The following is a 55519-nucleotide window of genomic DNA, read 5'->3' on the forward strand; positions in this document are numbered from 1 at the left end:
GACTGAAATCCAACAAAACTTGTTGACATATCTGAGAATTGTTGTCGGACTAATTGTCCTGGGTCCAACTTCATAGAGCTGCTTAAGCAGAAAATAGTGCTTAATATTTTTCTGCCAAGCATAAATGAGCAGGATACCAGTCAGAAATTGCCCATGTGACATGGTAGTTTGGCTGGTAACCTTATTTTGGTGATTATAATTTTGTTGTGCTTAACTGCTGTTTGTGCTTAAGCAGTTCTATGAAATTGAACTCTGGATTAATTTTGAGAAGACTACGACTGTTGCTGAGGATGTTAAGGAAGTTATATACTTCAATGCATGATGACACAACGTTCCAGCTGTAGCCGTAGCTGTAGCCAACAAATGGGGCACAGCCTAGTAAAGAAGGTGGCTGTGGCAATAACCAATGTCTCTCACACAAACATTCGTTTAGCATCTATGTTTAAGAATTGCACAAATCAAGAAATTGTGATTCAGTAACTAGACGACAACCCTTATTCTAGTCATTGTGAAATCAGTGGTTACATGCAGCTTGGTAGGATTTGAACCCACAACCTTGTAATTTTAAGTCCTGCAGTCTAACCACTAAACCACAGTGACCACTCAGTGTCACATGACCAATGATAAAGTCCATTCGCTACATCATCGTTCTATGACGCCATTGGCTCTTCAGTGTCACGTGACTTTGAGTTGAGGAGTTCTCTCCGCACCTCTGGCGTGATGCTGTCATGTGTCTGTGCTCGTAGCAGATCAAGCACAGCCTCCTTCTGTTCAGTAGCGAGGTCTTCTTTGTATCGCTGAACAAAGGTAAGAAGGCATTGATGCCACAAGACAGGCAGCTCTCTCTTGTCAAGCTGGAATCTGAAGCAAAATAGAATAATAAACTATTGTGGCAAGCAAAACGTACAGCTTACCCAGCATGGTGCATTACATTAATCTGCGCATCAGTTTTGCTTGTAGATGAAATTTTATCACATGCACACTCATACAGAACGGAAATTTAGCACATCTGCAGCCCAAGTCCAACTTGGCCTCTTTTGATATGGGAGCAGAAGTGCTGTAATCCACTCAGATTATGTTTTGATAACTAATAGAACAGTTTTATATTAGGACAACTTTATAGAGGAAGTGTTATTTTATGTAGGCAGGTAAACACTGGGCATAACATTAATGCTACTTGCTTCTTTAGCGCTCACACGCCTGAGCTCACACGCCTGTTATGACAGTGCATAAAAGTGCAAAAGCTGGAACTTCATCTTTGAGAGGGCAAGATCATTTTCAAATGGAAAAGTCTATTGGAAACTTCCGAGGTCTGCAAATAATATTAAAAACTGCACTGATTCTATGTGGGTTATTGCTACGCATGTCTTGAATTTTCCACTGGAACACAGGCCCGAGGACAGTAGTTTTATTGTCGGGCCAGTAAACACATGAACGACAAGTCCAGCAGTCTTGTGCTTTACAATTGAAAAGCAACACCTGAATGTGTGTAATGTCTAAAATAGAAACAAATTATGTTCAAATGTTAAGTCTGGAAAAACCTTGAGTCTGGGAAAACCTTTCACTTCTGTTGAGTAATGAAGTCTACTTAATATCCAAAAGAAAGATGAGATAAATCTTCTCTTGCATATGTACATTAATATTGTTTGTGCTTAATTGTTCAAATAAAAACAGTGTCAGGACGCGGGCAGTTTTTGCCATGTTGTTTCTGGTCTTGTTTCTGGTCAAATACCAATTTGAGCCCTGCTACTGTCTCTACCACAGCAACTTTATTTACCTGAGGAAGTGATAAACGACAGCGTCCACCACACGGTACGGCAGAGCGTACTTCTTGTCCAGCAGTATCCTCATGAAGATGCTGTTGGCTCCGTTGTAATCCATCTCGGCTATCTTGAGCAGAGCTGCACTGGAATGCAAGACTGGTATCGTTGTCTTGGCCAAGATGCTGCCGACGATGACTGCCTCCCTCAGGGTGCATGTACCGCACTACGGATGGCAAACAAAGAGGGCGATGTTCATCTTCTGGAGACCTTCGTGCGCAGCACTCAAGTACCGATTACCAATTCATAAAAATTTGATTCCCGGCTTGGCTTGGCAACTGCACTTGTTGTCACAAACTATCAAAACATGACCCATTTTTATGGAGTTGATATTCAGAAAATATTGCTTAACACTTTTCTGCTGAGCAGAAAGGAGACGGATACCAGTCACAAGTTGAAAATGTGACATGGTACTTTAGATGGTAGCCTTATTTTGGCAAGCATAATTTTTTTCTTGACTACTTTTGTGCTTAAGTAGCTCTATGAAATTTGAACCAGGATGTGCGTAATATTAATATCTTTCGGTACCTTGATATTTATTTCCTATTAATTAGTACTTATCTAACAAAATCGCAGCATGTACAAATATGTTTTCTAATTGAGACTTTTAATTGGGGGTTTCGGCCATCAGCCAAAACCACCTTTGTTTTTGTCCAGGTTTTTACTTTGCTTTATAAGTATTTTGAATTGTTTTTTATGGCCAAATATCTTTTTTTTATTTGTTTGTGTTTTATCAGATGATTTCATAATTTTGTTCCAGCGGTCAAGTTATACATGTACACCAAAATACTGAACAGTAACCATGAGCCCCCTAAAAATCTCATGGCACCGTAGATGCGTTTCAAGTCTTCGATTGTTCTCAATTCAACCAAAATTATGAACAATGTTCATCACATTGGGGTACATTACATTGTTACATTGTAGCTGAAACTAAACTTAGTCAACAAACCAGTAAAATGTCCAAAGATGTCAGAAACCAAATGACATTAAATTTAAGTTTACAGTCACCCTGAACTAAACAGAATAAGATTACTGCTTTTAAATAAATAAAAAATGTAACCAAAAACAGTTAGCAGGCTGCTGTCTATCACTCTGTTTTCTGCAGTGTGTTAACATTCAAAATATCATAATAAACCCACAAATACATCAAATGAAAAGCATGCTCTAATTTAGACCATCATCGGTGCTTTTTGTCGGCGATATTAATGATTTGTAAAAACAACTATAAATGCATCATGAAACAATCATAGGATTTGAAGCATTGCATGGTGAGGTATCAATATATACTTGGTTTGCGGTAACACCAAGTGTGTATCTACTTGCCAGGTAGACTTTATTCTTAGAGAACTGTCTTTCTTTGTTCTACTACCCCGGAGTAGATTTATCGAATATTCGGGAGACTTCTCAGTTCTCAAAAGAACTGTCCTGCTTTTTAACTACTACCCGGGCGGAAGGTGTAGAAAATTGGCTGGGACTACCACTTTAGCTTATTGGATCGTAATTAACTGTACTGCCGCGGGGTCAGTTCTTGAATTGGTCTCAACGTTTCGACTAGCTTGCTCTAGTCATCGTCAGGAAACAAGCATGGTCAGCATTACAGTGTACATTGCGTGTAAAATTTCGTTGGGGTCCTTCAAGGCCAAATTGAAAAAATTGAGGGCAGTTGCAGGCAATATGCAGAGTATTAGGCAGGGCGGTATGTATGTTTAAGGGTTAAACAGTTCCAGCTATGACTTTATCAGCCGTTTAATGCCAGGTAAATATGGTCACATGACCTACTTCCAACCAATAGGATTGCCTCATTAGTCCAGGGGGTATTAGTGAATGGTGAACAAGAAGACGAGAAAGATGATGATGATTTACCTCACACAGCGGCAATAGGATTCCTTTGAAGAAAGCTGCTGGCTTGAAGAGGGCTTTCTTTAAGGCCTGTAAATACAGAAATCAACATTTCAATATTAACCCTTTTACAGACCATTCACTTCTGTATTCTCACAAGACATTACGAGATGGCTCCATTACGAATTTGGCCACAAAACCTCAGAAAGTATATCCTTTTTGCCGAGTGGGTGTGTTTACATTGAGTTACTAGGGTAACTTTTACTTAATGGATGAGCAGTTAATCTGTCTGGGGCACTCAGCAGCCCTACTGGTTTGTCACATGATCCAAATAAGTTCACTCATTGGAAAAGGAATTACATCATGTGTACATGGAGATAACAGATGTCAGTTGCCAGATGAAAAGGATGTGTTATTTAAGACTCTTTCTTCGATGGAGCTTTCCATAAATTATTCCCAGACATTGATAAAACTGTTTATTTCTGTAAATCAATTTTCGTCAGTAAGATTGTAACAGAATTAACATAAAACACAACACTCCGGGTTTTTTTTTTTTTTAACATACATTGGAAATATTTCCAATTTATCAGCATAACTGTGCCAAAAACCAATTTATGACTAGAGCTTGCACAACAATGTAAACAATCGCTAATGTTTGACGGAACAAACTGAGCACTGCCAAAGTTATGGCAACAAAATTACAATACGAAAATACAAACAGTTATACTTACCATGTACAAATGAAAATTGAGCCTTTTGAACTCAGCAATGTCATCTCTCACTCTTGGATACAAAATTAAATTGAAAAATCTGTGAAGAGTAACAAAACAGAAGAGAACTTGGGTAAGTCTTCTTACTCCAGCTTGCTTGATTCAACCATGTGCTAAAGGTTTTATGTGTGTTCTCCACTATACAGCGGTCCACTTGATGCCAGGGAAAACACCTGAGGACAAGTCAGAATTCTGACCGACTACAATCCCGGCCATATCTTGTTGGTTCTCACTGGATTGCACGGTTCTGCGCTCCACTCAACATTGAGCGGGGGGACGGGGGAGAGATTGTTATTGTCAGGGGAAGTGGGCAGGGGTGGCCCAAGCATTTTGACTGTAATTGTAGTCCGGCTGGCTAGTTTATTGAGCTCCCAATGTTACATGTAAATCACTGATTGTTCATACTGATTCATAACAGTCCCACATAATTGAAAGGGAACAATAAAATATGCAATAAATACAGCTAACAATCTTAAATGGTTTTGGTCTGAACAAAGAAGAACTAACTAGAGCAGGACTTGAATCTGCAGTCTCCAGATTAACGTGCAGACACTCTACCAATGTATGTAGCCATTTGTTGGCAGTCTCCCTTTTTGCAGACTAGTGAAACAACAAGTTTACTGATCCTCCTAGCTTGTCACTTAAAAAAGTTAAGGGCTAACTCTGTGCTAGATGACAGGATGTTTTCAGTAGAGTGTTGTGGTAGATGTCAGATGCAGTCAGGAGTCAACATATACGCACCACGAACACGTATCTTAATATCTATTGACTGGCCACTCAGCCCTGAATGAATCGATCACCTTACCTCTGTGCCATTTTTGCGTTGAGGTTACTGGTGAATATTCTTGTGGCCTGGTACATGGCTGCTGCCGACCACTTGTCTGGCTCTGTTACATACAGGATCTGAAAGGACAAAACAAATTGCAATACCTTTAATACCTAAGATGATGTCAAACAAGAAAAACACAGGCACACAAAAACACAATCATCAGCAGTTCCAGTCAATGATTTGCAGTCTTTCAGTGGCTTCACTGAGGGCGCTGCTCAGAATAAAGTTCAAAACTTTTTTTATTATTAGAGATTGCCTAACATCACAAGGCCGGACGGCCACTTCTAGGTGAGGGCTACATTTAAAGGGCAGGTACACTATTGGTAATTGTCAAAGACCAGTGTTCTCACTTGGTGTATCTCAACATATTCATAAAATAACAAACCTGTGAAAGTTTGAGCTCAATCGGCCATCGGAGTTTGGAGAAAAGACTTCTAGCTATAATTCTTTTATTATTTTAGTGAGAAACTACCTCTTTTTCAAAAACTACGTTACTTCAGATGGACTTGTTTCCACAATGTTTTATACTATCAACAGCTCTCCAATGCTAGTTACCAAGTCAGTTTTTAAGATAATATTAGTTTAGAGTAATTACCAAACGTGTACCTTCCCTTTAACCGTTTTGCGTTATCTACCCAAATCAACTTCCACCAGGGGCGCGTTGCCACCTACTCCTGGGTATGAAACATGGTTACGAAATACGTAAAAATCATATTGACTGGCAGCTCTGACAATGGTAAATATATCGAGAGTAGGATTTAAAATTTAGCACGGTGGCAGTATAATCAGTTGAGGTTTGCAGTAGCACCATGTGAACATCTTTTTTGAGTACATGTAGTGATAGTTCTGAAAAGAACCTGTGGTTGACAATGCTTCGCTCAGTATGCTCTGACCGTTTTTAGGAGAAATGTATTGTGGTTTCAAACTTACCTGTTCCCACAGTCTAAAGGATGGTAGAATCTTAAATGCCTTGGGGAGTTTCCCGCTACGGTACCTGGTCAAGATCTGACCAACTCCTTTGTAGACTTGAATCACTCTCTCATCCAGGTCGGGCAGGATTTGACCACTCTCTGTAACAACATCAAAGATAGGTCAATTTAAAATTGGTTGCTGACTACCCACAACCCATACTGAACCGATACTGATAAATTTATTCTAACCTTCCATTGTCCGCAACAACGAAATAGGTACACAAGCACTACCCCTACTCCGAAGCAGGGGTGGCTCTTCCATGGGATATGCTTAATTGCCAGGGTAGATCAAGGGGAAAGCGATCTTGAAAGGGACCATTATTCTCCTGGGTTGCCCCGGAGGAATAGAATAGTGTGAAAATGGTATTGTGGTCAGGAATTCACTGACAATTTTGTTTCTCTTAGAAAACAAGACTACCTAATTAACCACGGATGAGTAGGCAAAAACTCAATGAGCGTCAGTTTCAAAACACTTTGCATAGACCTCCTTGTGAGTTGGTGAGATAAGCCTTTATTACACAATCCATTGTCTTTGCACGTGAACATAAAGTACCTGTCATTTGTGAAGCGACTTCAGTCTGCTTCTCAGTGAGTTTCTCCATGATGATGTCACCGAGTGTCCGTCTAGCTGGAGCATCTTTGGCCATGAAGTGCTCCAAGGCTCTCTCATCCTCCTCAGCAATCTCCTGATAGAGAAAATGCAGTAATATTAATAACATTCATTTTGGCTCACACTAGATCCTCTGAAACCCTATAATTAACGCATTTTGGTTTTTACCCTTATATATATGTGTGTTAGCAATGTATACTCAGTACTTTCTCCCCGAGTCCTGTGAAAAAATATCACAGGCATATTAGTGGGTGGGATTCGATCCCACAACCCTTGCAATTCTAGAGCATAGTCATACCAACTAGACCACTGAGATAGACCGGTAGCTAGAGGCAGTTTGAATCCTATGTTTTAGCAGCGGGTACTGCAAACGATTAAATAGATGATAGATTTGCATCGGGGATAAGGTATTCATTTTGGTTACTCATATATATACACACCATATTAATAACAATAAACTGTACTTATGTGTGCCAGCACTGTCATCCTAAACCTCATTGTATTTTTCTCCTTATAGAGTGTTACTATACCAGCTGCAGATTTTATATATTCTATCAAAGATTTATTTCATGGTTAAACTTAACTTAAAACCAACAACATGATGTCATTATTGTTCTCGCGTAAACTTACAAAATGTAGGTGTGACCCCCGGCCTCCCCTCCCCCTTCCCCTTGTCCCATCCACATCCCTTCCCCCTCAACTGTGGTAGGACGCCTCTTCCGCGGTGCAGGTCACATCTTTTATCTTGCTACTCAGTGCAGACATGCCAACCTCTGGGATCACAAAACTGTATTCTGAAACCCCAAAACCTGTATTTTGCATCAAAAAACCTGTATTTTTTTTTAAACACGCGTAAACGTAGTTTTAAGCCCCGAGACAGGCAAAATAGAGAAGGTGTATGGCCATTAAGTTATCAAACAGCCTTATTACACCAGTTAATTAAAACTTGAAGAAAAAGATTTAAAATAAAATAAAATAAAATAAAATAAAATATTTTTTTTTTAAAATTGGGCAGAGGTTTCCCTTGGGTGGTTAACCCAATGGAACAGGTTTTGTATGAAAAAAAAGATATTGATAAATCATATCTTAAAGACATTGATTAATCATATCCTATTTCATATAGAAACCCTTGTTTTCTTTGTCAAAAGAAGACAAGTACAAAACAAAACCAATTTAATTTCAATGAAGAAGACATAAAAAACAAATCATCACAAAAAGTTTCGTTTGTTGTATTTGGGGGCATAGTTCTTAAATTTATCTTATAAAAATCTCGCTTCAGGCGCTCTATATCTTTTGTGTCTTTATTTTGGCAAAAAACTCTTTTGCAAACTGGATTCGTCCGTTCACAAAACGACCGATACCATATAAGGGCATTTGACAACAGCGCCCTCTGTTGTTCAATGAATTGTGTTAGATGGGTTCCCTGTGAAATCGGGACATCAGATAAACTGGCGTGTAGTAAGCAATGCAGGTCTGTGCTACTAGCGTGCGTGCAATGATGGATGCGAGGGAATCTCTGTTGCGCTCGCTCGATGTGTGGTGAAAGTTTAATAAGGAATACCCCCGTGGAATAATAGAGTTCACTGGATAATCATTATCGGCCGTAAGAAGTCGGCCGAAAACTTATTTGTGTCAATAAAAGAATATTGAACTTGAGTTAAAAAAGAGCACGACGGCCAACTGGGATAAAATTTTATTTTTGCGGTGGCGATGCTCAAACCGTATTTTTTTGGCAAAACCCGTACACCCGTATTTTTTACAAAAACCCGTACGAAATACGGGAAAAACGTACTAGTTGGCATGTCTGTCAGTGGCAATTTGATGTAAGTAGGATTTGAAACTTTGCATGGTGGAAATACGATATGGAAAGGTTTGCGGTAACACCATGTAATGATTATCTCTAATGAGTTGGGGTGGTTCTGAAAAGAACCGTTGGTTTCAACTTAAATTTCGATCAGTATGCTCTGATCATCTTCTGGAGAAAGCATGGACTCTGATGCTGCATGCTGATGTAACTTTTGTAAATATTTTAACATAATGTATGTTATTGTACATACATATGTTTTTCTCAGAGTGTATTTTTATTTCTGTGTATTTTTCTTTGTCTTGTTGTGTCAGTGAAAAAGTGTAATAAAATAAAAAAGATATAAAAATAATTAGTTACAGGTTAAATTTCTATTAACTGGCACCACATACCAAGATTAAAAACTTAGGAGATTGCCATAATATGACATAGGGCTTGGTAGCCCAGTTGGTAGAGCACCAGCACTTTAATCCGGAGGTTGCAGTTTCAAATCCCGCTCTACCCCATTTTTCTTTTTTCAACCCCAATTATTTCAAAATTTATCAAAATAATGTTGTTTATTACTCGAGTGGTTTATTGCTCGATTTTCTAGAAGAAAATTGATTCATACTTACAAGATTCTCATAGTATTTGCCTTCATGTTCTGTGAGATCTTCCTCATCATCATCGGACTGTTCTGTCTGTGCTGGCCCAAGACTCGTTGTGGGTCTCTTCACAGTTTTACTGCAAAGAAGAAGTAAGCTTTAGACAAAATCCACTGTCATGAAAAATTGCATTACACTTTACCATGAGTGTGTATTCATGGTAAATGTAAAACCTTGGCCTTAGGGGCAGGTGTTAGTTTTTAACCCTGTTAACCCTCCTTCAATTGATCCCTTTTCGAAACAAGTTGATACACCATTTGAAACCATTCAAGTGAATGGTTTTGACTGGTATGATTGCTGTGCACACAGTTGGTTCCCCAAATGGCTTTGAATGGTGGTGCAGCTGGTACAGAATCCTAGGGTTGTATATGAGTGGTATCAAGGATCCCACTATGTCATGACTGAGTGTGGGGGTGACCAGTCTGTCCCTGGTTACGAGTATTGCTGACGGTATTGCTGCTGCGAGATAATTTTTTCTCAAGAAAAAAACTCGATTTTTACTCAGAAATATAACCTAAAACTTAGGGGGAATTCTCTTTTAGGTAATACTTTAACAGTTCTATGTTTCTTTTGTGGATTTTAAAAGTATATAATTGAAGGAGTTGATGGCATAAAAGTGGGTTGACGGCAAGTAGTAGGACCCGTGTACAAAACCTCTGGGGTTGTAAACGTTAGTGAATTTTGAATGGTTATGAATGGTGTATCAGTAGGAGGGTTTTAAAACATACCTTGAATTTCCATGTTCAGTCTCTAGTTCTTCCTGCTGTAATCGAGCTTGATCTAAGATCTTTCTGGAGAGCTTTTCATCAACGTACTGGAAAAGGAAAGATGATTATACAGAGTTAAGACAAATGTTAGACCCCTATGGCTATAGGTGAGCCTTCACAGTTTCTTGTATACATCCCCCAAAACCTTTCATTCTTAAATAGTAATTGACTGTTTTTGTTTCTACAAAAACAATGGCCAACAGTGAATATGGACACTGGAAAACAAACAAAGTATTCCCCAAAATAAAGCAGATGTTTAAAAAACAGAAATGTTCTTTGAGCCAAATACCTATATTGTAACTAATAAATAATAACAATTTTTAAAGGCTTTTCCCAGCCCCCCCCCCTCCCATTTTGAGGTTGAGCTTAAAATTAAGTTACCAAAATAGTTCCACATATTAAAAAGGGGAAAGTTTTCGTATTATAAACTCCTGCAATCCAGTTTTTAATTTATTTAAACACACTTTTTAATATGAATATGATTATGAAGAGAAAAAAAATAACTCATTCTCATAGACAAATTAATAATGAATACATAATACTAAAAAAAGTATGTTTATCACCGTTTTTTAGTACGGTTTGGATCGAAAGCTAAGGCCATCTACCCTATTCATTATATATATATAATTATAAATATAATTTAATGTTTATGATTTCATTATGAATGATTATTCAATAAATAATAGATCAAGTTCATAATAGCATGCAGAGAGCAATAAACTAATAATTGCTTCATAATAATTAATATAGTAATTTATCCAAAGAATTCAGGAAGTAATTAAAATAATAATAAATTAGAATTAGATCATGAAAATTGAAAATGATGAATGACATTTTCACATTGTATTGTAAATGTAAGCCTGTATGTATTGTCTTTTTCTTTGATTGACTTGAGAATTTATTAAGTACTCCTTCTTCTTTTGTAAAAATTAGTGAAAATGCTGGCACGGCAGGATACGGAAAGTGGACGTTTTCTACTTCTCTAAGTACTAACTACTATTATGGATAACTTTCCGTATGGCGCCATCACTTTTTCACTCATTTTTACAAAAAGGGATATCTCATTGAGGTAAATTAGATACTATATTATTTCATATCGAATGAAAGTGGTGGCGCCATCCGGAAACTTTTCCACTATTATTACGAACCACACCATTGTATCTATTTTACTATTTCTAAACACACAGAAACAGTCAATACTGTGACCATGATCATGATGACTGACACTCAGCGCACAGTTGAGTCGGTAAGAAAACAAACAAAAATTGACATACCGTTTCGTCTTCGTCCTGACGTTGTCTTGCTTTACCCCTGTCTTTTAATCGAACCGTCTTGTTCTCCAGTATTTGCTCTGCGAGTGGTGCTGATCGTGACACAGGATCACCGCCTATTTTGGCAGATTTGGCCTTCTTTGATTTACCCATTTTGTAAATTTCTAACTAAACTCAACACGTCTCTATTCTTACGCCATGTGCGATTGTGAGGTCAAAGGTTATTTTTAACAAAATTCTTCTTTAACAGCTGAGGGCGCGCTTCAACAACAGCGGGGCACTCTTTGGGAAGCGAAGGGGCGCGGTTCGGTTTCCCTTGCTATAAAAATGGGGAATCCGTGATCCGAGTATAAATCCATTATTCTGTACGTTCAGGGCCCAATTTCATAGAGCTGCTTAAGCACAAAATTTTGTTTCAGCGAAAAAATCCTTGCTTAGTAAAATCAGATTACCGGTCAATTGTTATGCTTAGTAAACAATAGCTAAATACCAGTCACAAGCAATGTATATTATGGCATGAAATTTTGGCCAGTAACATGTGTAAAATATACGAGCTATATTCGTGCTTAAGCAAATTTTTTGCTTAAGCAGCTCTATGAAATTGACCCCTATTACCTACACCATTAATAATTCGAACAAGAGCGGCGGCGCAAGGTAAAAGCAAAGTATGCAGCAGGTCAGTTGTGAGCATCATGTCAGTTGTTTTGTTTTGCCTGTTTGTTCGGGGGAGGGGGGGGTGGAGGGGGCAGGGACCGGGTAATTTTGGTTTGTATTTTCAAATTTAAAATGTTTTCAAATTTTCAATTTTAAATTTGAGCTCGATTGGTCGTCGGAGTTGCGAGATAACTATGAAAGAAAAAACACCCTTGTCACACGAAATTGTGTGCTTTCAGATGCTTGATTTCGAGACCTCAAATTCTAAACTTGAGGTCTCAAAATCAAATTCGTGGTAAATTACTTCTTTCTCGAAAACCACTCCACTTCAGAGGGAGCTGTTTCTCACAATGTTTCATACTACCAACCTCTCCCCATTACTTGTTACCAAGTAAGGTTTTATGCTAATAATTATTTTGAGTAATTACCAATAGTGTCCACTGCCTTTAAACCCGCCGAGGCCTGGTTCTTGATAATTTAAATACCTCGACTTCGTCTCGGTCAAATTATCAAGAACCATGCCTCGTTGGGAACTAGTTGAAAACCTCTTCACCACACATTGATACCCTTATTTAAAAACGGCGGTGTTTAAGGCAACCAACTGCGCTGGCGCTGCATGCAAAAAAAGAACACTTCATCGGGAATATGGCCTTGTGTACTTTTGTCTCTCAGTACCTTATTGCCCAAGACAATAACTGACATGTTTTTCTCGTGGAGATTCACTTGGGCTGGTTTACTGCAAAAAGTTCCCCATAATAAAATGGGATGGGACGCCGGTGTCCTATACGGACATCTATAATTGGGTGCGTTCGTTTGGCTTCCCTGGGTCGACCCCGGTGTGTGGCGGTTTTTACTTTTAGGACGAACGTGGGTAATTATCTGCACACGTTCGTCCCGGGAAAAAAAACCGCCACACACCGGGGTCGACCCAGGGAAGCTAAACGAACGCACCCATTATTCCCAAGAGAATCTGTCCCATTGGAAATTATTATGGACTAAAGCGAGATGATTCAGAAGAGGGCGCTTCTCATTAGAAAAAGTTTGTGACTGAACAGTATGGGGGACAGAATCATCAGTCTCCCGTCACATCGGCCCTCATCCCGCACTCTTTCGGGAAGTGATCTATATTATATGAGTTTGCCCACCGATACGCTAATAGCACTATATAGGCGCATGTTACACAATACTTAGTTCTGATTCAATTGCTTGAGTTAAGACTATAAGTAAACTCGGTTCCTGGTAGTGACGGGGAGCTTTTGTTGTTAAGCTAGACGGGGTCAGCTATAGGTGTGTTGTATTATAACAATTCACTGACACAACAATACCATGAGGCCGCTGCCTGCAGAAAATGTTGAATAACCGATTAGATTTGTAGGGTGGATCACAATCAGTGCAAAGAGATAGTCACAATCAATGTAAGGCACAAATTTTCTCGCAGGTACACTCAGCTCTAGAAAAACATGGGATTTGAGTTTTAAAACGACCAACTTGCAGCTTTGGAACTTATGTACACAGGTAAGTTTATGATAGTTATAATTTTATACGCACTAATTACGGCGGTCACTTTCCATCTAGGTCAAAGTACGCTTCGTTTAAGAAAACAAACAGTTAAAAAAAGATATACCTTAAAAATCACCCTTAAAAAAACCTAAGTGCAATTGAACAATGGGTTTTGACTTTGCTGTTTTTAGCACGTTTCAATTTCTTCGTATAGATTCTCATTTCTCATGTGTTTCTACCTCCATGTTTTGATGAAAAAGTTTCTACCCGAAATCCACCAGATATCAAAATCGTCAACGAAGCACGTACGACTATATAAAAAAACCACCGTTTTCCAAAGTTCTTTTTCAGCAAACGAAAGATGAAGTGAACGTGTAAAAACCCACACATAACCTGCATTATTTTTCTTAGCTCAAAATGCTATTGTGTGTTGATTAATTTAGGCTACTTACGTTTTCATTTACGTTTGTATTATTAATATTAGTAACATCTTAACTTGGCACATGAACACAATGTCCTAAATACATACCTAAGGACCACAAAACTTGCACAAATTTTCCACTTATAACCAACATATAAACAACACGATTGAAGTTCAAAAGCTATCGTCCATTTTTTAAGGCAAAGTTCGGCAAGTGTATTCAGCAGATTTGGTGTAATCGGTGATGGAACGAAGATAACATTATTGTTTCTAGTAATCTGACATGTTTAGTTGATAAACATGACCTGTTCACCACAAAACCATCAGAGTACACATACATATTTATTTCATTGTTAAAAGTCAGTATGGTATGATTTTACATAGTGTTGGCGTGTGCTATGTGTGTTACGTGTGCTTTGACGTGTTTCTTTTGGCAAGAGCTGTTTGAAATCACTCATTGTATGTCGCTGTATAAGATCTTGCTGAATCATAACATGGTGATCAATATAAAAACCATTCCAATGTCTCTACTCTATTATACATTTCCTGTGCATATAACCTTCTTCGCACAAAACAGTGTTTGAACCGGGGGGGGGGGAATCCAGCTTCTTGGGCACACTAGTATATAACGACAAATGATATAGAGCCGGCTACTCGAAACGTTGAGACGATTTACAAACTCAATCCGCGGCCGTGAAGCATAGAACCGGCTCAGCCAAAGTAGTAGTCCCGGCAGACATCACAACGACAGTTCATTTCATGCTAAGTGGTCTTCCGAATCCCAAAAATACACTCCACACAAGTAGAGGATAAAATGTACCAAGACAAATTCTCAAAGAGCAAATCTACTTAGCAAAGTACAGACATGATAAATACCGCAAACTGTGCAATGCCTCAAAACTCATAAACATTGACAGTGGTTGTTTACTCTTTTGGGGGAAATGTCTTCTTGCATTGTCTACATAGAGATGTGTGTATAAGAACCCAGAACATTATATCAGTATCAAATAGAAGACTTTGAGACTAAAGTAAGAGCATTGGGTAGAATGAAGAGCTAAAGTTGCTGCCCGTTCGAGTTAGGACGAGTAACCGTCCTATCTTAGGATAGGTTCAATGCGTCCGAACGTCCTCGGATACGGAACTGAACTCGTCCTAAAAGTCCTAAGATTAAACCTAAGTTAGGAAGAGTTTGGTGAAATCGTCGGCTAGCCCTGGTTGCGTATCTTCTGGTACTTATCTCGTCACTTAATACATCACAAAGCAAACATATTGATTATTATGGTAAATTAATATAATACGTGGTTCTTTGAGGGAAAAGCTTGGTAATTAATCCCCCAAAATCAATGAAGATACATAAGGTAAAGAGCAAGGAAGAGCGGTTGAAGGCGTTTTGTGACCTTAGGGAAAAGGCACCTGATATAAATGCTGATAATATGTATGTATGTATGGATAAAACATTGCTTGAAACGACCCATTTGAACTTTCGAAATTTAAAGGAACACGTTGCCTTGGATCGGACTAGTTGGTCTATTAAAAGCGTTTGAAACCGTTTGTTATGAAATGCATTATGGTTAGAAAGATGTTTTAAAAGTAGAATATAATGATCCACACAAGTATCACTCGAAATTGCACGGTTTTCCTTTTACGTCGCGAACTATCACGGTCGGCCATTTATGGGAGTCAAAATTTTGACTCCCATAAATGGCTGACTGTGTTAGTCGACAGGGTAAAAAGAAAACCGTGCAATTTCGAGGCTTATTGTGTAGATCACTGTTACTTATTCTACTTTTACAATATCTTTCTAACCATATACATTTTACAACAAACGGTTAGAGAACGATTTTCAAAGACCAACTCGACAGATCCAAGGCAACGTGTTCCTTTAACCCTGATGAAAAAAGTTTCATAACCTTTTTCTCATGATTTTCAACAAAACGCACAATTTTACACACGGGTATGTTTTCCTTTCATTGTTTCCTTGCAAGAACCCAAATGTTTACAGGTTTATTGTTTTAAACATGTTGCCACACACCGAGTACAGGATAAACTGGTCTTTGACAATTACCATTATACCCTGCCTTTAAAATATCGTTTTACTTTGGGCCCCAAAATACTAGCTAAGGGTCAAATTATTCCCAAATTGTTTATGGTGTATTGGTTCATGGAGCAATTGCTCCATGTTTGGTTTGAGTAGGGCCTACACGGGTCACAACATTTGCGTTTGAATAACACAATACATCTGATCAATAGCTGTTGCCTTTTGTGGCAGCGTGTTTTCAATCCTCGCGACCTTGGATGTGTGTCAACAAAAAAGTGTAGCTCAGTTTGATAGATTTTGGAAGAAAACTTCCATTATTTTTGATAACCAAGGCTCAAACACAATGCAACCAGCTTGGCAAGATCAATCGAATAAAGGAAATAACTCTACTCCAGAACATGGACATTGCTTTCTCATAGACGTACTTGAACACAGTGCTTCAACTAGTTGACGTTTGGATAATATTTTTGTATATGTATAAATAACGTGTATATACCTCTATTGGATGAGATGTAGTGCCAGAATTTAGTTGAAAACTAAGATGGGCTTAAAGGAGGTTGATTCAAAAGAGGGCACCATCACTGAAGAAATATGTACACAGTTCGCCGGGGACAGTAGAGTCTACCACCACTATCATGCATTTTTGCCTCTCCAACATGTCCCGAACACACATGCGCAGGTAGTAAATGTGTGACGTCAGTGCGAGGTTGAATTACGTGAACATTTCAGACAAGTTCTATAGCAAGAAGATATTCATAATGGTGTTACCACAAACTACATGCAATGCCTCAAATCCCATAATAGGAGTAAAAGTATTATACTTACCAGTCCCATTTCATCGGTTTTTAAGGAAACACAACTGGATCATCATGACTGTAGACAACGAGACGAAGAACGGCTACCACCCGGTGCAGAACGGAGACAATATCACTGCTGGAGACAAGACTAAGGAACAGATGATGGTCTCTGAAGAAGAGGCATATCGAGATGATCAACTTAAGCAAGAAGAGAAGTGTTGCTGCGGCTTCATGCAACGCCTGGCATCCCCATACCTTTTCGGCGTCTTAGTTTGCTCGCTGTACTTCATACAGGCGGCTGCATTTGCTTCAAATGGGTAAAAACAAAATAAAATACACTTACAAGTTTAGGCCGAGCTTTTTAGATTTAAAAGGAAATTATAATCATAAATAAATATAGATTTGTATAATAAAACAACATGCGAACATTTGATTTCAAAAGGTACTCGCGTGTAGAGATATCGCCGACAAACCGGACTGGTTATAACCAAGCAGGAAAAATAATCCGTACTTGTAATACACAATCTGAGAATTTTGTTTACGTTTTTCTATATTTCAAATGTTGGGGGGATTAAAATATATATTTCCAAAAGCAGCATTAAAGTAAAATGATTCTCAAAATGTTCGTTTTCCGATAATCACGAAGTCTCATATTTTCTCCTTTTTGTTTGCAGAGGTGGTGTCTTGAGTACAATCGAGAGACGTTTCCAGCTCAAGACATCAGAGCTCGCACCGTTCCTTATCGCCAATGACATAATGAGCGTCATCCTGGTCCTCTTCGTGACGTACTACGGTCACACCAGTCACCGACCTCGCCTCATCGGTGGAGGAGGCTTTCTCGTCGGCGTAGGTCTCCTGCTCTGCACGCTGCCACAATTCATCTATGATACACCGCCGCAGTTCACTTCAAAACAAGTAGGAATTGAAAACAATACAACACCATCCGCAGGCGGAGAGACCTATCAGGTAGGTTTGTTTGTTTGTTTGTTTGTTTGTTTGTTTGTTTGTTTGTTTGTTTGTTTGTTTGTTTGTTTGTTTGTTTGTTTGTTTGTTTGTTTGTTTTTGTTTTTGTTTGTTGGGGGTTTGCTAATCAGACGGAACTTACTAAAAACGTACAGAAGGATGCTTACTAAACCAGTTTTGATTTCGCACTATCCCTTCCTGCGGGTTGGGCTTCGACAGATAGGTAAATGAATGAAGAAGAAGTCGGAAGGAAATAGACAAGACGTCTTTGACCACCATCTTTGATGCAAACGCCTCTCTTAATATTTATGCATGACGTCATAATTCTTATCCAAAATGAGGCTATGGGCGCACGTCCCCCATCACTTGCAGTGGCTGCGCTCATTGCCTCGTTTTGAGTTAGCATTGTAACGTACCTCATGCATAAATATTAAGAGGGGTATGGAACAGTGCACGCATGTACGCGCTGCGCACGACTCTCAGCCAATGGTAGCCTCTACTCTGGTAGCCTTACTCTCCAAGAAGTTGAAACTACATTGCTTAAACAAGTTTAAAACGCACCACAATATCAACAAGTTACAAAAGGCAGATACATCTTAAGCTCTCTATGGGCTTACCTTAGAGTTGATTTAATACTCTGCTGACTAAACTGTTTCCGTTGTGACATGAAGGTTTGTCAGATAGCTGATAATCCAATGGGAGGTGAATCTCATGAGGTATGCACTGAAGAAGAGGAGAGGAACTCAGGCTCACTCATGTGGCAGGTATCCTGGATCATAATTGGTCAGCTGTTAACTGGGATAGGTACCAGTCCGATCTCACCACTGTCTGTTACGTACATGGACGATAGCCTCAAGCGTACATCAACATCAGTTTATGTAGGTACGTATATCACGAGTCTCAATTTATGAATTGCGAGGTGGGGATACAGTTTCTGAAAAAAAAAAAAAAAAAAAAAAAAAAACATGAAAACATTATTATAGCCATTGATGTATACGGTGTTTTGGTGTACCATTGTCACAATGAAATCTGTCAGCCGGAGATTGTGTCCCCCCATATGGAAATTAATGTGGGCCGAAAGGAGGATGTTTCAAGGCACCATCAGAAGAAGTTTGTACGTTGTATGCTGCGGGCCAAACGTTACTGTCAAACAATTTTCTCAAATTGTGTATTATAATATCAAAGTCTTATATAGCGCACGTATCTACCAAACAAGGTACTCAAGGCGCTGAGTATTTACAAACTTTCAGAAAGATAGGTTGTTGAAGTGGTGAATTTTGAGACCCAATTAGTTAGCACCTTATAAGGGTTTACAAGGTGCTACGGCGCATTTTAGCAGCCACAGCCAGGAACACCCGGGCGAACCCCTTCTCTTTTCGATAAGTGCACTGGGTTCTTTTACATGCGTTACACACTACATGGGACCAACGACTTTACGTCCCATACGAAGGACGAAGCAATGGTTAAGTGTCTTGCTTAAGAACACAAGTGCCTTAATGACACAAGTGTCACGGCTGGGGATTCGAACCCACACTCTGCTGTTCAGAAACGCCAGAGTTTGAACTCGGTGCTCTTAAACGCTCGGCCGTGACACGAATTGTTATTCCTGCGTATACATAAACGGCCAGGATTTTCGCCGATGTCTCAAAAACGCGACCTCCTTTTGAAATAAAATGTTCACATGTCAGTTATAAAAAATTGTGTATTAACATAATTATGAAGAAAAAAAATCGACCGGTTCCAAAAACCAAAGGTATATGCGTTCCCTTTAATGCTCGACACAAATAAAGGCGCTGTTAGTGTTATTTGGGTTTTTTTGTTCTCATCCACTACTCGCAGCCTGCATGTTCATATCTAGCTCTCTTGGCTCCCTTGCTGGCTTCACAATCAGCGGGTTCTGTCTCTCCATAAACGCCGATTTCCTCAAGGGTACAGTGTTCACCACACCGGGTGAGCCCAACTGGCTTGGTGCATGGTGGCTAACGTATGCGATAACAGGCGTGTTGACCATAGCAGTCAGCATTCCAATCATGATGTTTCCTAAGAAGATGCACCCCAAGAAGAAGGAGGCTGATGGTGGACTGGAAAAGGAGGGCCAAGAACAGAATGGTATCGGGTCCCTCTACCGACTCAATGCACACAGCGAAGGCAAGGGGATATGCGCAAGTTTAAAAGGTAAGTAAACGAAAGTGTATATTATGGGTACGGCCTGGACTTGGTGCAGCGAGAGTCCTCACGGAGCCCGGGAGCGTAAGGAGTCGGAGACCTTCGGAGGATCGAGAGGGCTCATCACGGAGGCCAGCGGAGCTCCGTCCCCCACAATAGCCGCGACGCGTCCTCTCAAGGCCAGTTCAGGAGATGGTTTCCCAACACTATGAGTCTCCAAAGGTCTCTTATGCTTGCAAGTTGTCCTGCTGCTGCCACAGATGGTATGTCAGCCTCTTCGCAGATTATTGCTTGATATCGTCGAGCCATCCTTTTCCAGGTCAACTTCACTCATTTTTTTTTTCTTCAAAGAAATTTGCTAAGCAGATTTTGTTGTTTTAAAGAGAATGTACACGTTTAGTAACTTTAGTAACTGCTCATAACAAATATTAACTTAAAAACGAGCAATGGAGAGCTGTTGATAGTATAAACTATTGTTGGAAACGACTACCTCTGAAGTAACGTAGTTTTTGAGAAAGAGGTAATTTCTCACTAAAATAATAAAAGACTTCTAGCTAGAAGTCTTTTATTCTTATCTGAAAGCACACAAATTCGTCCAACAAGGGTGTTTTTTGTTTCATCATTTTTTTCGCAACTTCGATGACCAATTGAGCCCAATTTTTCACAGGCTTGTTATTTAATGCTTATGATGGGATACACCAAGTGAGAAGACTGGTCTTTGACAATTACCAAACGTGTACCTTCCCTTTAACAGCTTTATGAAATTGGGCTCAGAGTCCCCAGACCAATACTTATGTTTATCTTCCTACAGGTTTCTTGAGTGCCATTCGTCGATTGGTGACCAATCTCACCTTCATGTCACTCATTCTCGGAGTCTGCGCATTCCTGTTTTCCATGATGGGTGGCTTTGTGTTCATGGCCAAATACATCGAGACACAGTTTTCCGTTTCAGCTGCCATGGCCCCAATGCTTTTTGGTAAGACAGTAGTTTAAACGTAAAACCCAGTTTACCGCCATGTTTTTCCCGTATGTCACAGTAATTTATAATTAAAATGATACTTGCTTTAAGTGCTGTGGCGCAATATGCAGCCAATCAAACACCTTTACTTTATTATAAGTGCACTGGATTCTTTTACGTGCGTTATACACAACAGATAGGACCAGCGGCTTTACGTCCCATCCGAAGGACGAAACATCACGGTTAAGTGTATAGCTTAAGTGTATTGCTTAAGTTTTGAATCATGGTTTTCGACAAAAATTATTCCGGTATTATATCTTGCAATACAATTTGATTGAGAAGGACATTCTTTGCAGGTATTATGATGGCACCGGGCTCCCTGTTCGGCAACCTGATTGGAGGCTTTGTGGTCAAGAAACTCAAACTGACCAAGAAGGGCATGGCTCGAATGGTGGTCGTACTCAAGCCATTTTCTCTGGTGTTCATCATCATGTTCTTCTTCATAGGTTGTGAAAATCGGGATATCGCCGGTATAACTGTCAATTATCCAACGTCAAACAGGTTAGTATTGGACTTTTGTAATCTGCCGAGGTTGCAGGTGTTACAACAAATCATATTGGCTTGGAGGACTTTACGGACTATCTCTCTATATAAAACTTGTCGATTTTGTTTTCTTTAAACCTAGCCATAGGCTTGAAGTTATTCTGAATTCATTCATTAATAGCTGAGTATGGGTTATGTGAATCATAAAACAAGCAGTGTGTGTAGGCGTGTGGTAGTGCACCACAAGTGGTAAAATATTGGTCGTATTGAACTATGAATGATTTATTTTTGTTATCAAAGCACGCTAGAATGGCTATTACCACTGATGCTATTTACACATTAGGAGCTCCCCGGGAGCTGAGGCATAGCATTTGTAATAATTGTTGTCACAATGGAAGTTACCATGAAAATAATATTGATAACTTATTCATCAATCTGAAAGTTGTTGCAATTGAGAGCAGTCATAGTATAGAAAGATCCGGCGATAAGTTTTAACATGGAATACCTTTATTACATCTCCCAAAGGACAACCGTTGATCTACCGAATCTCAATGCACAATGCAACGCTGACTGCGCATGCACATCAGACTACACGCCCGTCTGTGGCTCAGACGGTGTGACGTATGCGACGCCGTGTCACGCTGGTTGCCTAGCAATGATGAAAGAAGTGCTCGTCGGGGAAGTGGACACCATGAACGTAACGGTGAGAGAACGCCCAATTAAGCTTTGACAATTGTTTGTCGATGAAGCGATTTTCAAAAACAAAGATTATTGGAATATTAAAGATTCCTAAATTGGGTACCAATATTAAGTCCGTGATATTGTTTTTGAAAAGATCTTAACGTAAATCTGAATCTGAATTGTATAGTCGGCAAAGCTTCTTAATGAAAGTATCACACTAACCTTTTTGTAGTGAAGACAATAAAGAAATTTCAGTTATGAGACATGAGAGGAAAACCCCCACATCCCAAGGAAAACCCACGCAGTCAGGTAGGGACTTACACAATCAATATTATGCAAGGCTCCGGTCCGGGCTCGAACCGAGGTCCACAGAGTTAAAAGGCAGGGACAGGGAAATGACTGATAACCTGACCAAATCTGGAATACAAATAACAAATAAACCAAAATTCGTGAATTTCTTTTTTGACCGAGATGAACACTAGGTATTTAGTAATCCAACCAGTTGAACTCGGCCCATCAAACGTGTGACTCTACATTATAAACCATGTCTGATTCCTTTCTCACTTATGAAAAACAATGAGCCCATTTAACACAATGTGACCTTTTGAATCCATCTTCCCCTTTCATATTCAGATGTATACAAATTGTAGCTGCATCACTGGTGTTGATAGCAAAGGGGTTTTCCATCACACCGCGGTACCAGGCGAGTGCCCGAAGGAGTGCAACTCACTCGTTCCATTTGTAGCTCTCTCCATGGTCAGTGTTCTGCTTGGTACCATAATGGGCAATCCAGGGTTCATGCTCCAACTCAGGTTTGTCTTTTTGATGCTTTTATCATAAGGGGATACAACCCAATCGGTCTGGCCACTTGGTGTGGAACAGAGCTCCGCCGGGCCTCATCAGCGTGTGCCTGTGTTTTCGCTCCACTCCGTATTTAACCATTTCTCAAAACGGCTCTCGTGCCTTCCTGATGGCAAGGGTTTTGCCGTATTTTTTAGTGTTTTTTTTTTTAAATTATTTCATCCCCAGAATGTTAGTAATCATGGGATCACACAATTTGTGGTTGAATGATGTGTTTATCGGCAAGTATAGAGACAATTATTTTAGTCTCCCAAAAATCAATGATCGATGTTCGATGATGGCAGTCAATTAATAATCGATATTGATGTGAATTTCAATTTTGTCAATGCAGGACTGTACACGATGACGATCGTTCAATAGCTGTTGGATTCACTTCACTGTTGCTACGCCTATTCGGTAAGGTTATTTGGTGTTATTATTCCGGTCTATTTTGCCCTTTCCCCTTTTTATTTTTCAACCGAATATCCCTTTTCAGGCAATTGGTTTGTAAATATCTATGAAATCAAGATTTGGTAATCTGCGCTGAAATCATCAATACAACAAATATACAAACATCATTCTTCACTAAAATAAATCAGTTGAAGAAAATATTGTTCTTTCATAATACTAAATTAGTTATCTTTGTGATAATTATGCATACATAACATTCTAATACATTCTAAACATTTCAACTTCTCAACAACATGAGCGGCAGAAACACAAGCAGCAGCAATAATAACAACATACAACCGCCCAGAATACGAAAAAAAAAATATTAAAAAATAAACAAACAAATCTATAGAAAAAAGAAAAAAAAACACGTAAAACAAATTTGACGATTGGTGTTTGATTAGAATGATGCAACCAAAGGGGCTTCACCGTATGTATTTTTTTATGAAGCGGTTTATGGTGCAAATTTCTGCTTAGAAACTCATTCGGATAATATCGAGATTCATCCCAAATCTATCTGGATTCGAACTGCCAATGTCGTAGGTCAGTTGGTAAGACTATGTTCTAGATTGACAAGGGTCATGGGTTCGAATCCTAACCGAGTAGTATGCATGTGATATTTGTTAACAGAACTCAGGGAAAGTACTAAGTAAACAGTGCTATACACACATCGGCGTAAGGGTAAAACCAAGAGGCATTCTTTATCCCCTATGCAAACTTAACATCTAGCAAATCAATAAGGTTGATCGTTCTGTTCATTTCTCCTGTAGGGTTTATTCCATCACCAATTGTCTTCGGCTCAGCCATTCAAACAGCATGTATCTTTCTCCAGTCGTCTTGTGGTAAGACCGGTAACTGCTTGGTCTACGACATCGTGCATTTCAGATATGCGCTCATGGGCCTGACCTTCGGATTTGAATGTCTGGCTGCGGTGGCGTTCGTCGTGTGTTACTTCTCGATCAAGGAAGATAAGCAACCAGAAACAGAGGTTTGTTAAGTGTGGGGCGCCCTCAAGAAGATAGACATACTTAGTAGGCTAGGCTTTCTTACTCCATTCTCACGTTAAAAACTACATCTACATGTATACCCTCTTAATCTCCTTGGGTGATTAAAACACAATTAAGAGACAAAGGAACATAACAATGTTCAAACTTTTGGTAGGTTGCAGGTGAGCCATACCGTTGAGAACGCTAAAGAAAGGGCATGCATTGAATCAATGGGGAGTCGTCAATTGAAAAGACGGGACAAACATTATTTTGTTTATGATCTGTAAACTTGTATCAAAAAAACAGCTTACAACGGCAATGGGCCGATGCATGATGACGCAGCGATCTATAGCCATAGTCATATAGATCAAGCCGGACAAGGCCTTATAAACTAAGTTGAATGTGTGGCTAAGGAGCAAGGTGCAACATGCATGACGTCATCTCGTTTGACATCATCGTAATACACAGACACTATATGGCAAAGTTGAAGCAGCGAATATTAGTCAACCACTAGTCAATGTTCCATGGTTACCTATGCATGCAATATATCATGGGAACCAGGCAAAGTCGCCCAATTGGTCGACAACAGTCCCTCGCTCGAACTTGCTCTCTGTTTAACCCTGTTCAACACATCCTTTCAATGTTTTTTGAATAATCAGCAAACAGATATACATAATATAATATGTGTATTGTTCTTATCTGTGTATTGTTCTTACCACATATGCACGGAACAAATTGGTGAACACAGTCACATACTTCGTATTGTTACTCACCCCAGGGTTTCCAACCAATGCAAGAAGTCAATGGAAGAGACGGAACTACATTCTCTGACCAGGGGCAAGATGAAGACAACGACCTTGAGCTTGAATTCAAACAGTCAGGTGTATAAAGGAGTCGCCGTCTGTGGGGCTTAGGTTGGCCTCTTGTGTCGAAGCCCTTAGTGTCTCTAGTTTTGAACACTATTTTGAGAGAAAAGAGGAAAGAGACGTTAATTTTAAAGGCAATGGACACGTTTAAAGGAGTCGCTGTCTGTTTAGGTTGCCTCTTGTGTCGAAGCTATCGGTGCCTCTAGTTTCGATCATTGTTAATGGGATAGAAAAGTTGAAAGAGAACAGTTTTTAAAAGCGCATTAAAATGTTGTGTGGATGAAGTGAAAAGGGAAGAGTGGAGAAGATCAGGGCCAAATATCGTAAAGCCCCTATATAAGCACTCAACTTTGTTTACTCAATATCATTTATAACAGAAACTGAAACAGGTTACCAGCCAAAAAAAAACCATCCAGTTTACGTGCACCACTCAATTTTTGCTCAGCAAATTTGTCAAGCAGTATTTTCTATCAACAGCATTTATCGCTGTAACAAGTTCAATTTTATGCTTTTAAAAGCAAGGTATAGGCTTTGGTTTCTGGAACAATTCGAATGTTTACAATAAAACTGCCAATTTAATTTCAAAAGGACGGTGGTTGCGTTTTGTAGATAATGCCGAAAATCCGGGGCAGTTTTGTCAAATCACGTATAATAATCCCCAATTTGAATACACAATCTGGGACAAACGCAGATTCAAACTCTAGGGCATAAAAACCGATATACTGTTATATATTAACCGCATTACCTCGAAGTGAATTGTTTCTCGAAATGCTTTATACTATCGAAAGCTGCTGATAGCCTTCTCACCAAAAGTTGTTATTGCCATGAGAGTGACCATTAAACGTATACCCACCCTTATAGAGAGAAGATTATCTCAGGGAATGTGACAAGTTTAAAATGAAAATGAGATTGGTTTTGGAGAAATGTCATTTTCTTATATAACTATCAACACGATGACAAGACATTTATATTGCCGTGCAATTTCACATCCGTTCGACAATTATATACATATTTCTAAACGTGGAACTGTTTTATCTCCATATCAAGACACTATTTCTCGCACATAATAAGTTTATATTACTATTTTTGTTTTATCATTAGTTTGATGTAGTTGTCGGCTTAAAGGGAGTTTGTGCGTAATATTTTACAATAGGGAGGTTTCGCACGCTAACGTATACGCGTACGTTTAGCTATCCGTAACCTACTTACATTACAAGCAGGATATCAGTGTCGTCTGCATGACGTCATAATGATGACGTATCCGTCGCATTAACCGTATCCGTTCGAATGCGAAACATCCCTCGCAAATGTTCTTGACTACGAGATAAACAATTTTACATATATTTTTTATGAGTAACTGTTTTTGTTATGTAACCATGAATATAATAAAGCATTTATTTTATGTTACTTTACCGTTGTTTACAATGTATTGTTATATTGTCCACATAATTTTAGGAATTTAACACCATTTAGAGGTAGACAAACAAGTCTTACCTCACGTGATGTGAATGAAATTTGGTTTGAGAGTCTCGGTTGGCTTTGGTGATAAGGCTGCTCTCACTTCAACAACAAAGTTTCATAGATGAGAAAGACGACGCTTTGGCTCGATTTATAGAGAAAATTGATGTTCCACCTTCCGCCACACGGTGTAAGTCTCCAGGATCTAAATGTATTCAAGGAAAAGATGAAAGTTTTTTATTGCGCAAACCCAAATAAGAAATGGGGTATAGGAGGCATTATGACAATACACAGGTGGACACATGTGCCTATAAGTAATATGGGGAAACCACTGTACAAAGTTTCCAGTTACTTTATGCCAATTGATCTGCTACCGTGGGTTCCATATCATTTAAACAAATAGGTCTGTTTACATGTACCGTTTATATAATACAAAAGTGGTTTAGTGTTTCAACATGAAAAATGCAATATTTACCGACTCAACAAGTGGTGCACTGAACAAAAACGCACCTTATAAGGCACCGGTGTTCGTTGCATTTTTCCCTCATGCTTCAAGGTTTAAATCACCGTAAAACATAATGTTGTACGTGACAGTGCACTTAGGTCATCCGGGCCTAATGTCATTGATATGCTTACCGTAAGCAAAGAGTCGGTGCTTACGGAAGCAGGGAATTCCGCGTACGTCCACGGATAAGCTGGGAGTTGTGGCTTGTGCTCGTCGGGCATATTCCATACTAGGCATTGTTCGGTTCCACCAGAAGAGCACAGAAATTCGGCGCGTATACGTGTAGGCCTAAGCCGAGAAAGGTGATCGTAAGTGCCTAATTCGGTGTTAAGCAGAGCCATGAAATTGAGCCCTGCTAGCACATTGGTGAGAAAATGTTTTGTCCACTGACACAACTAATCAGCCCTGGTCTTTGACACAGTATTTGGTTTATAAAGTAAAAATTCAGTGGACTTTAATCTGCTGTTACACTTTATCAACAAAATATCAATAGTCTACCAATACAAGAGTGCAGTGTCGTATCCAAATAAAGATTTTGTATATAGAGCTTAACCTTCACATTGTCAGGTCTATTTCGACTCATCGGAGCATATCCCTACAAATACAGACTACTGGCACAGGCTGGACAACAACAGACCGTAGAGAGTTAGTACTCAAGTTTTTAAAAAGCACATTATCAACTTTATCAGAGAAAACAACCATGGATGAACCGATGAACAGCTACCAGCCGGTGCAAACAACTGATAAAGAAAATGAACGAAGGGATAGGAAGAAGCACTGTGATCACGACGATGAGGTACCAGGCAAAGAAGCCCTAACGACCGATGAGAAGTGTTGCTGCAGTTGCCTCCAAAGCCTCGACTCTCCGTACTTGTTTGTCTTCTGGTTGAGTTTGGTTTGCTTTGTGTTATCAGCTTCATTTTCGGCAACCGGGTAAAAATCCACTTACATTTCGCTCAACAAGCATTCACATGTACATTGTTTTTGTTGAAGCTTTTTGTTGTGTACGCTTTTTCTTCAACTTCCTTCCAGTAAATTATTAAAGTGAAACTTCCCCTTACGGAAAAATCACATAAAAAGGTATGAATAGAAGCATCAGATTAAGAAACAAATTGTTTACGCTGACTCTAAAATGAGGTAATGTCGAACCCATCCGCATTCGACAACCGAGCACCCCGAACTCATCTTCTGTGGGAAGTGACGTCAGATGTCTTTAGACAGTGTTGTAAGCGTCGTTTACACAACATGAACACTGCAATAAAGTTTGTCTGGGTTATAGAAACTTCGTAGTAGTACTTGAGAAGCTGCGGGGAAAGCTGTGTAAATGATTCACCGATTTCAGACATTTTTTAAGGGGGTGTGGTGGGGGGGGGGAACACATAATTTTAGGTGCTATATAGTGTTTGGAATCGTGCATGCGTGTGCATTTCCCATTTTGGTGCAAGGGGGAGGATGGGCTATGGTTATAAGCGGGTCGGGCTCTCCCACTCCTGCCCCAGTCTTGGTTTCGCCATGCTAAAATTTATTTTGTAATTTGAAATGTAAATGCAAAACCAAATTGTTTGTGTTTCTGGTTTCTGCACATGCAGGGGAGGCATTTTGAGCACAATCGAGAAGCGCTTCCAGCTCAAGACCTCTCAGATGGCACCCTTTATAATCTGCAATGACATAGCCAGCATAGTGTTAGTGTTGTTCGTGGCGCATTTCGGGCACAAGAGTCACCGACCGCGTTTCATCGGGGTTGGCGGCGTTATTATCGGCGTAGGATTTCTGCTTTGCGCGCTACCGCAATTTATCTACGAGACACCTTCGCAGTTTTCACAGGCTGTCAGTGATGATGTCACGTACCAGAACCAGTCAGAACAGCCAACCGCTGGTAAACTCTATCAGGTAAACACGCTAATTCTAAGAGTAAAGTTCATGATTGTCACAATCAAATAAATGAATAAATAAATAACACAATAGTGCTGCAGTACTAATTGTTCACTGATAAACACAATTTCCCTAAATAAGCGTGACCCAAACACGCTTAATTTGTCCTAACTTAAAGTCACCTGGAAGTGGTATTTTTTCAAAATAAAGCTTTTGTCACTAATATATGTGTTTTGATGAGTGGGATGTGAATAAACAGTTAACTAAGGTTTTAACAAATCAGCTCTTATGTTATTTACAAATTTATGAGTAGACCCCGACCCGAGAGGGCGCTGTTCGTGACGTCAATCGAGGCAGACTTTGCCTGTAATGCGTAGAGTAAACACAATTGCAAAGTACATGTACGGACCAAGTCGTGAGTTTGTACGTTTAAAAAAAAATAATAATGTTTTTTTCCGGCAATGCCGACCAGGTGTATTGCTGCTGAATGCAGAAAAACACTTTTTGAAATGTACCAACTCACGACTTGGACGTACATGTACTTTGCACGTGTGTTTACTATACGCATTGCAGGCAAAGTCTGCCTCGATTTACGTCAAAAAAGGGGTAGGCGGAGTCAGCCCCCAAACAACTTTATATATTTTTTAAACATATTATAAATCGTGCAAACAATTACTAAAAAAATTGTTTTATTGTTCGTAAGCATATACTCTTATGTTTGAAAGAAAAACAATTCTATTTCCAGGTGATTTTAAAGGCGACATGTTGCCTTTAGATTTGGTCTATTTAGGCTATGGTCGCTTGTCATAAAATGAAAATGGTTGGAAAGATGTATGATTCACACAAACATCCAACAAATTATTATAATAGAACAAACAAATATTGAATGTTCAACTTACTTGCTTTGCTTTGCTAGTTCAGTTATTAAGAAATGGGTGTTTTAAAGTTATGATGTTTTCCAGGTATGCCTCCTATCTGAAAACACAACAGGAGGCACAAACACTGAGGTATGTACCTCCGAGGAACAGGAAACCTCCGGATCGCTCATGTGGCAGGTATCTTGGATCATTATTGGTCAGATGTTAACTGGTATTGGTGGAGCACCGATGTCACCTCTAGCCATCACCTATATGGATGACAACCTGGACCGCAACTCACTCCCAATATATATAGGTTTGTTCCAAGCTTCTGTCAACATACCTCTTTTTATAATGTTTAGTGATGTATTACAAATTGTGTAACCAGCCAAAATGACTGACGAATTAAACAGTTGCCACCGAACAGGAAATGAATTTACTTGATGATGTTTCAAAGCAAATTTTTATTTTTGGGTGCAAATCCATGCGTTATTAATTGTGTACAACGCAAGACTGCATCGAGCATAGTGGTCAATGTTTGTAAACAATAGATGGGTCTATGTGCTGCACAATCATGGTTCAACGCTCGCGTTTTTCAAGGTGTCTTGAAATTGCAAAACGCAGGGTGTCACACCCTGTCCGCCGAGAAGCCATCTAGAGCTGTGAGAGACAAAATGACCAGTTTATTCGGTCACGTGGTTGCTGGACGCCATTTTGGGTCTAAAGGCAATGGGCAGACTAGTCTGGCAACCTGTATTTTGCCAAACGCGTGTTTTTTTATTTTGACACGAAATAACTTTCGTAATCGCAAGTTGTCGCAGTCTCTCAAAATACGGCTCTGACTTCATCAACTGTACAACGCCCTCTACGGCCATGTAGAATAATAATTGTCTGCGTTACTTTTACTCTATTTTTCCGGTTTGTTTTGATCTCGTACCTTGCAGCTTGTTTGTCAGTATGCTACGCCGTGGGACCATTGGTTGGCTTCACCATCAGCGGCTACTGTCTCTCCATTCACGCCGACTTCCTTAAGGCGACAGTTAGCGCCCAACCAGGCGATCCTAACTGGATCGGCGCCTGGTGGCTAACGTATGCAACTTTCGGTGTGCTGATGATTCTAGTGAGTGTGCCGATTGCTCTGTTCCCCAAGAGGGTCCGGAGACGAAGTGGACAAGAGGGGAGACGAAGTGGACAAGAGGAGAGACGAGGGCAGGAGGAGATAACACAGGAACAAACCGAAGTCACCAATGGAACTGGGATGCACAATACGACCACACTACACAAGAGCGGCAAAACCAAATACGCACATGCGATAGGTAAAAACCAAAATATGGAGACAAAACCTACACACAGTATTCTTTTCCTTCTAGGTAGCCAGCTTTTTCTTCCTAACCCTCCGGCTCAGTATCCGAACTGTTAACCCTTGCTACCCGGTGAGTCCCTTTTTCAGTCCGTTTGATAAGGCCATGCCACAAGAGGTAATGTACAGGCAACCATCTCCAGGCAATCTCCAATATAATAGGACAATGCACCCACACTTCAGTTGTTCTCATCATTTCCCTTGGGATAGTGAGTTAGATATGTATCTTGTGCTGCAGAAATATATCCTTGTGCACACTGTGGAGTTGGTTATCTCCAAGTAGCCTGAAAAGGTGTTTAATCGAACGATTTTATCGTTTGCATTTGTATCACAAGTTTCTTCAAGGCCTTGTATAGAACAGATATAGAAGAATGATGTATTCCGTCTTCTGTGCTGCCGAAGTGTTCCTCGTGCATACAGAGCAGTGTTAACTCAAAGTTGCATGAAAGTTGCAACAAATTTGAGCATTTATATTTTGTAAAACAAGTTTTTTCAAGGCCTCGTATTGAACAGCTGGAAAAATGTCTTCTGTGGCTGCAGAAGTGTTCCCTGTGCATACAGAGCAGTGTGTTTTATTTTGATCACTTCTTGTTTTGTATCCCAGGTTTCTTCAAGGCATTGTATCGAATAGCCACCAATGTATCTTACATGGCCGTCATACTGGGCGGATGCTGTTACACAGTGGCCCTAATAGGAAATATCGTCTTCATGCCGAAGTATCTGGAAACTCAGTTTTCACTGCCAGCCACCACGGCCCCCATGATCTTTGGTAAATACGTCACCGTTACATACTCAAAAGTTCCGGGTCAGTGACCCAAGTTCCATGTCAGAATTGACCCAAGTTCCAGGTCAGAATTTACCCAAGTTCTAGGTCAGAATTGACCAAAGTTCCGGGCCCCAATGAGCCTTGACCTTGTCCAAGTCCTGCTGTCAAGGAAAGTGGTTAAACATTTGATTTTTACTCCAAGTCTACGTCGTCATGACCCTTTTGTAGTTTTGGATAAGGATTCACATACTGACACACAAAAGGATCAGGTACGACGGGACTTTGACCCAGTTCAATTATGACCGGGGAGTGTTAATAGCAAGGCCATTAAATGGTCATAAATAATTTAATCCATACTAAACTCCAGTAGTGTAATAGCAACCAAGCATCACCAGCTCCAAAATGTTCCAAATTGTTAAAAATGAGAGCTAACTAAAGATGTATAACATCGATTTTATTTCCTTGTTCAGGTCTCACAGTAACACCTGGTTCCTTATTGGGGTATATCATTGGAGGCATAGTGGTAACGAAGATGAAGTTAACGAGGAAGGGCATGGCAGGTTTTGTGGTCATCATCCAGCCAGTCATCCTACTCGTTCAGGTCGTGTTCTTGTTCCTGGGATGTGACAACCGGAATACAGCCGGACTGACCACAGACTACCTTGTCAATAATACGTAAGCTTTTATTGAAGATTTTTTTTATTGTGATGGATGCACTGGACACTATTCGTAACTACTCAAAATAATTGTTAGCATAACAACTTACTTGGTAACGAGCAATAGAGAGCTGCTGATAGTATTAAACATTCTGAGAAACGGTTCCCTCTCGAAGTTATTTCTTACTTAAATAATAAAAGACTTCAGCTGAAGCCAATAGGCATCTGAAAGCACGCAACGTAATGCAACGAGGGTGTTTTTCTGACATTCTTCTCTAATTGCAAATTCGATGACTATTGATCTGATCCCTTCCCATTCTCATTCAAAATTACCCGTACACTGTAGTTACTCATGTGGGTAGCATATTACTAATATGTCATGCATGGCATTGACTTTTAGGAATACAAGAGCGTTGCCAAATCTTACCGTTGGGTGCAACTCTGGCTGCGCATGCCTTTCAGATTACACACCAGTCTGCGGCTCGGATGGCGTGACGTATGCAACTCCTTGTCATGCAGGTTGCCTAGCGACGGTAGAAAGTGCCTCCACTGTAGAAGAGGGAAACATTACGGTAAGGGGAATTTGTTTCAATCGAAATCAATTTGTGATGTTCTAATTATCATTATCAATATAAGTTAATATTCCCAATTCCCACTTGTTTACTTTTAAAAATAACTTTGGGTAGACCTACTAAAAAAGTTTCGCTCTCTTCGAAAATCTTTAACGTTTCTAGTTTTGCCTAATATACACCGACTCTTCCATTGGCGCATATAGGGTCAACTACACAAGCCATCACTGGGATTCTAGATGGCCAACCTCTCATTATTTCTACAAACAAACATTATTTCTACATGGTATGCGCTTTGCATGAGTAAACCAACCAACCAACCAACCTATAATAGAGCTACTTTTCATCCATGCAGATTTACACCAATTGCAGTTGTGTAGGCGCATCTCCGGATTGGCTTGCCGATGATTACTATGGGGAGACAGCGATCGCCGGAGAGTGCCCCAATGCATGTAACACGCTGATACCATTCGTTGCGATCGCCATTTTAAGTTCGACATTACACGCAGTTCTTGGCAACACATTTTTCGTGGTCTCAGTACGGTACGTGTGAACTCCTTGCGTTATCGAGGGCAAGCATTACATCCAAAATGTGGACATGAGATTTTAATTACTTTATTTATACACTTCGGATTTAAACAAAAATATAAAATAAAACAACGAAATGTAACACTTCGGAATCCAGACAAGAGAACGGGTTTGAAAAATGACTCCGCAGGACAGACACACAAAAAGACGGAAAGACTAAACGAACATGTATATAGGGACTTGAAACACTATGTGGACTTACAAACGTCCACACAGTGCAATTTACACTGTTGCAGAATATGATATTTCTTTACGTGTACAAATGACGTCCACGGAGTGTCTGCAACACACGTGTAGGTTGCTGAGGGCGGGTTACGATTTCATTCCATTGTAGTGCAAACAAAACTATCTTGAGAACTAAAAGAGGTCCACATAATGTAGGGACTTGAAACACCGTCCACACAGTGTTTTTCAGTTTCATTAAATCTTATTTCGTAAACACCACAGGGCAGTAGACGACGATGACCGTTCGTTAGCGATTGGTTTGTCGTCCTTGATGATGCGTTTACTGGGTAAGCTTTTGTTATCAACATTCAGACTGTGAACTTAACCATGCAGATTTTCGCAAAAGAAAGGCTAAATGACAACACAACACAACACACTACACATAAACAGGTATACTGGTGTATACAAAAGCAGTCAAATGAAATCAAATGAATAGAGAGAGAGAGAGAGGAATTGTGAAATACCAGTAAACTCACTTGGTGTATTACCAACTCAATTCACATTCATTTCCATTCTGTCAACACATTACAAAATGCATGTATACAATGTAATGTAATAGTGGACATGTTTTTAACAATACATTTAAGTGAACAGTAGGCCTATGGAGGTCGATTTGATAAACCGAGGCTTGTAAGATTACATCAGCCTGTGGGCAGACATACGAGCAAACATGGGACGTACGAGTAGGAACAAAACAACTAGCAAACAAAAACAACGCTTATATTTAACTAATTTAACTGAAAATATGATGTTTATATGAAAAAATAACAAACTATATACCTGACAAAGCAGCCAATGGAAAGAAAGCTATGTTACCATCATGAGAGAAAATGACTCTTTTGAAGAAGGCTTTAAACCAGTTCACTGACGGTTGGCTTTTGATTACTTTTCGTCAATGGCATTCCACAAGAAAGCACCATAATAATTCCCTCAAGAACCTCGAAACATATGTTTCAAATAAGTTTGACCTTTCTTCGGTTCTCTTATTACACAGGTGTCATCCCCTCGCCTCTTATATTCGGCGCAGCCATCCAGCAAGCGTGTCTCTTACTACAGTCGTCATGTGGGGAAACAGGTAACTGCCTCTTGTACGACATCGTCCATTTCAGGACTGTGTACTTCGCATTGCCTCTTGGTCTCGAGTTCCTGGGTGCGATTGGATATATTGTATGTTACGTATTCCTCAAGGAGCCAATCAAAAATGAGGTAAGCGATTAGACTTGACCCTAGCCTTGGCGACCTTTCACTTTTGTATTGTACTACAGTGTACATCATAATAGGAAGACCAGGGCTAAGTTGACCCATGTGTTTGGGGAAAATATTCTAACTCATTAACCATACTTTGTATTGATATAAGGTGTCATGTCGTCACCTAATCATTCCATCATCATTTGATGACTTCACTCACAAACACCTATAGTTTTTGTGATATCACAACAACTTAATGTCTAGTTGTTGTTTTTTCTGTTTCTGTGGTACAATTCACTTTCAGATGTGCTTAAAGGCAGTGGACCCTATTGGTAATTACTCAAAATAATTATTATCATAAAATCTTTCTTGATTACGAGTAATGGTGAAAGGTTGAATGTTTAAAACATTGTTAGAAACAGCTACCTCTGAAGTGACGTAGTTTTCGAGAAAGAAGTAATTTTCCACGAATTTGATTTCGAGACCTCAGATTTAGAATTCGAGGTCTCGAAATCAAGCATCTGAAAGCACACGCTTCGTGTGACCATGGTGCGACAAGGGTGTTTTTTTTTAAATTAATATCTGGCAACTTTGACGACCGATTGAGCTCAAATTTTCACAGGTTTGCTATTTTATGCATATGTTGAGAAACACCAAGTGAGGAGACTGTTCTTTGACAATTACCAATAGTGTCCAGCCGTCCTTAAAGAAAGGCTCTAGATGTTACATGACAATCACATGATACCAATAAGGATTAGTGCAGAAAAATATGCGTAACACTTTTCTGCTAAGCAGAAATGAACAGGATACCAGCCACAAATTGTACTTGTGACATGGTATTTTGGCTGGTAACCCGTATTCTAGTAAGCGTCATTTTGTTAGGCTCAGCTCCATTTTGTGCTTAAGCAGCCCTATGAAATGGGGCCTGTGTGGAATTATTTTGCCAATTTCTGAGATGCGAGACTAAGAATACTGGAACTTGCCGGTCACCGTGCAAGGATGGAAAAAGAAGTAGTTGTTATAATGTCCTTATGGCAGCTCAAACATGGGAAGAGAGCTAGATGTCCCCCAGAAAGTATTGTCATCAAACTCGTACCTAAAGAAACAGGCTTAAAGACATGAATAATTGCATGTAAGAAAAGAACTGTGTGGAAGGTCTCTCAGAAGTCAGACCTTTCCGGCCATCATAAGAGTACACATAAACAAATTATCCCTTTTTGAATAACGATTTTGTGTACATTTTCCACCTCATATAGGAACTACCTGCCTTGACCTCTTTAAATAGAAACCATGTAGGAGCATCTGTCAGTCAAGATGAGAACGAAGACAGCGTCGAAGACTCCGTTCTAGTTCACTACGAAACCACTGTGTAAAAGCTACTTGGACTGCAGGTGTCGAGCAACATTATTATTATACACATAATGAATGTTTATGAGTGCAATGGTGCGAATATGTTCATGAGTTGAAAGATGGAATGTTCCATTCAACGAGGCGGAGCCGAGTTGAATGGAACATTCTTTCAACGAATGAACATATTCGCACCATTGCACGAATGAAAAACATTCATTATTTGTTTTATATAACATCCAAGTAGAACTTTGTCATTTTGATTGAAAGAAACAACTTCCAAAACAAACAATTTCAACTGTAGAAGCCGAATGCTAGTAATTTTACTATGCTTTCTTGCAGTAACACCTGCTGCGTTACCAAAGACACGCGCACGCAGTGATGTTTTTACTCAGCTTTTTCGTTCCATCCGAAAAGTACCATTGCACGCTGGCAGCGTGCCAGCGTGCAATGGTACTTTTCGGATGGAACGAAAAAGCACGGCGAGTGACTCAGCGTGCAATGGTACTTTTATTTGCTATCACGTGACGGACAATCCTCCAATCAAATGGCAAGGATCTGCTTGGGTGTTATATAAAATTTGTTATTACATGGCGAAGCCAATGACTCTTAATAAAGAGTGCGCTTATCCACTATTTACTAGCCAACAACCCAAATGGAGAGAATTTAACAGGGAAACCCCACCCACGCAGTCAGGTAGGGATCGAAAACACAATCCACATTATTATTATGAGGCCCCCGTCGTGATCCGAAATGTGCCTTGACAAAATAAACTTTTCGAGAAACGGGATCACGTTTGAAGTGGAACTTTAATCCTTGTCTCTTTTTAAAATTGAATTGAAAATTGTACATTCATATTTACCTAAAACAGTTTTGCTACTCCTCTGGTGGAGAGCGCGTCCCGAGGGGGTGTTTAAACCTTTGATAATGACCAGTAAAAAGTGTTGAAACATGGGCGTGACACACGAGCTTGCACCTGTGCTTATTAGACAGTTTCTTCATTCCTATTGGTTGAGAGCAACGGCTGAAACAGTTGGGCCACGCGATATGTGCAACGCGCACAGCAATCTCCTTAATAAGGAGTTGTTTACCCGAGGCCTTACCATTTCATAGCTGGAGAGGTGTTGTGCTGACAGAAATCATTGAACAATTATAGTGGTTCCAGACGTTGATTCCCTTAGTAATCGTGCAGAGGAAGTTATTGTGTAATGAAGTTTCACAAGATGTTGTGGTGTCATCATCTGTGTAACGCTGCGGCCGCGTACTAAAAACATGTTAATAAAATTTATTTTGAAATCTTCGATGATAGATTTCTCATCTTAAGATCATCTTTTTGTAGCCCTCATTATTTTGTTTAAACATTAGTTTTGTATACAAAGTATGAAAATACCCACATATAAAGAACACAAGTGAACAATGTTACTACTTGCTGAATCATGTATGTTTATTGCCCATGGTAAATCGTATGTAAAATACAGTTTCATAAAGACAGAACCCCTTTTGCTTTAAGTAAACGAGAACACAGTAAATTATTATATACGTTATTATGCAATTTAGGTCCATTCTACATTCGAATTGAAACGACCACGCTTTTCAGTATGTTTTTTATATCCAAAGATCAAACTTCTAGGTTCGAATTGACCCGGAGTGTTGGTTCCCAGAAGAGATCTGACTAATTTCTAGATCAGGCTGAACCGAGTAACAGTTACAACTTTGACTTGAGTTCTGCGTCAGCTTGACACAGTTGGACACACATTCCGAGTCATACTAACCAAAACGGAGTCAGGCCAACTGGAACCCGGAATCCGAGTCTATTCTGACTCATTAATTTTTAAAGTTTCCCTTTTTTTTAACTTGCTTTGTATGCCTCGATGAAGGCACCCCCCGCATCTATAATATTTTAATTTGTTGAAATTTGTAAAGATTATTTAGTTGTTGGAGATGATGTTGTTGATCCAGCTGTTGTAGTTGGAGACCTTAGCGTAGACACCTGGGTTACGGGCATCAGCACAGCCATAGCCCCAGCTTACAACTCCGGCAATCTCGTAGGCACCAGAGGAACCCTTGCAGACGAATGGGCCACCGCTGTCACCCTGTAAAGTAATTAAGAAGAACAAGCATAACTCAGAGTGGACCGGTTTGTAGTTTTGCTTGGTCGTCAATGTTTGATATAGTTTAAGTTAAGTGATCAGGGTCAAATTTCATATGGCTGCTTAAGCAGACAATATTGCTGATTTTTGTTTCTGCTAAGCACAACTAAGAATGATACCGGTTCCATTTGTACATGTAAAATATTATGTTTACCGGTATTCTGATGGAAAGTATAGTTTTGTTGTGCTTAGCAACTTTTTATGCTTAAGCAATCAGCTCTTTGAAATTGGGCCCTGGGCTCGATTTCACAAAAAATTGCTAAGATTGATCTTAACTGCCAATCTATTATAAATGCTAAGCAAAGTGTGGTGTCACTCAAAGCCATTGGACACTTTCGGTAACAGTATTGTCCAAAGGCCCACACTTCGTGTATAACAATTTATATATAAAATAAAAAACCTGTGAAAATTTAGGATCAATCGGTCATCGGAGTCGGGAGAAAATAACGGGAAAACCCACCCTTGTTTCCGCACGTTTCGCCGTGTCATGACATGTGTTTAAAATAAATCCGTAATTCTCTATATGGAGAATTGATAATTGTTTTAATGTTTTCTCAAAAAGTAAAGCATTTCATGGACTAATATTTCAAAAGAGGTCTTTCACCATTACCTTCTGTAAACTCTGTAAGTTATTTGTAAATCTGTGAACTTTTAATTTGTTTTCTGTTCTGAAAGTGTCCAATGGCTTTAAAATAATAAAATAATAAAAAAGTAAATAACTGACTCTGGTATTTATTGGCAACTCATCTTTGTGCTTTGTGATATCGAGCCAGGATATGGTGGCCCTGAAGGGACTTCGTTTATCGCGAATAAGCGCATTCCAAAGACCCTTGCAAACGTGGTCACAAAAACAGTCTTCTCCCTGAGAGTCAATGAAGACGTACCTGTCTATGGCTGAGAGTCGTGCGCAGTGCGTACTTTCGCGCACCTTTCCATTGTTTGATTTAACAAATGGTAGTCAAAGCAAGGGATCTCTATTAAACCTTTCTATTGCAACGTCACAGCCCAAATGTTTACAAACCAAGGTTACAAAACCATGGGAAGTCATCAATGCAAAGTACAAATAGATAGTCACATTGTAACATTGTTACAAAATATTCAAAAAATAATGCTGAATTTGTTGGGAAAAAACACCAATCGTGTGATTTTTTTTTAAATTGAAGTTCGCAGAAATGTCGAATTTTGTCACAACATTTGTTAACACGAAGGAGTGTTTTCTAACATCCAGCCGTGCATGCCCTACCAGCACGGTTTGTTTATCAACGACAGAAATGTCTATATGTCCTAAAACCAATACAGAATAATGTGTGCAAATGCTACGAGATATTATGAGATGTTCCTCCAGAGCTATAAATGCAATGTCATCACAAAGATATCTAAACTCATCCATCCATTCATTAATTTTTGTTACCAAAAACAACTGGCAGCACAAAGCTGAATTATCTGTAAGGTCAAACAATTGCTTTAAAAAAAATCAGAAGTCGTACCTGGCAAGAGTCCTTTTGTCCTTCGGTGTAGCCGGCGCAGATCATGTTGTCGGTGATAGCTCCACCGTACCACAGTGGCTTGTTGCACTGGGTGGTCGAGATGACTGGTACCTCAACTTGCTGCAGAGTGGAGTCATCGACGACGGCTGAGTAACAATGGAAGTTGAAAATGGATCAGTAAAAACAAGGGAGGCCCGTCTCTATTATACGATATTACGAGGTTGCACTTTTCTTCCTTAGCAATTCCACACGTCGTGAACCAGGTTTGTTGTAAATCAACGTTTGGGGATGACAACATGAGAGCTGTGAAAACAAGTTGTTCGCCCACTTTATCATCGAAAGACGTCCACATTAAACAAGTTTTTGACAAATTGTGCTGTTTTGAAAATGAAAAATAAAAAAAAACATTTGAAGTTAGAAACGTTGCACGAATTATAACACTCGAATTTGTTCCGCGAATCTGGTACGTAGAGACAGTTTTAGATCCCCACAATAACTTATCTGGATGTAATAAACAAATGGAAATAGTTCAGGGATTTGTCTAGCAGTATCTCACACGAAAGCTTATACCTTCCTGGGTTTATGGGAAAAGTCTGGTCTCTTTCTTGTGCGATTAATGTTAGCATTCATTACTGCTATTGGATACAGGTAACATGGCCAAGATGGTTGAAATAAATAGTCTGGTTCCTTTCCTGGGCGAATTATGTTAGCGTTATTACTGCCAATTGATACAGGGAACATGACCAAGACGGTGGCAATAATTTGTCTGGTTCCTTTTTTTTGTGCGAACAATGTTAGCTTTCTTACTGCTATTGGATACAGGGACCAAGATATACTTACTCTCCTGGTCTCCCCATCCGGTGACGACGCAGTTGGTTCCAGCAGGGAAGTCTGATGTTGGCAGACAGGCAGTGTTGACGTAATCACTGAATGACACTGGGCTGGACAGCTTGAGGAGGGTGATGTCATTGTCAAGAGTGTTGGTGTTGTAGTCCTCGTGCAGGAAGATCTGCTCCAAGGAGAAGGAGGACTGGGTTGAGTCTACGGCATCACGGTCGTGGGCTCCAACGACGGCAGAGTATGCCTTGATGTTGCCGAAGTTGCTGATGGATGAACGAAAATGTACAACCAATAATTATATCTTCATCTTAGAACTTTCATACAAATGGCTTCTCACTTTTATTCATTATGCACCTCCATTACTATACCTTGAAGGCAGTGGACACTATAAAAGGCTTTTGGTTATTACCCAAAACAATTACTAGCATAAAACTTACTTACTTGGTAACGAATAATGGGGAGAGGATGATAGTATAAAACATTGTGAAGTGACGTAGTTTTCGAGAAAGAAGTAATTTTCTAGGAGTTTAATTTCGAGACCTCAGAATTAGATTTTGAGGTCTCGAATTCAAGCATTTGAAAGCACACCAATTAGTGTGACAAGGGTGTTTCTTTCATCGTTATCTCGCAACTTCGACGACCAATTGAGCTCAAATTTTCACAGGTTTGTTATTGTATGCATATATTGAGATACAGCAAACGAGAAGACTGGTCTATGAACATTATCAATAGTGTCCAGTGTCTTAAATAGGGTCATTCTAAAGAAATAAATGGCCATAAAACGTACTGGGTGAGAAGCACTGTAGATGTTGGTAGTATAAACTGTTCTGAGAGGGAGGATTTCTCAAACACAATTTGAATCTGATAAATGAATCATGCTCATCAGCTGATCAACATGCCTACTTCATTTTCTTGTCCAAAACAATTTCCAAACTTGAATCTTGAGTCCACTGGTAAGTTAACATGAAAGCAGATGGCGTCTTCAATTGAGTATTAAAACTTACTAGAAGCAGTGGGCAGCGGTAAGAACCCACTGGTCACTGATCAGAGTACCACCGCAGAACTGGTAGTCACCACCGAAGTAGCGCTTCCTGAGCATCACCTGCCATGGCCAGGATCCTGGCACAGCCTCGGAACCACCGACGATCTTGGACAGAGATGGTGAGATGACCTGGACACCGCAATCTGGGAATAGAAAACATGTATTTATTTAAGTTCCATCCCTTCATACGCATCATCAACAGTTATTATTGTTTTGCGCCCCCCCCCCCAAGTCCAAAATGCTAGTTCAATACCAACAGTCTAGTTAGGCCTAAATGAAATATGAATGTTTGGGTAACTAAACACTAGATAGGCCTAGACTACACAACTTTTCAGTTGCTTAAAGGTCAAAGCAACATGTACATTCAGTTTTTTTCCAGTTGTTTCAGGGCAAAACCACATTTAGTGTCACAATGCTTCACCCATAGCAATAATTTCAACTGTTTTTAGACACGTTTGGTATTTGTCAAAGACCAGGACTAGTCTTCTCACTTGGTGTATCTCAACATAATAAGTCCCTAACAAGTCCCTAAAAATTGATAAAGTAACACAAATCAAGTATCTAAAATCATTTGATGTAAAACACAATATTAAAGTCTTTAAAATAATTTGTTATAGTAACATCAATTTCAGTCTTTAAAATAATTTGATACAGTAACACAATTCAAGTCTCTAAAATAAATTTGAAAAGATTATACTTGTCATAGGCCTATGCTGTGGGAATTGTACACACTATACTATATACTTACCGGCGAACACGGTAGCCACAAGGGCGCACAGTACGACCAACTTCAGCATGATGATATACTTAGATGCGATGCGTCTGGTAGAATGACAAGTATCTCAAACACTTGGTCTTTTATAGCCAAAAATATTTGCACGTCATCACTTTCTTATCACCCTTTGGAGGATTTCACTCGCTATAATTAAAACTTTAAACCGATTAACTTATCGGAAGTGTTTTGGAGGAAAAGTACCTAGTATTTGTTTCATTTGAAAGTTTTGTATTATGTTGTACCATTAAAAAGTCTTTCCCAAGACTTTCTATATACAGGATTGTTATAACTTGCTTTCCAGACAGTGTCTCGACAGACACGTTTCGGGAACATATAAAAAACGTTTCAAAGCATAATCGAAGATTGTGAATTAACGCCATTTTCCTGTGTCTTTCACGTTGTGCTCGTCTTTGGTACCTTATGGCGACCAAAGACAAAGCAAAAAGGGGAGGTTAAAATGCCTCCATAGGGAATTCTAGAGACTGGGGCGCTCCACTAGGGGGAAATTAGAGTACCAAGTCTGGGTTAAGTTCAGGGGCAAAGGAAAGAACAACAACATGCACAAGGATGCATTTGTGAGAACGCATGTGCAGGTTTGTGTACTGAGAATAGAATCTTAGATTAGATATGCTGTTGTCTAATTAAAACTTCATCATCATCATCATGCTCATCACCATCATCATCACTTCATCACGTATAAAAGTAAAGACATTGCATGTAATCACAAGACCTCTATATTATGTCGGAGCTAAAAAAAAAATCGGACATTTTTAAAAGCATGCTTTAAGCACATTGTTTGGCACATGACTGACTCTTTAATGTTTGGTCAGATGGCATTTTACAAATTTTAAAGTACGGGTGAGAAAGGAACACGAGGGAAGATCGATTGACATCATTACAAATGACATAAAACATTGGTCAAATACAAAGGTGCTTCCAAACAGCACCAGCACACCCACAAGAGCTATTGTCTTATACATAATATTAATAGTTTTACATGAGGAACAAACAATGTAATTTGTTTTTAACCTCGATTTCTATAAAGCACTGTACACTCAGTACTTTCACGACTTCCGTTGAAAAAATGAAAAAGGAAGGGTAATGTCATGTAAATATCTGGTGCCGCTGAGTCAATATGGAAACAGCGAGACAATGCCCTAAACTGTAATAGTATAGACTGTTATATTTCTTAATCATGTGTGAGAATTGATGCATCTGTCTCTGTGAAACAGACATCAACTTTTACAAAAGTATCACACAATCTCTTAATCCGTAGGGCTTTTGAGGGAAGATTAAGATAAAGGCCATTGTAAACCACTAGATCATTTTTTTTGTTATTGTTGATGAATTTAAAATACTCGGGAAAAAACTATCGTAGTTACAGATGAAGTTGTCTGGGTAAGGACCAAAAGTGAAATTAACACAAACTCATCATAGATGTGTCACCACAAAATCAATGTTTAAAATCCTTAAAAACAATTTTAAAAAGAATTAAACAAACAAACAAACAACGATATAGCTTCACATTGTAAACAAAGTGACACTTAAAACCAGACATTAACACAATGATGTTACCATTGGCCAACATCGCAGTTGGCTGTTGACACCTTTAAGCGTCCCAGCTACTGCTGCCGAGAGACCTTATACAGTTGGTAAAACTAGAACAGCGAAGCTACCATGGCGAGCTGCCGATCGCCAGGTAGAACAAAATTAATGACTGACAGAAAAAAAAACCAGTCAATTGATCAACTGATGATGGTCGAAGGGGTGGGGACATATTGACATGTATGAAGTAATGGCCATAAGGTTTTCATTGGTTTAACTCATTCAAACAGAACCAGTGATTAATCCTGCAAAATTTTATAACAAGTTTTAAGTCAGTACATCACTGCAAAGCAGTTATTACTATTCAAGTACTGTTTTTATTACGATTAAAGGCAGTGGACACTATTGGTAATTACTCAAAATAGTTATTAGCATAAAACCTTTCTTGGTGACGAGTAATGGGGAGAGGTTGATGGTATAAAACACTGTGAGAAACGGCTCCCTCTGAATGAAGTGCCATAGTTTTCGAGAAGAAGTAATAAGACCTCAGATTTTGAACTCGAGGTCTCGAAATCAACCATCTAAACGCACACAACTTTGTGTGACAATTGTGTTTTGTTTTCTTTCATTATTGTCTCGCAAGTTCGACGACCGATTGAGCTCAAATGTTCACAGGTTTGTTATTTTATGCACATGTTGATATACACCAACTGTGAAGGCCAGTCTTTGACAATTACCAATAGTGTCCACTGCCTTTAACTCCTAAGAATTATTTCAAACGATTCGTAAGTGTGCGACACTTACAGATGTCATAAAGAAAAAACCTCATTCCCCTACATTATTTAACCAGATTTTTAGCTCAGTTTGTCACCAATTTCATTAAGTTACAACGTTTGACACAATTTTTAAAATTATATATACAAACAAAACGTTTTCAATAGACTGACAGACTTAATATTAAAGTTGCGTATTTTATAATATTTTGCATTTACCATTGGTTGCTATGTGAGTTTATATAGGGTGCGTTCGTTTAGCTTCCCTGGGTCGACCCCGGTGTGTGGCTGTTTTTTTTCTTTCTAGGACGAACGTGGGTTATTATATGCACACGTTCTTCCTGGAAAAAAAACCCGCCACACACCGGGGTCGACCTGGGGAAGCTAAACGAACGCACCCTTTGTCTGATGCACCATATGGATGACAGATGAGCGCCCTCACAGGCATAATAGTCAGTGGCTTTGACATTCGCTCGGCCCCAGCGGCCAGTCTATCCAGGACCGCTGGGATGGGCTAATCGCTTGCACAGATACTTGTTCAGGAAGTACGTCATGTGTGTAGTGCATAGAAATAAAACATTTTTCCTGGGTCGACCCCTGTGCGTGGCGGGTTTTTTCCCCAGGACGAACGTGTGCAGATAATTACCCACGTTCGTCCTAAAGAAAAAAACCCGCCACACACCGGGGTAGACCCAGGGGAGCTAAACGAACGCACCCATTGGTGCAGTGATTGGGTGCGTTCGTTTAGCTTCCCTGGGTCGACCCCAGTGTGTGGCGTTTTCTTTTTCCGGGACGAACGTGTGCAGATAATTACCCACGTTTGTCCTGGAAAAAAAAGCCGACACACACCGGGGTCGACCCAGGGAAGCTACACGAACGCACCCTGAGTGTTATGCATGATGGGACTGCGCATTATTAAACCAATGTGCGTGCATGATACGTTTGTCCATCCCAGCGCCTTAGGTTAAAGCAAGGCGCTGGGGGTGAGCAAAGCTTTGACACTGCTTGATTCCTGCTCTAAAGCGGTCAGTACCTATGTTTTATCACTCGATGTTCGCCATTCAACAGCAGCAGGGGTAATTTCCGTGCAACATGCTCAAGTGCCCCGACGGGAAATATTAATAACAGTCCGAAGGTGAATTTCTTGTTGTAAATCATCGGAATTCACTACAAGCCCGGCAGCCCACGGCACCCTTGACGATCTCGCTCGAGTGCTGAGTAAATTTCCGTCGGTTATATTCATCAAGACAAATTGAAGAACAACAAATATTCAGCACATGCAGCATTACAGAGAAGGGACTTTCTTGTATTTAAACACAACTTGCGCAACATGAACAATGTCATTTTTACATTTGGAACCACTCAGATTGAACTGCAGCATTACAGAGAAGGGACTTTCTTGTACCCTATGCCAAATGTTTTGCCTATATGTTAACTTGATGGACCCCAACCGATTGAAAAGTTATTACGTATATGGTGTTTTGCATCTCACCTATAACTAACACAGATTTGCAGTAACACCAATTTGAATATCTCTTTTACGTCTTCCCTGCCGCCCGTGTAAACCTGTCTTGCATTTTATGGCTTTCCATTATAGTTTTTCCAACATCGGTTGGCAACAACTTGGAATGTGACATTGCAGTAGAAAGGTGTATACATTGTTTCCCATCTGATAATATACAAAAAACAAGTGATGATGACCAAAGGATTATTATGGACACACTGTCATCTTGACACATGCACATAAGGCACAATCTCCATGCATTAACCTATAATTCAATATTCAATTTAACTCAATATTCTAAGTACTGCAAAAATGAACATACAATATTTATTAAGAATTTGTTTTCATTCAACAGATATCTAGAAAGAACTTCTAAAACAATACAAATTTTCTAAGCAGTATTTTCTTAACAGCTGAATGAAACTGGACCTAGGCTCTTAAGTTCAAATAAGGTGGGGCTTGAACAATATCCAGTAGCTTAAACTACTTGTACTTCCTTGTACTGTGAAATCATACAAACGGAAATCGCATGTTATTATTGCAGTATTTATTTGAATTGATTAATGCCGTGCTACCGCAAGAACACAAGAGGTTCAAAGTTTGCAGCTAAAACAAGTGTGTTGTTTTCAACAGGCCGTGATATTGCCAAACTGAGTGAAGGTTAGGGTCGTTGTTTATGTTGTGCGTCACTGTGGTTGTAGGCGTGAGGGCAGGATCAAAACTTAAATCTAAACAACTAGTTGCTTATTATTTTGCATACTTGTATTGCTTGCAATTTACAAATAATGATGAAATAAGGATAGCAATTAATTCACAAAAATGCTGATTTGTTTCATTAAATCATGAATAGGTCTCATACTTCAAAAAGTAGCTCTACATACCCTGCGAAGTACTTTGAGAGACGTCCATGTGGTGTGTTATAGAGCAATATATGTAAACTCATTATGATTAATAATTATTATGTGAAAAACAAACTTTTTATGAAGTAGGTCCTATAGGTGCTGCTGTTTCATGGTTGGCCCCAAATTTTGATGGAACATTATTATCATTCATTCAACAGCCGTCTGCAAGTCAGCTCAAAACACTCATAAATCAGGGACATCGTGATTGAACTTGCCAGCAGTTTAAAAAATATGTTTCTGAGAGTCAAAACAACTCATTAAGTCACGTTTCTTATAAAATATTAACTATAGAAACAAAAATCCCCAAATGAACCTTTTTCCAGAGAACGGATCTCTAATACTCAAAATCGGGAAAAATTCCCTTTTTCTGACAAATATTAATGGGGTGCAAAGATAAGTAAAGATCACTGAGTCAAAGGTGAACTGTTCCGCTTTAATTCAACAGTTACGAACGGTAGCATGTTCGCTCAAATGGTTATACTGATATATTGTGGAATTGATGGTACGCTACAATCTTTGTACGGCTTTCAACCAAACTACTGACGGGACCCTTTTTAGTGGTAAGTTATGGTTGTTTCTTGCATGTTATATCGGACTATTGTGTACCCAAACAACCGGCAATCAAACTTTATTGCAATCGTGTGCTGAATTCAGTCAAGTAAAGCGTTTTTGAGGAACACAAGATTTTGGTCTGGGCCGCAGTCATATATATACAGAACATTTGCGAGATTATTTGCACATAATACTTTCAACTAGGCCTACACATCGTCAGGAGCACACACGAGACTATTATGAAATTGTCTTCAAAACATCTTTGTGACTTTTTTTCTTTGTTGGCCAATTTTGAACAGTGTTGGGATGATGATTCTACTCGGAACCCAGTCATTTCCTTGTAACAGGTCGTGTCACACCAGGCAATTACGATATAGCGACCCGTTCTGAGTGAGGTCCATCAAGAAACAAAACGATATTATCTGGACGTGTATAGCAAGACTATAAGATATTTTTTCTTTCCCAAAGTGATGCTGCATTGCATTACGCCATAGTTACTGAACAATGTTCATTAATTGATTTTAAATATGCACATCTTGAGAACCCCTGCTTTTATGATTTTGAATAATGCATTATCTGCGACATTTCAACACATGACTAAGTGACATGATTTGACCTCACTTCCTATTCAAACCGGAGGTTAAAATAAAATATGCTTATTTTTGGTGGATTAAGATTTTATTGGATAAGAATTGAAATCCTTACCTGCACACAACATCCGGACACAAGGTGTTGACTTGACGTTTCGTTAAAGGGTGCAAATGGGGAAATAGTCGATCCCCAGAAGAAACTTCGCAAAGAGCCCGATATATGTTGGCAATGCTTTACCTAAAGAAAGAAAATGTATAGCGGTTTATTTTTTGACTGATTCAGGTGTATTTAACATTTCAATTGGCTAGCGGACCGTTGTTTTGGGAGACCTTTATAGACCACACTGTGGTTGAATTCCCTTTGTTTGCTGTTCGACGTTATTCAAAATGAACCAGATCCTAGGCCAATCTATAATTGACTTCTGAAGATAGGAATTTGGAATTCTAGAATGACAACTGAAACCATCCATTGTAGTATTATATAATTGTCATGGCATATAATTGTGCATGGGGGAAGGTAACCACTCGTTGTGGGATTCCAACGGTTCTGAGACCGTTTTCAGCTATACCTGTAATCCTATGCGTCTGTGTTCGCTACTGTCCCTTACGTGAACACGGTCCCTATTATAACAATAGAAAGTGTTTAGTGACAGATCCATTTCATTTAAACCTAGCTTTCGATACATTTATTTCAGGCAGACAAAAACTGAAGGAAAATTTGTATAAATGCATTTGAAGCTTTCAAAAAAATAATTGAAATGTTTTTAAATTTTATGAAATTTCATAAGAAAGTACTAATATTTGTGGTTATGGAATGGTTGATTATGACGCAATCAATTTTTAAAGGTTGGATCAAAGAACATCTTTTAGTGACAAAATTCAAACGTAAAGTTAGAGGTTGATTTGTACCTTCGGTGGGCGCAGGGTCAGGGGTCAATATAGCCCACGAAAAGTGACTTTCATGTCTTTGCAATGGTTCACAGGTATTGGAATAACTGATTATCAGCATAGATAATTAGGTCCTTATCTATGCTTTTAGCTGGCAGGAATACTTGGGGAAAGTTTCTCAACAAATGGCACGCACACCATTGTTCAAAATCATTGCTTTACGACTTGATAAAATCCACATTGAACCAAGGCATAGGTCATAGGCCAACCCAAGGTTTACATGTTGGGGTTCTGCATTGAGTTATTGAAAAATTATTTTGTTCGGGATAGGGTTTAACAGTTATGCAGCGAGAAAACACATTGTGTGCATGTCACCAGAGCTTGAAACGAAATAATGAATTTTAAGTTTTCAAAAATTGCTTGAAATGTTTATTATTGTTGAGAAATTTTAATAAAAAAGTACGGTTACTTGTGGGCACGAAATAATTGTTAATGACACAATTCCTTTTAAAAATTCTTTATCCAAGAACATTATATACTATTGGGATTCCATCTTCTGTTAGACAAAAAGTCACACGTAAACGTTATAGGTGTTTATTTATGTCGGTGGGATCGGGTTAAGGGTCAACCATAGCCTGCTGAAGTGACTTTTATATCTAAGCAGTGGTTTACATAGCTTTGGGAAGCAAAGGCTTTAGCTTGCAGGAACACTTAGAGAAAAGTTACTTAACAAATAGCAAGCAGACCATTGTTCAAAATCATTGTAAGAGAAACATGTATCAATGTATTTGAGGCTTTCAAATATTGCTAACAAAATGATAGTTTATTAGGAAATTTTACAGGAAAGTACTAATACTTGTGGTCATGAAATGGTTCAATTATGACGCAATTCATTTGAAAAAGTTTTATCAAAGAGCAGTTAAGACATGTTTCCCATTTTCTTTTATTGGCAACAAGTCACACGCAAAGTTATAAGTGGATTCTTGTCTTTCGGTAAGCGCGGTATAAGGTCCAAAATATCGTAGCCTGCCAAAGTGCACTTTCTTAGCTGGCAGTGGTTAAATGTGCATTTGAATCAATCGCTTAAGCCGGAGACCCTTTTAAACAAAAGGCGAAGAGACCATTGTTAAAATGCATTACTTTTGTCACTTGATGATATCCCCAATGAACCAAGCATACCAGATCAAAAGGCCAAGAACCCATAGGTTTTACTTGTTGGAGTTTTCTGACTTCTTAAGATCGATTACTGCATAACCATGACAACTGAAACCATTCATTGTAGTGTTATATCATTCCCAATGCATATATAATTGTGCATGTAAGGTAACTATACTGTTATGGGATTTCGATAAAGGGAATGACCAGTGAAATGCTGTTTCAGCAACCTTTAGTTCAATGTGCCCACAAAGAAGTTGTCACGTGATGAACAAAGTTCCTACAATACGAAATTAGTGGCAGGTAGTTTTCCTTCCAACCTCGGTTTGGATACAATATTATTGCAAAGCAGAAAAGCCCACAGGAAAATATATAATGTATTTGAAGCTTTCAAAACTTGCTTAAAATGTTTTTCATTTTTATACAAGTTTAGTAAAAAAGTACAATTACTTGTGGTCATGACGCAATTTATTCTAGAAGTTTTTTTTATAAGATCACTTTAGATTTGTGTTCCTAATTTTTTTTTTCTTGACAAAAAGTCACTCGTAAAAGTTTCAGGTACAATTTGTCTTTCGGTGGGCGCGGGGTTAGGTGTCAATATACCTTAACCTGCCAAAGTGCCTTTTCTGTACTAGCAGTGGGTTCAAATCTAAGCGAAGCTTTGTGGCTTTAGCGAACTGGAATACTTGGAGAATCCTTTAAACACATGGCATGCAGACCATTGTTCAAATTCTGTACTTTGTGACTTGATGTTCTGCACAATGAACCAAGGCACAGTGTAGATCACAGGCTATTCCATATAGGTTTACTTGTTGGGGTTTTCGGAATTCTATAGATTGATTACTACATAACCATGACAACTGAAACTAAGCATTGTAGTGTTATATAATTCTCAAACAATGCATATAGGCCTATAGTTGTGCATAGGTAACTACTCGTTGGCTATGGTGAAATGTGCCCACAAATGTTTGTTACGGTCCCTTTAACGTGAACACGGCCCCTAACAGCAAATGAAAGTGTCAATTACTGAACAAAATAAGAGTCAAGTTGTTATCCCTTCCAACCTCGGTTTGGATTCATTTATTTTAAAGACAAAATTAAAGAAAAATATACATCAATGTCTTTGAGGCTCTCAAAAATTGCTTTGAAAGTTTATACCTTGTTGTAATTTGTCTTATAAGATAGTACGATTTAATGTTGTCATGAAATTGTGGGTTATTACGCAATTCATTTCAAAAGGTTTTATCAAAGAGTTATTTGTGTATTATTTTATATATTTTTTGTTATTTTTCTTTTCTTGACAAATAGTCACACGTAAAAAGTATAGTAGGGTTAGTTATTTCGGTGGGCGCGGGGTTAGGGGTCAAAACACCAAGTCCTGCACAAGTGTCCTTTTTCTACTGGCAGTGGTTTACATAGAGTTATGGGGACCAATGACTTTAGCATGGCAGCAACACTTGAAGAAAATCTTTTTATAGCAAGCAGACCATTGCTCAAATGCATCATATTGTGACTTGGTGTTATTCACAATGAACCAAGGCATACCAGATCGTACTTGTTTGGGGTTTTCGGAATTCTATAATTACTGCATATTCATGACAACTTACACCATCCAATGTAGTGTTACATAATTCTCAATTGTCGTTATTTTGTGCATGTAAGGTAACTCTTCGTTGTTGGATTTCGATGGCTATAGAATCTAGAGAAGGACCAACAGTTCAAAGTCTCGGCAGTCTGTTGGTGTCCTACGGTGCTAGACTTAATTCAAGTCCCATTCTCGTGTGAGAGGTCACTAATATATCGCGCCAATTAGCAAACAACCTGCAGGTTGGGGAATGCAGAGCATCACAAAACAATAGTTTTGGGTTCGGGATGGGACGGACATGAGTCAAGTCTACTACGGTCCCGAAGTCATGGTCCCTAAGCACACGAACAATGATTGTTACTTAATACAAATCATCAGGTCATACATTTGTTTTCCAAGATAAATTAATAACAAGAACCTCAAAAATATCAATTGACCAGAAAAAAAAGAATTTACATTGGTCATACCATGGGATTCCATAATTTCATGTACACAGCTGGAAAGAACAGTGGCAAAAGTCCCTTAATACTAATAACTAGAGCCAAACGAGGGCGCTATGCAAATTTAACGGTCACGACTTTACGCGGTAATTCAAGAGGGAACACATCCAAAGATTCAGGTCTAAAGTTGCAATGATGTCAATGCAGTCTAAGATATTAGTATTTACTACTCCGCGGCAGTAGAATAAAGCAAGACAGTTCCCTAAGAACAACTCTACCTGGCAAGTAGATACACACATGGTGTTACCGCAAACCAAATATACATTGATACCTCACCATGCAATTCCTCAAATCCTATATACTTTCACCCTGCTCTTAATAAAATACGAATCTCAAGTTGATAATCACAAATTGATAAGTTGGTTTCGTTGACAATTTAATTTGTTTGGGACAGCGTTTAAATCAGATGAACAGCGAGTGCGCACACTATACCAAACGACGAAATAGTGTATTTGAAGCTTTCAAAAAAGGCTTACGTTAAATAACTTTTTTGAAATTTTAATAAAAAAGTAGGATTAATCACTTGTGGTAATTTCATTTTAAAGGGGTTTATAAAAGGACATTATGCTTTTGGATCACATCTTCTTCTTGACAAAAAGTCACACGCTTAAGTGTTAGATTATTTCGGTGGGCGCGGGGTTAGGGGTCATTATACCATGCCTGCCAACTTCTCGGTATACGGGCAATGGCTTTAACTGGGGATTTTTTTTAAACAAATTCGTTACATTGTGACTAGATGATAGTCCACAATGAACCAAGGCATACCAGATCATGGGCCAACCATTGGACAAATTTATGTGTTTAAAGCTTTATACAAAATTGCTTAAAATGTTTATAATTTTTAGGAAATTTTAATGATTCCTATGGAATTATTTTTTTCAAAAGCTCGGCCAGTTCTAAATCGTTAATTTTAAAACGTGCACATTCGATACGGGCTTTCAAATAGAGAACCCAAGCCACGATTTCAAAAAGGACCCACAGAAGTAAACATAGGGTGCCCTTTAATATTGTTATTTTTGAGATCACGCACGTGTTTAATTCGATTTATGTTTAATTACATGTTAAATCGCACATGTTTAATTACAAATTTAATTCGATTCACGTACCTGATGTACTCTAATTGCTCTCTTCCATGGACATTCCTTGCCTCACACTGAGATATAAACATCTGGTTTGAAGCAAGTTACAATCGTATTTCTCCTCCTCCCAGTTGAACACTTCGTCAGCTCAGAAAACATTGCATTCTGAACGAAAATTAACAGACAGGATGCAGGCACGTTGGGTTTACAGTGGCTATACAAAACGCTGGGTCTAGTTCCCTATGCTATGTGACTCTATGTGCTCCGTATTAAATGTGCTCCACATTGACTCGTGTTTATGTTAATTTGTACTTTATTCCAAGCACGTGTTTAACTGTTGCCATAGAAACCACCCCAATTTTCAAAAAGTGAACTTAATTGGCTGTCGAAGTGAATAATGGAAGAAAAGACACCCCGAGGTCCTCAGCTGAGGTCTCGAACCCATTCAAATATTTAGTGAGAAAATACTTCTTTCTCAAAAACTACATTTCTTCAGAGGGAGCTGTTTCTCACAAGTTTGTACACTATCAACAGTTCCCCATTGCTCGTTACCGAGTAAGTTTGTATGCTTAACATTTATGTTTAGTAAAAACCAATACTGCCCAGTGCCTTTAAGCAGAAAATATTGCTTGACTGTTTTCTGCTCCGTAGAAATGAGCAAGATACCAGTCAAAAAACGTATATGTGAGATAGTATTTTGGCTGGGTAACCTTATTCTGGTGAGCATAATCGTCTTATGCTTTTAAAATCAGCTCTAACTTGGTAATAGTTTTTTGCATCTGAAAGCACACAAACTTGCCCAAACAAGGGTGTTTTTTCCTTAACGTTTTTATTGCAATCTCGATGACCAATTGAGTCCAAACTTGCACCGGTTTGATATTTTATGCATATGTTAGGATACACAAGTGAGAATACTGGTCTTTGACAATTATTACCAAACGTGTCGAGTGCCTCAAAAGGCTTTAAAATGTACTATCTATTGAGGTTTGCATATGTTCACTTCCAGACTCAAATCGGCCCTTGCTTAGCAAAAACATTTCAAGCTTATTCCAAGTTGTCGTGAATGTGTACTCAGTCCAGACTGGAAATACCAAATTACAATTCAAATGTTATTGAAACTATATTAAAACTTGTTTCCTCTTCTAAGTCAGAGATTATCACCACCCTTCCTGAACCCATACAAATTTTTCTCAAAAGTTTCAACAACAAAAACTGAGAATGAAATGTAACAACCAGAAAAAGAACAGAAAAAAAACAAAAAACAAAAAACAAAAATAACGTAAAATATAAAAAGCCTGCAAAACAATTATATTTAAAAAGAAACAAATAATGGGGAAATTATAACCAGGGAGAAAACAATTACTTCAAGCAAATTTTATTTATTATTACTCCGATCATGTACAAAACTTGGTACAAAACTGCTCAACAAACATTTATTTTAAAATTAAGACCAACCTGAGAATGTTTATACAGGCATCTTGCCATTATTGACTTTGCTTCAACAGTCGGGTCCCGGATGCCACCAGTGACAAGGGCAGTTCTTATGGTGATTTCTTTTAGTCCTGTTTGCCTT

The 55519-nt window shown here is 39.0% G+C and overlaps 4 protein-coding genes across 4 annotated transcripts; 2 read left to right on the top strand and 2 right to left on the bottom strand.

The window, feature by feature from the left end:
• Positions 1-513: 513 nt before the first annotated feature.
• LOC117300841 (bystin-like) lies at positions 514-11530 on the bottom strand. Its single transcript, XM_033784688.1, has 10 exons — positions 11329-11530; positions 10016-10101; positions 9258-9366; positions 6783-6915; positions 6189-6328; positions 5235-5332; positions 4391-4469; positions 3684-3749; positions 1778-1986; positions 514-861 (listed from the first exon to the last, which is right to left on the bottom strand). The coding sequence occupies exons 1-10, from the start codon at positions 11476-11478 to the stop codon at positions 651-653; spliced, it is 1281 nt and encodes a 426-aa protein (XP_033640579.1). The 5' UTR covers positions 11479-11530; the 3' UTR covers positions 514-650.
• Positions 11531-13335: 1805 nt separating this feature from the next.
• LOC117301008 (solute carrier organic anion transporter family member 2A1-like) lies at positions 13336-26600 on the top strand. Its single transcript, XM_033784887.1, has 12 exons — positions 13336-13494; positions 16789-17052; positions 17410-17701; positions 18370-18580; positions 19538-19873; positions 20676-20840; positions 21179-21383; positions 21891-22068; positions 22680-22858; positions 23239-23303; positions 24107-24324; positions 25101-26600. Exons 2-12 carry the CDS (start codon positions 16808-16810, stop codon positions 25209-25211), a joined length of 2205 nt encoding a protein of 734 aa, XP_033640778.1. The 5' UTR covers positions 13336-13494; positions 16789-16807; the 3' UTR covers positions 25212-26600.
• A 1179-nt stretch (positions 26601-27779) lies between these two features.
• On the top strand, positions 27780-36698 carry LOC117300921 (solute carrier organic anion transporter family member 1B3-like). The gene is made up of 11 exons (XM_033784786.1): positions 27780-28084; positions 28741-29041; positions 29986-30196; positions 30825-31196; positions 31845-32009; positions 32477-32681; positions 33063-33234; positions 33587-33774; positions 34267-34331; positions 35039-35250; positions 36489-36698. The coding sequence occupies exons 1-11, from the start codon at positions 27852-27854 to the stop codon at positions 36603-36605; spliced, it is 2241 nt and encodes a 746-aa protein (XP_033640677.1). The 5' UTR covers positions 27780-27851; the 3' UTR covers positions 36606-36698.
• A 989-nt stretch (positions 36699-37687) lies between these two features.
• On the bottom strand, positions 37688-42903 carry LOC117300846 (trypsin-2-like). Its single transcript, XM_033784695.1, has 5 exons — positions 42847-42903; positions 42061-42241; positions 41057-41319; positions 40217-40362; positions 37688-38672 (listed from the first exon to the last, which is right to left on the bottom strand). Exons 1-5 carry the CDS (start codon positions 42893-42895, stop codon positions 38508-38510), a joined length of 804 nt encoding a protein of 267 aa, XP_033640586.1. The 5' UTR covers positions 42896-42903; the 3' UTR covers positions 37688-38507.
• Between the last annotated feature and the right edge of the window lie 12616 nt (positions 42904-55519).

Source organism: Asterias rubens, chromosome 16, assembly GCF_902459465.1.
Source record: "Asterias rubens chromosome 16, eAstRub1.3, whole genome shotgun sequence".
NCBI classification, from domain to species: Eukaryota; Metazoa; Echinodermata; class Asteroidea; order Forcipulatida; family Asteriidae; genus Asterias; species Asterias rubens.

What these genes read in the sequence shown, in the direction of transcription:
- LOC117301008 (XM_033784887.1), top strand. Translation starts at nt 16,808, where the DNA reads ATGACTGTAGACAACGAGACGAAGAACGGCTACCACCCGGTGCAGAAC. An exon ending in CAGGCGGAGAGACCTATCAG is followed by an intron (nt 17,702 to 18,369) that starts GTAGGTTTGTTT and finishes TGTGACATGAAG; the next exon opens with GTTTGTCAGATAGCTGATAA. An exon ending in AATTATCCAACGTCAAACAG is followed by an intron (nt 21,384 to 21,890) that starts GTTAGTATTGGA and finishes CATCTCCCAAAG; the next exon opens with GACAACCGTTGATCTACCGA.
- LOC117300921 (XM_033784786.1), top strand. Translation starts at nt 27,852, where the DNA reads ATGGATGAACCGATGAACAGCTACCAGCCGGTGCAAACAACTGATAAA. An exon ending in CTCACTCCCAATATATATAG is followed by an intron (nt 30,197 to 30,824) that starts GTTTGTTCCAAG and finishes CGTACCTTGCAG; the next exon opens with CTTGTTTGTCAGTATGCTAC. An exon ending in CAAATACGCACATGCGATAG is followed by an intron (nt 31,197 to 31,844) that starts GTAAAAACCAAA and finishes TTTGTATCCCAG; the next exon opens with GTTTCTTCAAGGCATTGTAT.
- LOC117300846 (XM_033784695.1), bottom strand. Translation starts at nt 42,895, where the DNA reads ATGCTGAAGTTGGTCGTACTGTGCGCCCTTGTGGCTACCGTGTTCGCC. An exon ending in ACCGCTGCCCACTGCTTCTA is followed by an intron (nt 41,320 to 42,060) that starts GTAAGTTTTAAT and finishes TTCATCCATCAG; the next exon opens with CAACTTCGGCAACATCAAGG. An exon ending in GACAAAAGGACTCTTGCCAG is followed by an intron (nt 38,673 to 40,216) that starts GTACGACTTCTG and finishes ATTACTTTACAG; the next exon opens with GGTGACAGCGGTGGCCCATT.
- LOC117300841 (XM_033784688.1), bottom strand. Translation starts at nt 11,478, where the DNA reads ATGGGTAAATCAAAGAAGGCCAAATCTGCCAAAATAGGCGGTGATCCT. An exon ending in AGTCGCTTCACAAATGACAG is followed by an intron (nt 6,329 to 6,782) that starts GTACTTTATGTT and finishes ATGTTGTTACAG; the next exon opens with AGAGTGGTCAAATCCTGCCC. An exon ending in AACGCAAAAATGGCACAGAG is followed by an intron (nt 4,470 to 5,234) that starts GTAAGGTGATCG and finishes TACTCTTCACAG; the next exon opens with ATTTTTCAATTTAATTTTGT.